Source organism: Protopterus annectens, chromosome 16.part0 (genome assembly GCF_019279795.1).
Source record: "Protopterus annectens isolate FY-2018-M chromosome 16.part0, PAN1.0, whole genome shotgun sequence".
In the NCBI taxonomy this organism is placed as follows: Eukaryota; Metazoa; Chordata; order Ceratodontiformes; family Protopteridae; genus Protopterus; species Protopterus annectens.
The window spans coordinates 49,354,640-49,426,728 of record NC_056750.1 but is presented as its reverse complement, the minus strand read 5'-3'; positions in this window follow the sequence as shown (position 1 = coordinate 49,426,728).

Here is a 72,089-nt window from a genome sequence, read left to right as displayed (position 1 = left end):
TTATACTTCAAAATGAATAAAGATTCCTTAAAAAGTAATTTATTCTTTAACATTTCATCATCTCCTAATTTAACAAAAACGTCTAAAATAGTAGCTTGTAGCAACTTATAATCACTTTAATGATACTGCATAAAATGCACTGCAATGGAACTTTCCACTTTACATTTCTTTATGTCTCTGACATGTTCCTGTAATCGAGGTTTAAACATTCTTTTAGTCTCCCCAATGTATATTAGATTACATGGACAACGTAAAGCAAAGATAATACCTGTGGTAGTACATGAACAATTTCCTAACACTGTAAAATTCTTGTTACCCAATTTATAAAATGTTTGTACAAGCAAATCACAAATGTTACATTTCCCACAAGGAAAAGTACCCTTAGGTAACGGGTTATTTACTAAACCTTCTATAGGGACAATAAAATAAAATTTGATGAGTTTATCCGCTATACTAACACCTATCTTATAAGAGAAAACAGGACATCCATTCAATAACTTATTTAGCTTCCCATCCCTTAATAAAAATTTCCAATAATATCTAATTTGTTCTTGCATCTGTTCACTCAAAATGTTGTATAGCATAACTATATAAAACTTATTTCGTGACTGAATATTCTTTTGATAATGCATACATCTTTTAACTTTACATTTCTCAGCATTAGATGCATAGTTTTCACTGATTTTATCTAAAGCATCCAAAATAGTAAATAATGGATATCCCCTATTCAAAAACATCTGTGAGGTAGAAGTAATAGCTTTTAATAAATCAGCTGTATTATTACAAATTCTGCATAAATGTAATAATTCCCCGTATGGTAGGGAATTAATTAAATAACTGGGATGAAAACTAGAACCATGTAGAAATTGCCCCCCATCATGAAATTTCTTAAACACTGAAGTAAGAATTTGACCAGTGTTGGTACCTACCAAATGTACATCTAAAAAATCAACTGTCTGTCCAAATTGTAAGCCATGAAAAGACAAATTAAATTCATTACACTGTAGATTATTAATAAAGCTCTCAACCTTTTCAATGCCATCTTGGCATAAGAAAATGAGATTGACTATGTATCTATAATATTTTATAACATACTTCTTATAGAATACATGTTGATAAATATACCTCTTTTCAAAAAAGGCCATAAATATATTAGCATAAGTAGGGGCAAAAGGTGCCCCCATAGCTGTGCCCTGTAGTTGATGGAAAATCTGATTATTGAAAGAGAAGTAGTTATTATTCAAAATGAATTCTATCCATTCAATAATATAATTTGATAGTGGACATTCTTCTAACATAGATTGTAAAGCAGTAATGCCATCCCTATGTTTAATATTTGTGTATAGGCTTCTAACATCAAGGGTCACCCAATACATACTAGAATTCCAGTTAACTGAAGAAATTTTATTAAGAAAATCAAAAGTGTCCTTGATGTAAGAATCCAACTGCTGAACATACGGCAAAAGAAAATCATGTATAACAATGTCAATATTATGTAGAAAATAGTTTGTAGCAGCAATTATGGGCCTGCCTGGTGCGATAACCCCACTTTTGTGTAACTCCAGCAGGCAGTAAAAAGTTGCCATAGTACATTTATCTATGTTTAACTTTTTATTCATATCTTCCTTAGTCAAATATCCTAAACGCTGGCCTTTACCTATCAGTACTAAATATTCCTGAAGTGCCCCATAATAAGTTTGAATATCAACAACTTTATAAGCATCCATGTCATGTAAATGTGTGTAACACATTTCAAGATATTTCCTATAGTGTAAAATCACAATTTTATTACCTTTATCTGATGGCTTCATAATCAGATGTTTACTTTGAGCCAATTCTTTTAATGCTAACCATTCACATTTGGTTAAATTGTAACATACCCGATACTTATACTGACTAAAATCACAGTAGATTTGTTCTAGTGCAAAACGTACCATGGCCATAAAGTTTTTAACACTTTTATTACTAAAAGCTGGTATAAAATCACTCCTGTATTTAATACTAGATGTACTAAGTACACAGTATGCATTAAAAACAGCATCACTCCCAGTTTCACTAAAAGACAAACTATCAGAATTACAAGAAAAATATTCATCATCAGACAAACTGTCATTAATATAATTCACATTCTGGTTAAAATGGCATTTAATTGCAATTTGCATGATAGTCTGAAAAGTTCTTGTTCTATAACATGCCAAGATAGTAGAACAGTGGGGACAAATTTTAAACCCAAATTTAATACCCCTACCTGTTCATTAGTCAGGCAATGATGGTTCAGGTACAACAGCAGCATTACTGCCATTTACTAAGTTTATAGGTCTGCTTAAATTGTCCTTCACCTGCCGGCAAAGCCGCAGCATATCCTCTTTTTCGATTAAAATTCCTTTCTTCTTCTCCCTGTTATTGTCGAAAACGTTGCTGAAATGCCTCCGGCTGTTGAACTGCTGGTAAAGACAGAAAAGATCTAGACTCATTCTCCGAGTCCATAGTAAATGATGAACCTTCAGAAGAGGCAAATGATACTGTAGCATTCTTTTTAAAGCCTACCTTCTGACATGTGAAGGATCCCGTCTTTAGCGCTTTGTGATTGGTGTTCCAAAGAACGGCCCGCCCGCCATTATAATCACGGACATCTCTGTTGATTTTATTAGTTTTTTGTTCAACAATATCTGATTCTTGTTTGTTTGTGTCTTTCAGCTTTTCCCGGTTAAGAGGTCGTCACAGCGGAACTCCAGTCCGCTAATGATTGGTAGTGGATTTTTATGTACCGGGTTACCAGCCCTGGCACACAACCTTCAACGAAGGCATGCACCATTCACATATGCCTCCACACAGAAGAAGCTCTAGCTGAGAATCGAATGGGACAACATATTGCTATGAGGCGACAACGCTACCGCAGCACCACCACCGCAGTCAACAATATCTGATTCTAACTTCTTTATCATTTATAGTCACCAACAAATTATCTGTTTGCACAGCCTCCACCTTTTGAGTATGCCCTAAGTGAGCCTGTTTGATTTGTTCTTTAAGTTTCTTCTGTTTAATACAATCTCGTTCAATCAAAATCATCACCCACTCCATCACACATTTATGCGCAGCACTAAGCCAATGATCTCTGAACACCTTCTCTGTGCTGTCACTAACATCAAATGGTATAGAGGGTGATTTGAAAGCGCAAAGTCCTCTGGGGGAGATATCCAAGTCTATGTAATGTTGTAGACCCAGGATATTGAAATAACATTTAGTCTCTTTGTTCAATAAATGCTCAAGTTTGTCTAATATAGTTTGTGCATCGACAGGAAGAAAACCAGCCTTAGTTCCGCCCACAGATGAAAATGGATTATTCATTCTATACACTCTATCTTGAATTAAACGATTCATAAAGCCCGGCATACTATCTCCCCCAAAACCAGAGTTAGAAGCATTATTACACGAAGTACTACATCACTTTCTTTCCTGCTAACTGCAGACCTCCCAAGTACTATCATCTATTCCTAGAGACTTTCCTGCATATCAATTATATGTCACCATTTTTATCTCATCTCCTCCCATCCCAACTGTCAGTTGCTGAGCCTCATCCACCACCAACCCTGGCATACCCAAGTCCTCCACAAATATTTCCACTTGTGCTCGTTCTTGACTTGCATATCTCTCCACCTTATACAAACCCTTAAAAAACATCCAAAAGATCTCCAGCACCTCCACAGGTTCTGCACTCATCCTTCTTGCCAAAGGCTCCCCAAGTCTGGCAACACTCCTTCCACCATCTGCTTCCCAATTTGCCATGCCAAAAGCTTCCTTGCCCTGGAGTTTTTTTATTAAAAACAGTTGCTCAACATAAATCCCCCCAAATGTATGCATATCATTCAGACACACCCCCACTTTCTCTTCTGCACTGGGCAACCTTGCCTTCTCTTGCTTTGAGAGACTACCCCCAATTCTGCAACACCTCAAACTCTGCAAGCTCCTTCAAATAATTCTTGCTACTTCTTAACCATATCTCTTTTTTTCCACCTCCATCCTATTTCTAAACTCCATCCCCACTCCATCCCATCCCATAGCCACAACCCCTGGAAAAGCCTCTATCTTCCCTCAACAACTCTCAAACAATTTCCACTAACAAGTCCTTAAATTCATCTCATTGGGTCAGGTGGATAGGGAAGTGCCAGTGTGTCATTTCTACCTCATTACCCTGTATTTTTATCTTAGTTGTTATTGGTGCATGATCCGAAATACTCATTGGATGTATGTCAAAGCTTACAATCAAATGTACATGTTCCTGTGAAATATAATTTCTGCCTAGTCTAGCCCAGCCACTGTACCATGGGGAATAATATGTAAATTCAATTCAAGTCCTTGCTATTGAATTCATGCTCTCCATAACAACTATTTTCTTAAAGTTCTTCAGACATCTACCCCCTGTGTTAGATTTTCCCTTCTAGGTACCTGAGATACATCCCCAATGTTGCAAATTAAGTTCCAGTCTGTCCCTAAAAGTAATTTTCCCTGCTGAAAGCTGATTATATCTCTCAAAATTTTCTTAAGCTCTATAAAAGGAGTTTTAGGTGGAATATAAATACATGCCTGCACAATCCTCCTCCCTTGCCAGTACCCCCTCACTACCACAAATCTACCATTATTATCTTTTTCTCTCCTATCACTATTGGAGCTCCTCTAGCAATTAGTGTAAGTACTCCCCTTTTCCTTTGTCCCTGATAGTCTGCTGAATCTTATCAAATTCACATGCCCACTTCTTTCCAAATGTGTCTCCTGTAACAATGTTATTTGTACTCAGCATTTCTTAATATAATTCAGTACTCTTACCTTTTTGTCTATACTTCTGAGGTCATTCACATTCCAAAATAATATAGATAGTATAGTCATTATGAGAAGAAGCTATTATTCCTACCTATTAAATATGAAATCTTTTTTAAAATGTCTATTTATAGTTTTTTGTTAAATGCTCTCACCCGTGTTTATCAGGTTGATTCTTTATACAGTTGTTTCTTGTCATCTCCATTTGAACCTATGTCACATTTGAAAATACTTTTTGTTTTAATGAAAACCTTCAAAAACACAAATAAAGCTATGTATATCTTTAAATAATGAAGTTTAATGCGCCTAATAGGAACAATTGTCCCAAACTGACAGCTGCACCAACAGACAATACCTAACCTAAAATTAAGATTATCCATGCTAAGGTGCATGCTACAGTTATAGTCTTAGAGTAATTGCTGTCTGTTCTTGTCTTATCTTTACTCCCCTTTCAGATATAAAAAAACAGCTTGTATGCTTTCAGAAAACATTAAATGTTAAGTTGTCAATCTCGCCTTCATTCTTGCTGGATGGGTTCGGAGCCGATCCTCGGCTCCAACTCGGCCTATACTAAAGCTCGAGAGCTAATTTTACCGGCTTGAGGCAACCCTATATCCCATGATGCTAGGCGCTAACTACCCAGATCTCGTTTGCTGCTTTCGGTAGCGAGGTGCTTTTTTTACCGGCTCCACAGGTCAGTGAAAAATTTCAAAATTTTCGACTCTTTTCTTAGGATTTTTCCTCTTTATTTTAAAAATAGACTAGTATCTTAACCTCCTTAGTATACCACTTCCGTTGGGTTCCCATTTTGTTAATCCCTAATCCCAAAAGTTATATCCCTCCCCTGTTAAGGTTAGGCCTTAGGCCCTTTCCGTTTTTTTCCCGTTCCCTTTTTTTGGGACAGTTAAGTGTGTGTCTGGTTTTGTTAACTTTAATTTTGTTCGTGTGCTACTGTGTGTGTGTGTTTTAACTTTCCAAGGAAGATTTTTCTTCCCTTGACAGCTTAATGTCTAAAGACATTAAAGTCTCAGGCTTCAAGAAGTGTGACTCGTGCTGTCAGAAAATGTCACTGACAGACGGTCACACTTCTGGCATGTATTGCCTGGGACCCCTGCACCTGCAGGACTCTTGTTCTGTTTGTCATGCGTTCAGTCCAAGAGTCCTGCAGGAGCACAGGAATAAGTTCATTTTGAGGGGCTTATTAAAGCCCGAAGGTTCCACGGCTAAGTCCTTGCTGGGGAAACCTTCGAAGCCATCCAAACCGTCAGCTCCATGCTCCAAGCCTTCGGCTGGTGGCTCACCTACTGCATCACGATCGGCTCCGGCTGGAGCTGATACGTCTATGTCGCAGTCTTCGGAGCCGATGCCTCCAAGACTCTGTCTTCAAAGTCGGCTCCGGCTGGAGCTGACTTGTCCTTGGTTCCATCGGCACCACTAGTCTCGGTGCCATCTTCCACTCGCAAGAGATCTAGGTCTCCGTCCCTGGAGTCCATTCACTCGTCTCCGAGATCGCCTTTGCTCTCGGAGCGGAGCCATCGGAGCCATTCCTCTCGGTCTTCCAGGCTTTTGGACCATGACCTCGAGAGGGTGGTTAGCAGACTCCTAAAGTCTCAGGCACTGGCCCAAATGCTTCATAGCCCATCTCAACAGACAGTGGCTATACCCATACCATCTACAATTCCTCCTCCGACTCTGCCCCTGAGTTTGGAGCCGGAGCTCTTCGGAGCCGCGACCGTCGAGACGTCGGAGCCGATACCTCCCCCTTCAGCTCCGTCGTCTGCTCCGATCTCTTCCATGGTCCCATCCTTGGAGGGATCCGGGCGCTTGGACTTCCTCGTCGGCTCCGAGGGGGCGAGTGGCATCGGACCCTTGTCCGACCCCGTTCTCCCTCTCGGAGCATCGGCGCTGGTGAGTTCGGCCCCGACATCGGCTTCGGAGCCGTCCCTCTCAGTGCCGGCTGGAGTTCCTATTTCTCCGGTGCGGGAGCCCTCCGTCCTGCCTGATAGGGGCGCCTTCGATGTCATGAGGAGTGTACTGGCCCCAGTGCCTGCTCCACGGTCAGCTCCATCAGCTCCTCCCACTGTAGTGCCTGCTGCGGTCTCTACCCACTCTCTCATTCCCGATCGTAGAGATCCAACGCCTCAGGTTTCCCCATTGGGAATATCCTCCTCTTCCGAGGTTTCCCCTGATCCGTCAGGTGAACCCCCTCGAAAGAGGACATGTAAGAGGAAGCATGTGGACTCCCCTGAGTCCATCACATCTGATACCGACTTGGATGAGTTGGAAGGGTCCCCACGGTCCCCCTCTGAGGATGTCTCCTTTTCTGACATCCTTGAAATCCTCAAGCAGAGGGGGAACTGGTCTACCCTCAATCCTTCCGAGGATGAGTCGGTTTACCTGGAGGCATTTGGTTCTCGCCCTTCCACCTCCTGGGTGTCTCCGCCTTTTGACCCCCTCATGGAAGTGATGGCACGGAAGGCGTGGACGGCCCCTGATACGATGGAACACACCCCATGGAGACCTTCCAAATTTATCACAGCCCTGCCAGATAAACCATTTTTAACTAAGGGTGTCCCAGTTGATGCCATGGTGGTGGCTGCAGCCACTAAGAAGGAACTGGCCGATCCTTCAGTGCCTATCCATCCTCCTAATAAGGAATCTAGGACTATGGATAGGTACGGCAAGCGGATGTTCTCTTCAGCAACCTTCGCCATGCGGTCGCTGAATTACTTGTGCCATTTCACCCGCCTTCAAAGAAACATTCTCAAAGAAATGGGTGATACCCTACAGGATCCAACAGCTGCGGGGTCTCAGGACAAAATCAACTCCCAGCTAGGAACCCTAAATTCCATTGTCAACTCCTCTATGTGGCTTATTTCCTATGCAGCCAATGGAGCGAGTAGAGACACAGGCACAGGTGTGGCTTTAAGGCGTCATGCCTGGATGCGGCTTTGCAACTTCACAGACCCCTTCAAGGCATCCTTCACTAACTCCCCCTTTGATGGTTTGGCGTTGTTTGGACCTCAAGTGAAGGATACTTTGACCATATGCGAACAAGATGGCAAGACTCTCTCTGCCGTGGGAGTCCGTTTTTCAACCCCATCTAGACCATATCCTAAGGGTCAAAAGGGTGGAAAAATGTGGTTCCGCAAATCACAGGGAGTCACGCCTAACGCAAGAGGTCAGTTCCCCCCGAGAGGCGGGGGGGGGACAACAACAGACGCCACCCTAAAGGCAGAGGAGGTCCGCAGAATCAGGGTAACAGAGAGTCTCTCTCTGACAAACCCTTCCAGCATCCCTGAGAAGCTGCCCGACTGTCCACCTTCGGAGGCAGTTGGGGGAAGGTTATCGCTGTACCCAGAAGCCTGGCTTTCTTTCACACAAGACAAATGGGTACAGTCGATTATATCCGAGGGTTACAAAATTCCCTTTATCCACACCTCAACTCAGCCAAAAGGGCCTCTCCCAGACGTTCCACCCAGTCTAAGGGAACAAGCAGTACTAGAAATATCAAAACTGCTAACAAAAAGAGCCACCCAGCCAGTCCCAGCAGACCAACTAGGATCCAGAATCTACTCCAAGTTCTTTTTGGTACCAAAAAAGACAGGGGACTGGAGGCCAATATTGGATCTCAGCAGACTAAACAAGTCTGTAAAAAGAACGAAGTTCCGGATGGTCACGCTACAGTCCATTCTACCCTTTCTGGGTCAGGACAATTGGATGTGCTCAGTGGACCTTCAGGATGCGTACTATCACATCAAGATGCACAGGCGCTCCAGGAGGTTTCTCCGCTTCTGGCTGGTGGCCAGTCACTACCAGTTCAGGGCCCTGCCCTTTGGTCTCACTACAGCCCCCCGAGTGTTCACCAAATGCATGTCAGTGGTTACAGCTCACCTGAGACGTCAAGGATTCCAGGTGTTTCCGTATCTAGACGACTGGCTCCTTAATGCCACCACCAGGCATCAGCTTCTTCTTGCCAGAGATTACACCATTCAAACTTGCAAAGGGCTAGGTATCTCCATAAATTTCGAAAAGTCTGCCTTGTCACCTTGTCAGTCTATTACCTTCATAGGCACCACCTTGGACACCGTACAGCTCTCAGCAAAATTAACCGAGCAAAGAGTTTTAGATATTCAAAATCACGTTCATATCCTCCTTCAGAGCAAAAGAATCCAGGCCAGGTTTGTTCTAAAAGTATTAGGACTCATGGCGGCAGCCATCACGCTACTTCCCCTTGCTCGCTTTCACATGCGGCTCCTTCAGTGGATGCTCTTCTCCCAGTGGTCCTTCCAACAGCTTCCTTTGACACACAACATCTTAATAACTCTATCTTGCAAGAAACATCTGTCTTGGTGGATGGTCTCCCCTCAAGTCCTTCAGGGCAGACCATTCATTCCTTCCCCTCCGGTCGCCACGGTCACATCAGACGCCTCCCTGATCGGGTGGGGGGGGCATTTTCAGGGCAGGACAGTCCAGGGCACATGGCAACCTTTCGAATGCCACCTGCACATAAATGTCCTGGAGATGAGAGCAGTGCTTTTGGCGTTGCAAGCCCTCCAAGACTCTCTTCCCTTAGGGACTATTGCAATTCAAACGGACAATATGTCCGTAGTGTGGTATATCAACAAGCAGGGCGGAACTAAGTCCTATCCCCTGTGTCGAGAGGCACTCAGACTTTGGCAATGGGCGATCTCTTCTCAGCGGTTTCTGATAGCAACGCATATCCCCGGGAAGTCCAACATCATAGCGGACAGGTTGAGCAGAGCTATTCTCATGCCACACAAGTGGTCCCTCAAGCAATTAGTAACAGAGGAGATTTTTCAGAAGTGGGGTCTTCCTTGCTGCGATCTTTTTGCAACACCACAGAACAGCAAGTGCCTCTACTTTTTCTTTCTTTTTCCTCTTAAAGGCCATCCCCCCAGAGACGCTCTAGTCCACGATTGGCCTCGGGGACTTCTATATGCTTTTCCCCCCTTTCCATTAATCACTCAGTTGATTCAGAAAGCTACCGCCTTGAGAGCCAGGATGATCCTCATTGCCCCTTATTGGCCTCGACAGATATGGTTCCCGTTCCTGCATCGTTACCTTTTGGAACAGCCTTGGCATCTGGACCCAGTGCCAGATCTTTTGGCCCACCAGTCAGGGCAGCTGCACCAATCCCTCCAATCTCTCAACCTCACAGCTTGGTTACTCCACTTCCATCCATAGCCAGGCTTCCCCTGATTTCCAATTCTGTCTGTGATATTATTGTAGTTTCCCTTAAGTCCTCTACCAGAAGGATTTATACTAGTAAATGGAAGCGTTTTTCCTTCTGGGCAAGGGCTAGGAATATAGATCCCTTCACTGCTCCTATACAATCAGTTCTAGATTTCCTAGCTGAAATTTTTCATTCAGGCTCTTCATCCTCCACAGTAAAGGTTCAGTTAGCGGCCATTTCAAATTTTCACATAGGCCTATCGGACTCCAGCATCATGTCCCACAAGCTTTGTAAAGCCTTCCTTAAGGGTATCTTTTTACTCAAGCCCCCAATCAAAGACGCCCACCACAGTGGGATTTAAATTTGATTTTAACATCCTTGATTCTTCCTCCCTTTGAACCTGCGGCTTCCTGTTCTTTAAAGTTGCTCTCTTGGAAAACTCTCTTCCTAGTTGCCATAACTTCTGCTAGGAGAGTATCAGAACTCCATGCCCTTTGCATTCATCCTCCTTATCTAGTTTTCCACAAAGACAGAGTTTCTCTCAGAACTAACCCGTCTTTTTTGCCCAAGGTGGCTTCTCAGGCAAATTTAAATCAATCTATCGATCTTCCAGTTTTCTTCCCTAATTATTCTAACAGGGCGGAGCAAAAATTGCATTATCTGGATGTTCATCGTCAGCTCCATTACTATCTGGACAGAACTAAACAAACTAGGAAATCTGATCAGCTTTTTCTGTCCTATGCGGAAGGTAAAAAGGGCCTTCCGGTATCCAAAGTAACCTTGTCTAGATGGCTGTCCTCTGTGATTACCTGTATCTATCAACTCAGAGGTAAAGAATTACCTTTGAAGCCAAGAGCCCATTCAACCAGAGCTTTAGCTACATCAACAGCCTTTCAAGCTAGATTGCCAATAGATACTATTTGTGCAGCAGCCACATGGGCCTCTCCTCATACCTTTATTGCACACTAGAAATTAGACAGGGCCTCCAGAAATAGGGCAAATTTTGGTTCCACCGTTCTCAAGAGCCTGTTCCGATGAGCCACCCGGGATGAAGGTGCTAGGGACGTGGTCCCATCCAGCAAGAATGAAGGCGAGATTGACAACTTAACATTGAGAAGTTATGTACCTACCATAACGTTCCATGTTAGTTGTCTTCTTCTCGCCTTTTTTCTTGCGTCCCACCCACCATCCCCCTAGCCTGGATAGACCGAAAGGATTCCCCTTTTCTTATCGGGGTCTTCACCTTACACAATTTGAAGCCTAAACTGGTTATGCTTGGGTAGCTATAGCTTTAGGTAGTGACACATGGGGAATTTTTCCCCTTCTCCTTCTCTCCCTTGGGTTGTTCTCAGCTACCAAACGAGATCTGGGAAGTTAGCGCCTAGTATCATGGGATATAGGGTTGCCTTGAGCCGGTAAAATTAGCTCTCGAGCTTTAGTATAGGCTGAGTCGGAGCCGAGGATCGGCTCCGAACCCATCCAGCAAGAAAGAAGGCGAGAAGAAGACAACTAACATGGAATGTTATGGTAGGTACATAACTTCTCATTTTTAGACTTAAGGAAAAAGTGGACTATCTTTAAATAAAACTAAATTGTATACTGTTCTAGTAAATACATTGCTGTATTTAGGTACTAGAAAAGATGCTATTTCTTATTCACTTTCAATCATTTCAAATGTTATATTTCATTAAGCTCCTTGCCCTTGTGCATTTTAATTTTTACATTTCTCTAAGCAAACAATGTCTAGAATTATTGAGATTTATTGCCTGACAGCTTGTCTCTATGGAAATATAAGAACAGAATGTACAGCTGCCCTAAGCTGCAGACTTCTCAACTCACACTGAACAATTATTTGCTAAAAGAAAACTTTTCATTACATTCATGGTGTTCTCTTATCTTTAAAATCCTAATGCTCACACAAGAAACTTCTGTAAACTTGCATTAATTCAGACATTCACCTATACATAAGAAAGAAAAAATATCTCAACTCTCCATATATAATTTCAACTCTCTATATATTATAAGTACTCTTTTAACCCCAATCTCCACCCCAACAAGATTACTGCATATTAGCATAAACATGCTTTTGATGATCATTTCTTCTCTTTTTACATTGTAATGTCTATATTTCTTAGAACTAAAAAAGAAGAAGAGTACTTGTTTACTTTAGTATCTTTATCGCATACAACAATCACTGAAAATGCTTTACTATATAACATGCAATTTACATCATGAGTTGTAAGCAACTATCATTAAGAGCAAAAATAGTTTTACTTACAGTTACTTTCTTTTTTTCCCTTTTAGTGTCTTTCCAAACATTAATGACATGAAGTGGGGTATATGCTTTTCAGACCTAGGCAAGTTTAACAAAATCAACAAAAGTAAATCTTTCTCTATCACTTTTCTTGTAAAGCCGTAATTCACAAATGTGATTGATGCTTTGTAATCTCACATGTATTCACTAATTTCAGTGTTGCTTATCTTCTTCTTGTTCATCTCCATCTCCCAACCACAAGACTCCTGTTTAAGTCCAAGGTGCTTCCAGTGCTTCTATACAACTACTGGCTTTGTGTCTTTTAAGCATTTTCCTTTGGAACACTGGAAAAGGTTTCACTGGCAAAGTCTCCCTATGAGCTTTATGATCAATAGATTGAGAAGCATAGTCCCCTTCTGTTAGAGGTCTCACTTTTTGTTGGGCAAACTTTTGCATTTCCTCCTTAGCCATGTTTTGTACTAAAACTTGGGCTTGAACTGCTTTTTGCTGAACAGCTGCAGGATTCTTCCCAGTCAGTGCATTCACTTTACCTTTTCCAGGACAAACCAAGAGCGAACCTGCATTCACTAAATCAACTGTTATTTATTTGAAGTGCTTTTCGTGCACTCGATGAGTACACTTCATCAGAAAAACTAAACACATATACAAGTCAGGTTTATATAGACCAAACAATCAAGTTTTCAATTAAACTTTCAAATAACCCGCCTTTCTTTTTCTTAAAGCTACAGTTATATAAGTAGCTCAAATTGACATATAATGAACTCTTTACTCTAAAAAAAAAAAATATATATATATATAAGCTACCACTTAATAGTAACTAACTTAAAAGTAAAATATTGTAGTTACATATGTATGCATATAATATCAAATTATACACTTTATGTATATTAAAAATAATATAACGTACGTTATGTAAATAAACTAACACTGCACAATGGTACTTAATGCAAACATATGTATCTGTATGACCTATGGCTCCATAAAGTCAACAGTTGGTAGAACCCTTTAAAACCATGCACATGAAAAAATAATAATAATAATAATAATAATAAATAAAAAAATGAGAAAATTTATATAATAACAACAAGGTTATAAAACAAATTTGTAAACATAAGGGCATCATCAGCGTTTCAAGCTCTTGAGTTTTAATACACTAGCAATTGAACAGGATTCATTTAGACCAGGGAAATTATAAGCATTATAAGCATTAAGCCTTATTTGCCATTCTAATTCCAATTCTTCCAACTGCAAACAAGCTGGACCCCCTCTTTTAGTTTGGTTAACCTGGTCAATGACTGCAAATTTAAAGCTATGATTACTACACTTTAGAATATGTTTGGCAAATGGCTGGCTGAGGACTTTTCGTTTTCTGGCATTCCATCTGCTAATATTGGTGACCAGCAACGTGAAAAAGGTAACGATAGTATTAAGAATGACATTGTCTTTAAGCTTAAAACATTGGATGGTTATTTAATTAAAGTTAAAAAATTACAACTTGAAATATCATATTTTCGAGAATGTTTGAAGCAGAAAATCGTCCCTAAAGGACTAAGACATTACCAGTATCCAACTCCAACAGATAGTGCCAAAGTGAAACTCAACCAAAATCCAAAGAACACACCACGTAGCCAATATCCTCCAACCTCAAACCACACTTTATTATGTACAACAACGTAAATAGTTAAGCGCTTTCGTCAGTTGACTTCATCAGAACAATAGTAAAAGGCAAACCAACTCTTATATATAGCAAAAATCCTCATTAGTCCTAAAATACCATCAATTAAACAATTAATTCTTAAAAGGGAAATTTATACAAAAAAATATATATTTTTTAAAAAATACTTATATATGTTATATGTATAATGAATTTAAACATCATAAATAAAAACTAAAAAAATATATATATATATATGTACATTGAGCATGTTAATTGTAAAAAGAAAAAATAAAAATAATAAAAAATAGAGAATAAACCTCTAAAACATGATGTTAATCATAATTTGTAAGCTCTATACTTGAGCTCAGGTTTGATACTGGTATGATCGTTTAATCCAGGGTAAACTGTGGCATTCAGTTCTAATTGCCACTTTACCTCTGCCCTTAGAAGTTTATTAGTCCAATCCCCACCTCTAACGTCCTTACCTACCACTTCCAAAATACCAAACTGGAATTTGTGCTCAGGAAATGTTTGAATATGTTTAAACAGTGCATTTTTATCATCCTTCTTGGAAATACTGTATAAATGTTCATATATCCTCCTGCGTAACTTTCTTTCTGTTTTTCCTACATAATAATTCTTGCACAGTTGGCACAAAGCTAAGTAAACAACTCCTGAAGTGTTACAAGTCCCTGCTCTGAGCTTCACCTCCATATTATAGGGTCCTAGCTCTAATGTAGGGGTTTTTAATATATATTTGCAATAATCACAGTTACCACATGTTGTAGTCCCTCTATTATTATCTTTCACAACTTTAAAGCTATGATTACTACACTTTAGAATATGTTTGGCAAATGGCTGGCTGAGGACTTTTCGATGTCCTTCAAGGATGCATCTGCAGTCATAACATATGGGTTGTCCTGCCTCAGCCCTTCGGTCGGCCAGATTCCAAAGTCTGGGTCTGGCCTCGGCTGATGTCGCACTTTCCCCGACGTCAGAGCTTCTGGGGTATAAAGGCACCAGCCGACGCCTTTCTCCTCAGTCTTTCTTGCCGGCGGTGCCCGAAGCAGAAGCTGTTCGCAAGTGCCGGTCGGTCAGATCCAGAGATTTCAGCTACGAAGACTTCTAAAAACTCTTTTCTTGCCTCAGCCGATGTCAGACAAAGTAAATAATTGTTTAACTTGTGGGAAACAAATACCCATAAGGATTTCCATTCTTACTGCCTTCCTTGCTTAGGCCCAGACCACAACGTATCAGCTTGTTTAGCCTGTGCGACTCTTAGACGTCGGTCGGAGTTTGCAGAAGAGTTTTTTGGATCTGCTTTTGCATATAAAATGTCGTCGGAGACTCCAACTACACATTTAGCCAAAAAGGAAAGGACCGAGCTGCCCGTGGTTTCGGCTGAAACCACTGTCCGTTTCGCTGAAACCGAGTCCCAGTTCTTACTTCTGCGAAATCATACCTCCGAAGAGGCCCTGGAAATCCCTACGAAGAAGCAAGCACACAAGAATTGTCCAACACCATTCCATTGGACATTTCTACTCCTGCACGCTAGGCCCCCTGCTTCTATGTCTATTAAGGCCTTCTCCAGAGCTAAAGAAGCTAAAATTTCAAAAGCCTTACCTGCAAAGGGTCTCACAGAAACGGATAACTGGTGCCAGAGCCATGGCCTAAAGTTAAATGCCAAAAAATGCATAGTCATACCCTTCGGGAAAAACAAGGTTACCCCTAGCTACCAAATAGGTGGCAATCCACTGAGTACAGAAGAAGTTATCAGGGACCTGGGGACCCAGGTTGATAGTAGTCTGTCATTCGACACCCATGTAGCTAAAGTAGTTAGGAAGACCTTCTACATTGCCCACCTTATCATGAAGGGATTCTCATCTAGATCAAGGGAAGTCATAGTCTGCCTATACTCATCACTCATCAGACCAATGATTGAGTACAATGCCCCATTCGAATGTATCTGACCCGACACTTGCAGCAGCTGGAGAGGCCACAAAAGTTCCTCACCAAAAGGATAAAGGGTCTCAAACATCTGTCCTATGCTGCCCGACTGAAAGAACTCCAGCTCTATTCAGTCGCTTGCTCAGAGGTGACCTTTGCCTAACATACAAGGCCATGTCAAACCCAGATTTGATGAATATGCTTCACCTCAAAAATCTAGATCCAGCCACAAGAGGCGGAGACTTAAACCTCGACACGGCTATTAATAGGACGTGCTGGAGGGATAGATTCATCACCCAAAGACTCCCTATGCTGTGGAATAAAATCCCGGTATATGTGAGGCAGAGCACCTCGCTGGCCTTGTTCAAGAGAAATCTTGACCAATGGATGGGAGATCGCAGATATACCCCAGGGATTACCTCAGTGTCACTGCTCAACAGAGGCACAGCAAAATAATGGGTATAGTTCCCCATACTAAAGGGGTGGCGTAAGCCACAAAACTATGGGCTAGGCTTGTAAATGCCCTCGGGCAGATAGCCTAGTATGAACCTATGAACCTATGAACCTATGAAAGGCTACTTCTCAGACACCTCCCTCAAGTTCTCAGATTCTCAGCCTTGCTGAGGACCTTATATCCATGATTAGGGGTTCCCAACCTCACCCAGTCAGGGCCTCCCACCCTCCTCCTGACAAAAGGCCTAGGACTGAACCCCCTGAACCTCTCTCCTCAGACTACTCCTCGGATGGATCTGATTTATCAGACCATCAGGAAGGGCTATATTCTCCTTATGAGGATTCAGATGCAGAAGACTCTATTTCTTCTGCCTCCCCTCCTGAAGAATTTTCTTTTGGGGAAACTTTGCATTCAATGAGGGAACACTTTCAGTGGCAGGGTCAGGATTTCTCTGACTCTAGAAAAAGATTAAGAACCTTTTTACACTTACCACAGCATAGGCCTCTAGCCATACCACCTGTGCTAACTGTAGTTGATGATGCATATAATGATGTCAGTTCTGCCCCTGACTCTCTTCCCCCAGCCCCTGCAAAACCTGACAGATATTACAGGGGCCCGGATTCTCACTTCCATTTGTATAAAGCCCATGCTGCAGACCCAGAAACTATATCTCAGGGCCCAAAGGTGCAGCTGCCACTGCCAAAAACCCCCTACCCTCTGAAAGAGAGTCAAGAGCATTAGAGAGATGGGGAAAAAAGGTTTATACATCTGCTACTCTTTCTGCCAGGGCATTAAACTGTCAATTCCACATGATACAGTACCAGGAATATTTGTTAGATCAGCTGTATAAAAAGCTTTCTTCTACTGAACCTTTAGACCGAAAGTCCCTTCAGGATTTGGTACACAACTCTCAGCAGGTCAGTAATCATTTCTTAAAATGTGGCTATGATGCACTGGAGGCTTCATTTAGATCAGCTATAACTGGGGTAGTAATTCGAAGACATGCCTGGCTAAAAGAGCAACCCTTGCCAGACCATGTCAAGGCTAAACTCCTAGATGCTCCAATGGAGAAACAAAGTTTATTTGGCTCCCCTGCACAGGAGATTCTAAAGAAAGTGGAAGAAAAAGCAAAATCTGTGCAAACAGTAAAGGATTTTCTGCAGGTTCAACCTCCGAGGTTCAGCAGAAACTGGCCTTCAAAGAATTGGTCCTTTCCAGACACCTCCAGAGTACAGAGGGGCAGGAATAGACGCCCAAGAGGCAGAGGTCAATCAAGGTGCCTACAGGGTCGTCAGTGGCAGCCTGCCAACCAGAGAAGTAGTGCCACAGCTACTACAACCACTTCCACAGGACAGACACAATGACTTGACTCTGATTCCACCTACCAGGGAACAACTGGAAGCACCCTTGGGCGGAAAGCTGTCTTTATTCTCGAAAAACTGGTATTGCATTACAAAAGACAAATGGACATTGCAAACCATAGACAAAGGATACAGGTTTCACTTCCACACTTTTCCAAGAAGGAGCGGAATGCCAAACCTTCCACCAAACCAGAAGCCAGAGGCTTTAAGACAAATCCACAATTTACTTCAGATGAAAACTATAGAAAGAGTACCATCTATGGAACAAGGCCAAGGATTTTATTCCAGACTATTCCTTGTACCAAGAAAAGAAAACCAATGGAGGCCTATTCTCGACTTGTCCGCACTAAACACATATCTCATTGTGCCAAAATTCAAGATGCTGACCCTACAGCAACTTCTTCCCATGTTGGGCAAGGAGTCTTGGCTGGTGACTCTAGATCTCAAGGAGGCATACCTGCACGTCCCTATATGACCAGATTGCAGAAGACACCTCAGATTTCTTGCAGGATCAGAGCATTATCAATTCTCAGCATTGCCCTTTGGCTTATCTACTGCGCCCAGAGTATTCACGAAATGCCTGGCATCAGTAATTGCACATTGCAGGCTTCAGGGAATTCAAATCTATCCATACCTGGATGACTGCCTAATACAAGCGGACAACAAGACAAAACTAATAAAGGATTTGGCCTATGTCATGCACCTGTTACAGGCCTTGGGATACACAGTCAACATCCAGAAGTCAAGACTAGTGCCATCCCAAAGGATAACATTTTTGGGTGCGGATCTGGACACCATGACTCAGATGGCTTTTCTCACAGAAGAAAAACAAAAGCAACTACCAGTCTACTTCATGGCTTTGACAAGACAAACTCAGCTCACTGCAAGGAAAGTCCTGCAGGCCCTGGGTTACATGGCATCCTGCATAATCTTGATCCCGCATGCCTGGCTACATATGAGAAAATTACAATGGTACCTAAGGAATGTATGGTCTCAACACAGGCACAGTCTAGAAACCATGATACCAATCATTCCATGCCTGAAAAAGGAATTCCTGTGGTGGGCTCAGGCCTGCCAGTCCAACAGAGGGTTGCCTTTCAACAAACCACAACCAAGGCAGACCATCACCACGGATGCCTCAGACCTAGGATGGGGAGCACACATGGAGGACAAGTGTATCCAAGGCCTATGGTCTCAGGACCAGCTGAACTTGCACATAAACCTAAAGGAGATGCTGGCAGTGAAACATGCAATCGAGACATTCAAATCATTCCTCCAGCAAGGACATCTGCTGATAAGGACAGACAACACCACAGTCATGTGGTACATAAACAAACAGGGAGGCACGCATTCCTACCCTCTATGCCAGATGGCAATGGATCTGTGGAACCTAGGCCTGAATCTCAACATCCAGCTGCAGGCCAAATTGAAAAGAGAATTCACTAGCAGACAGCCTAAGCAGAACTACCACGGATGCTCACAAATGGATGCTGCATCCAGACATCTTCAAAATCATAACAAGCAAATGGGGAATGCCAGAGATAGACCTGTTCGCCTCCCCACTCAACCACCAACTGAAGAAATTCTGCTCAAGAGTATACCACCCACAAGCCTGGAAGGTGGACTCTCTCTCTTTCAGCTGGAATGCCCTAACAGTGTATGCTTTTCCACCTCTCCCATTGATGTACAAAGTTCTACTGAAGATCAGGGAGGAACAGCCAAAGGTGATACTAATAGCTCCAGACTGGCCAAGGCAGCACTGGTACCCGCTACTGAGAAGCATGTCTCGGCGAACTCATGGCCTCTACCCCATGGCCTCTTCTTCTAACGCAGAACAACTTCAAGACCCTGCATCCAAACTTGAAAACACTGCAGCTAACTGCCTGGAAAATTGCTTAAAACAAAACAAAACTGTTTTATCTCAGAGGGTCAAGGACATTATCCTGGAGGCTCGCAGACCCTCCACAAGGAAGACATACTCAGCTAAATGGAAGAGATTCCTCATTTGGAGCGCATCAAAGGGTACAAATACCACACTGGCAAACCTAGCACACATCCTAGAATATTTAGCAGAACTGTTCCACAATGGCCTGTCCTATTCCTCCATTAAGATTCATGCTTCAGCAATTTCAGCAGAGTACAACATGGATCCACCTATCTTCCCTCACCCTCTCCTCAGACAATTTTTAAGAGGGATCAAAATGTAAAACCTCCAAGGAGACCCCTCTGCCTACATGGGATCTCAATTTTGTGCTGGAAAAACTAACACTTCCCCCTTTTGAACCAGCAGCATCAGCAGACTTACAGTTCTTATCTTGGAAAACTGCTTTCCTTCTGGCAATCACTTCAGCAAGAAGAGTATCTGAGTTACAGGCATTAATGGCAGTGCAGCCTTTCCTTATTTTTCACCAGGATAGAGTGTCTCTGAGAACCAATCCTGCTTTCATGCCAAAGGTGGTATCCAGGGTATCCTTGAACCAAGCTATCCATTTGCCTACGTTCTTCCCTAACCCACAGAACAGGGGGGAAAAACTTTTGCACACCTTGGATGTACACAGACAACTATGCTACTATCTGGACAGAACTAAAACCAGCAGAAAAACTGACCAACTTTTTGTAGCATATGCAACTGGAGTGCAAGGAAAAGCAATTTCCAAACAGACAATTTCAAAATGGATAGGAAATTGCATTCGTTTTTGCTACTCTTTTCATGGAAAGACTGCTCCTGAAAATATCAGGCCTCACTCCACAAGAGCCACAGCCACCACTACAGCTTTCCTACGAGGGGTGGCTACCAAGGACATTCTAGAAGCTGCTACTTGGAGCTCCGTGCATACATTTGCCAAGCATTACAATCTACCTTTATACTCCAGATCCCGAGCAGGTTTTGCAACTGCAGTTTTACAGGGGATCTTAACTACACCATCCTTATCTTAGTACCTCCTCCCCCAGTTTGGCTATGGTATTCTACCCATATGTTATGACTGCAGATGCATCCGTGAAGGACATAGTACAGTTTTGTACCTACCATAAATGTAGATGTCCGATAGGTATGCATCTGCAGTCAGGATTACCCACCCTCCTTCCCTCTGTGGTACTCCTAGGGTGCTTACCCCTTCTTCAGCTAGCTGGGGGAATCTATTATGGTGTATTTGTTTGTATGTATATATGTATATATATATATATATATATATATATATATATATATATATATATTGTTTGCTACTGTTTGGAATTTTCAACATTTATCCAAATTTAGCCTTCCTAGAGGGCACCTGGCATCTGGGGCAAGAAATACTGAGGAAAATGGCATCGGCTGATGCCTTTATACCCCAGAAGCTCTGACGTCGGGGAAAGTGCGACATCAGCCGAGGCCAGACCCAGACTTTGGAATCCGGCCGACCGAAGGGCTGCCTGAGGCAGGGCAACCCATATGTTATGACTGCAGATGCATACCTATCGGACATCTACATTTATGGTAGGTACAAAACTGTACTATTTCTGGCATTCCATCTGCTAATATTGGTGACCAGCAACGTGAAAAAGGTAACGATAGTATTAAGAATGACATTGTCTTTAAGCTTAAAACATTGGATGGATATTTAATTAAAGTTAAAAAATTACAACTTGAAATATCATATTTTCGAGAATGTTTGAAGCAGAAAATCATCCCTAAAGGACTAAGACATTACCAGTATCCAACTGGGCTTGTTGCAAATTCTGATTTTCATAGGGACTTATTAGTTTTATTTGACCGTCAGGGTCTTGAGTTATTGAACCTGATGGTTAAGCATTATAACATTTGGGTGGATGAATTATCTACTAAAGTGACCGAACTTGATAATATTATTAAACTCGACGAACAATTCCTTAAGTATAAATATGAGTACGCACGTATTTTTTCTAGCATTGACCAGTATTTGGCCAAACTGAAAAATAATAAAGTGAAAAAACTTGATCGTGACATTAAAGCTTACTCTGAAGGGATTGCTTATCCTTTTCCATCGGTGGCTCAAGTTTGGCGTGATCCTTTAGTAGGTGATGTTTCAGTAACCGGGAATAATGTTGTTCTTGGTAACCAACGACAATGTGGGGACTTTTGGGGTCAAGCTAATGAAACAAATTGTCAACAATTACCTCAACGGACGAATACCAACTATGATAATCAACCTGAGTTAAGGAGAAGTGAGAGATTACAGCATCTTCATGCAAATAATAACAACACCAGTATGAGTAATAAGCATAATGAAAATTTTCAATCCGCCAATTATATGGGTGCGAAACCAAAACAACGGAAGAATTACCAACAGAAAACTTTCCAGTGGAGGCTGAACAACCACAGAACTTGAACATGAATAATTTGTGTTTACCAGTTGATAATCATTTACCTGACATTTCTTTGCCCTGCTCTAGGACTGATGACATTATTATGTGTCTATCTGATGAGGGGGGAACAGACAAACAACCTACAATTATTACTAATGGTACAGGTGATTTTAAGGTTTACAACTTTTCGTCTGCCTGTATACCATTAGATATTGTGAATTTTCTGTCTAAAGGTTACACTTATGTGCCAGCTCAAAAGTTTGACTTAGTTAAGACTGTAATAGACCTTAAGGTGTTTACTAGGAAGTTAAATCTTTTATTAATAATGGGTGCAAGTACCAATGTCTCTGATGGCGACCAGTTCTATATTTCTAGCACTTTTAATCCTCCCTTACACCCACTATTGCAAACTTTCGAGCAGCTTTGTGAATTGGACTTTAGACAGATATTAAAAAATAGGAAGTCTACCAGAAATACTGATACTACCGTATTTGAAATCCAGTGTTTGGATTATATAAAATCTCAGAACATATGTATCTGCAAACCTGACAAAGGTGGAGGGCTTGTAGTGTTTGATAACATTGACTATGAAGAGAGGATGTATTCGCTACTGGACAATCCAGCCTATGCTATAAGCTCTAGATCTGAAGTTAATGGAGCATACAATAAGATTAAGAGTTACATAGAGGATATGTTCATTGAAGGTAGAATAGAACAAAATATCTATAATTATTTATATACATCTTATCCTAGATATCCTTGTATCTCTGGTATTCCCAAGATACATAAAAGCGAGGTCAACCCTCCTTTGAGACCTTTAGTTGATGGGAGGGGTTCACCCACCTATGTTTGTGCAAAAGTTGTCGATTCAATTTTGCAATAATATGTAACCAAACAAAGTTAGATATGTTAAGATTCGTGGTCATTTCTTCAAAATCTAAATGACTTGGAGTTTAGGATGGACTACAACGTTTTTACGGTCGATGTTAAAGACCTATATACCTGTATTCCTCAAGAGCTAGGTTTAGAATGGGTTAGTCTCCTTTTGCAGAGGGAAGGGGCTCCACCTGGGGAGATATCATTAGTTACCAACCTAATGGAAATTGTTCTAAACAACAATTTTTTCATGTTCGGTGATAATTTTTATTTACAAAAAGTCGGAGTAGCTATGGGTTCCCCGTGTGGGGCTAGTATAGCCAATCTTGCTATGGCATATTGGGAGACTGAATATGTCTTTAACAATTCTGGGCTTAAGGAGAAAATAGTATATTATACTCATTTTTGGATGATATCTTCATTCTCCTTAAAGGTGATGTAGTCAACATTAATTCTATATTACAAACATTTAATGAATCCACGCAATTTTTGCAATTTACAGCTTCTTTTAATACAGAATCTATAGCATTTTTGGATGTATGGCTTACAAAGAATAGGGAATTAGGTATTATTACAGCTACTATTTATAGGAAAAGAACTTATTCCAATTCCTTTTTGCACTTTACAAGCTGCCATCCATACCATCAAAAACATTCTGTTATTAAAGGACAACTTGTGCGAGCAGCACGAATTGTGAGTGAGGATAGTGACTTTGTGCATGAATGTCAAGTTCTAAATCAATGTTTTTGCACAGAGGTTATCTGGTTACCTTATTAGACGATTTAATAAATGAGGTTCAGTTTAAAAGATCAAATGGTATATATCAACCTTTGTTGAGTATTAAGCAAACACCCATTGTTGAAAATAGGGTTGAAAGTATGGATAATTTTCCAATAGTTGGGCAGGAAATTGAGACACAGAAGGTCCCCAGCTTGATAACTACATACAACATACATAGTCGGTCGTGTTTTGAGGTAATCAAGAAGAATTGGGAATTATTTGGTATTAATCACACTATCTGTGTCAAATTGGGGGGTGGCCCAAGTGTTACATATAAGAGAGGTTACAATCTTAAAAACTTACTTGAACGTCAACAAAGGGTACCTCCTAAAATTACTGGCATGTTTAAATGCCAAGACTGTAATTATTTTAAATTTGTGGACAATCTATATTCATTGATGGTTAATGGCCAGCATATTAAATTTAAAGCTAGATTTAACTGCAATACTAGAATGGTTGTTTATGTGGCTAAATGCCAAAGGTGCCCCGCATTTTATGTGGGCAAAACGGAGTGTAAACTCCTTGAAAGGCTGTATGAACATCAATACGCTATTAGTAGAATGAAATTAGACAATGCATTTGCCAAACATATTCTAAAGTGTAGTAATCATAGCTTTAAATTTGCAGTCATTGACCAGGTTAACCAAACTAAAAGAGGGGGTCCAGCTTGTTTGCAGTTGGAAGAATTGGAATTAGAATGGCAAATAAGGCTTAATGCTTATAATTTCCCTGGTCTAAATGAATCCTGTTCAATTGCTAGTGTATTAAAACTCAAGAGCTTGAAACGCTGATGATGCCCTTATGTTTACAAATTTGTTTTATAACCTTGTTGTTATTATATACATTTTCTCATTTTTTTATTTATTATTATTATTATTATTATTCTTTTTTCATGTGCATGGTTTTAAAGGATTCTACCAACTGTTGACTTTATGGAGCCATAGGTCATACAGATACATATGTTTGCATTAAGTACCATTGTGCATTGTTAGTTTATTTACATAACGTACTTTATATTATTTTTAATATACATAAAGTGTATAATTTGATATTATATGCATACATATGTAACTACAATATTTTAGTTTTAAGTTAGTTACTATTAAGTGGTAGCTTATATATATATATATATATATATATATATATATATATATATATATATATATATATATATGTTTAGAGTAAAGAGTTCATTATATGTCAATTTGAGCTACTTATATAACTGTAGCTTTAAGAAAAAGAAAGGCGGGTTATTTGAAAGTTTAATTGAAAACTTGATTGTTTGGTCTATATAAACCTGACTTGTATATGTGTTTAGTTTTTCTGATGAAGCGTACTCATCGAGTGCATGAAAAGCGCTTCAAATAAATAACAGTTGATTTAGTGAATGCAGGTTTGCTCTAGGTTTGTCCTGTGACCGTTTTACAGTTTCTCAGTTTGATTTTTTATTTTGTTTACATACTTTACCTTTTCCAGTTGATTTTTCTCTCAGGCTCTATAAGTTTCCTCTTTGCTGGCATTCAGACAGTGTACTTACTAGCCAGTAAGTTATTTTTACTAAAACTGGCAGAATTACTAGTCCTTATCTATCAGTTTCTTTTATTATACTGGTAGAGCTAACATTAAGCTTTTGGTCAGTATGCAGCCATGTTTAAAGATCCAGAAGGACATATATTATGGTAACAAAAGAAATGGTTAAATCATAATAAAATGACACCATCATTAAAATTGTGGAATGATAGTGTAGAGGAATTTAAACATTAATCAGCATGCAAAGTCAGAAAAGTATATTCTGTAGCTCATCTAATTCTAAAAGGTATGTCTAGTCCCTCCAAGGAGATAACCTTAAGACTTTATATCTCACTGATCTGACCCATTATTGAATACAGTGCTGAGCTTTGTAGTCCTCAGATAAGCCATGTGAAATAAATTGAAAAATGTAGACTTTTTCCTTACTACAAAATCATATGGTTTAAAAAATATATTGCATAGAAAGGCTTCAAGACATATAATTATATTCTGCTTCTTGTATGTTACCCAGAGGTGACCACTACCTGGTCAGTAAGGTAAAGACTGATCTTGTTTGTCAGATCTGCAGTGGAAAAATTGTGTTACTTAGCAGTTCAGAATAATACATGAAGGCATGAAATACATGAGCTCATACACAGTGATGATTCCTCCAGACACCTTTATTGCAGAATATCTGAAGATCCAGTCCTGTCAAATGACTGACACCTCAGACTACTTGTATAAATTTAAAGCTACATCACATGACATATCTACTATGCGTGTATCTTTAACTTAAAGAAGAAATGCCCAATAATAAATATCTCTCTCTCTCTCTATATATATATATATATATATATATATATATATATATATATATATATATATATATATATATATATAGATATATAGAGAGAGAGAGAAAGAGAGAGAGACACACACACATACACACACACACACACACACACACACACACACACACACACACACACACACACACACACACACACACACAGACACACACAGGTTCCATACAATCCTCTACTGCTGATGTACTTTCAACAAATATTCCTGAGAATATTCAGTCCCTACATCCAAAAACGAAATAAGATAGAAAACTCACTTTATTTTTAACCAAAAAACAAAGATTTCGGGAATATCCCATCCTCAGTGTTGATTAATACATTTCTTATTAAAAATGAACACATTATATAACAAACGGACAAATACCACATGACACAGCCAACCTATAAAAAACAATACATAAAAAGTCCAATCATAGTATTAAAGCTGTACGACTCTATTTTAAAACTCTTATTAAAAATATATATTTTCAAAAAGACCTATAAAATATGTTTATACTACATATAAAACAATTGAAGACTAATTTATTACTAAAACTTTATGTATAGAACAGTGTAAATAAATGAAATATGCTTAATGATACTGTTTTTGCTTAAATTCCAGCATTGGCTTAATAGTGACCATATTATTCAGCCCAGGTTTTTTGTCTGCATTTAGCCTGACTATCCATTTATATTCAGCGATATCTAATTTATTAATTATATCGCCTAATCTTAGACTTCTCTCTATTATCTGTAGAACTTTAAATTTAAAAGTATGTTTCTCATTCCCATCACTCCTATGTAAAACTAAAGCATTCGTGAGAACATGTCTTCTCATTTCTGATTTATGTTCTATGATCCTATCTTTTAAGGATCGTGAGCATTTGCCAACGTAAAACCCTGGGCATTGTGTGCACGTAGCTAAATATACAACAAAGGCAGTTTTACATGTTTCTTGGCATCGTATATCAAATTTAATTTTACTTTGTGGGTGTATAAACATTTTCTCACTACAAATGTCATTACAACAGCTGCATGAAAAACAAGGAATTGTACCCATTTTAGTTGCTATAGCTGATGGTACTAGATTCATTGCAAAATCCTTATAGCATAACCTTCTCTTTAAATTCAGCATATTCCTATGTAAAAACCTTGGGGTAGTTCCCAAAAGTTTATTTAATTCAGGTTGAGCCATAAGTATAAGCCAATTTTTTCCAATTATCTGTTTAACGTACCTTGTTATGTTATTGTATGTCAAAACATAGCTTACAACATTATGCGCCATATCATGTTGATTTTCTTGATAAGCCTCATCACTGAAAATGGCCTCGCATAATCACCCCTTTTATTTAATATATCTTCCTTTATTTCTTCAACCTGTATTTTCCTATAACCTCTATTGTAAAAATCATTGCAAGCAAGTTCCATCTGCTGTTTACACTTATTGAAATCAGTGTTAAGCCTGCTGATACGTAGCAGTTGGCTCTTCACTATCCCATGAAACACGTGGCTTGCATGCATACTATTAGCATGTGTATATCTGTTGACCTGTATTTTCTTTTGAAACACCAATGTTTCTAGTGTATTATCATCATTTTATGTATTATCACATCCAAAAATGTCATTTCAACATTAGATGAACACATAGTGAACTTTAAGAAGTCAGTTGTATTATTTAAATAGGTAATGAAATCCATTAACTGATCGTGTGTTCCTTTCCATAGGAGAAAACAATCATCTACAAAACGATGATAATAAAACATTATTTCTATACAAGTTTTTATCACCATATACATACGTTTTCTCCCATTGACTTAATACTATATTAGCATATGTATTAGCCATGGGAGTACCCATGGCTACGCCAGAGGTTTGTAAATAGTATTGTTTGTTGAATATGAAAATATTCTTTTCCAAAATTACTTCTAATATGCTACATAGTATTTCAATTTCCCTGCCTTTATTACCAGTATTTTCGCATAAAAAACTGTGTACAGCATCAATTCCATAATTATTAGGTATGACCGTGAATAAGGATGATATATCCTTGGTCATCATTAAATATTCAGACTCGTTATTATTAATGTTCCACTGATATAATTTTATCAAAAAGTCACCGGTATCCTTTATATAACTAGGGCAAGTAAACAAATATTTGCTAAGTTTTTCTTGAATATAAATGGGCAAGGGTTTTGTTACCCAGCTTCGTCCTGATACAATGGGTCTCATTGGTGGTGATGTAAGTGACTTATGTAATTTAAGGATACCATAAAGGACTGGAATAACTGGTGTTGAAACTGTAAAATAATTAAATGTATCTAAATCAATATCACCTTATACTTGTAAATCATATATGAACATATTCACATCACTAATAGTTTTTTTTAACATCAACCATAGTTATTTCCTTAAATGTTTGTTCATCATCTAAAAAAATTATACATAGATTCCAAATATTTCATTCTATCAAAGATTACAGTGGCACCACCCTAATATTCAGTCCCTCACTGTCCTCCTAAATCTCATAAGTGACCACAACTCAGTCTATTCTTATTGATCAATAAAGCCAGATTCCTTAACATTAGCTTTTATATCATTTAGAAATAAATATAATTAACTTTGTGAAAGTAAAATTAAGTAACAGGACTGGTATTCCACATTAGGATTTGTTAATTAAAAGGGCACATTTTGTATATGCATATGGGCAGTCTATCAAAGCTCAGAGCACATACCACTGCCTGTCTGTGTATGTGCTGGACCAATAATCTAGTAGTTTAGGGACTGCCTTTTGGACTTGCAGGCAGGATCCTTTCAGTTTTCTGGGACTGCAGGAAGAGAAGATAAAAAAGCAAGTATTGCAAACACCTATTGTTAAAAAAACAAAAATAGCACACACACACACACACACACACACACACACACACACACACACACACACACACACACACACACACACACACACACACACACACACACACACACACACACACACACACACACACACACACACACACACACACACACACACACACACACACACACACACACACACACACACACACACACACACACACACACACACACACACACACACACACACACACACACACACACACACACACACACACACACACACACACACACACACACACACACACACACACACACACACACCTCAGTAAATGCTGCTGAACATAACTCAGTGGCATCTGCAACACCAAACAATATCCATCCAAAAAGGGGTATGGTGGGAGGGTACTGTCAGTAAGGCAGTGTGTTCTACAAACATGTACTTTTACAGGTAAGTAGGACTTAAGCAACTGTATGATGTTCAACAAACACACAGCCTTTCTAGAGTGTGGGTAGATTCCCAAAGCTTACCAAACCTGGGAAGAGGAAGGATATGGGTTCAGCAACCCCTGGATAATGGTCTAGTGAAGCCTGGTCTGGAATTTGAAAAAGTATACAAGTTGTAGTGCTTTGTAAAGGTATGGGCAGAGGACCAAATTGCTGCTTCTAGAATACTTGGAGTCCACTCTTTTCTAATACATCACTGAAGAGGTAAAGGCCCTGTTGGAATGTTCTTTTACCCTCCCATGGTGAATATAACAAAAAAATACCAGAGGTCAACCAAAATACAATGGTTTGCTTAGAGACAGGTTGATCCTTCTTTGCTGCTTTGTAGGAAATAAAAAGTCTTTTGACCTTTCTAAATATTTTGCCTATTATGACAGCCTGTAGCTCATAAACTCACCTTGCAGATGTCAGTGCAACAAGCAAACAGTTTTCCATGTTAAGAACTTTAGCTCAGCTTGAACTGCTGGTTCAAAATGTGGTAAGGTCAATTTTTCCAGAACATAGCTGAAATTCCATGAATGAGTAATTTGCTTGCAGGGGGGGGGGTCTCATATGCAATACTTCTTTCATGAAATGTTTTACCAGAAGAGAAGAAGAAAGAGGGGGAACCATTGGCAGACAAGCAGAAATGGCCACTAAATGTATGTTAATGGAGCCATGTCATAAGCCATCCTGAATTAGCTCACACAAATATTTCAAGACCAGATGGATATAAACCTCAACAGACCCCCAGCTCCCATTTAGGCAACACTTAGAAAACTTTATCCATTTGTAAACAATGAATCACCCATGCTGTCAGTTGTAGTTGCTCCAAAATGGGGTGCACCAGTCACTCATGAGACTGTGTAAACAAATTCAGAGTGTGCAGAAGTCTGTGACTAATACCATTAGAAGGGAGATCAAAGATTGTCTGGACCAATAGGGGGTCACCAAAATGCACTTTGGCATTGCCTTCTCAACCTTCAGGATTACCTGGGTCAATAAGGGGTCACCACAATAGGCTTTTGCATTTTTTCCAAATCTTCAGAAGTACATTATGAATGAGTAGAAAGGGTAGAAATGCATACAGGAACATTCCAGTCCAAGGAAATGATAATGCATCTCTCCCCCAAGCATGGCTGCAAGGATGTCTGGAAAATAATTTCTCCAGCTGTCTGTTTTGAAAGTTTAACAAATTTATTTGAGGCATTCCCCAAATCTGGACTAGATCCTGAAACACTTTTCCTTGAGCTTCCACTCATGTGGATCTTCTCAGGATCTACTTAGTTTGCCTATCACAATGTTTTGCTCTGACGAGATGTATGATGGTTGAAGAATAAGAGAATGCTATAACACCAGCTCCCAGACTATCATTACCAACCAGCAAGGAGGGTAAGACCTTGTACCCCCTTGTTTGTTGAGGTATTGGCTGTAACTAAAAGAAGAGGACCTGGAGTCCACAAGTGGTGTAGGCCTTTCAGGTTATGGATAGTCACCTATGGTCAGGAAAGATTGCACCAGCACAGGTGGGACGAAGGGAAGTCCTGGATTCATACTCAGCTGAGCTCTCCACCACTGCAACTTTCATTTGATGAAGGGAAGCACTGAAAACTGGAATTCCAGGGAATGTAGGTGGTGGGTCCAGCACTTTCAGACACACCATTGAATTTTCCTCATGTGGGGATGGGTCAGTAGTATCATGAGAGTCCTGCATGCCATCAGTCCTAGAATTTTTAGGAATTCTTTTGCCAAGACAATGTTTTTCTTGAAGAATTCTTTAAACATTGTCTGGTAGGACAGTATCTTGTTTTTGGAAAGAAAAAAACAGTCTTTTGTTGGAGTCAGTTAAGCACCCTCGGAAGGCAAGTCTTTGTGACAGTGTCAGATATAACTTCTGAAGGTTCAACTTGAACCCTAGCTGGCAGAGTAACATCAAGACTTCTTTCATGATTTCAGCCACTCAGAAGCAGACTCTGCACTGATCATCAAGTCATCCAAGTAAGGAAAGATGTGAATTCCAAAAGTCCTACAGTGGGCCACTACTGGGAGAAGGCATTTGGTAAACACTTGAAGTGCAGTGGATACCCCAAAGCACAATGCAGAGAACTGTTAGTGGGATCCAGACACAACAAATCTCAGATATCTCCTGAAGTGATCAGCAATGGGGATATAATGATACTAATCCTTTAGGTCCAGCTCACCATGAATCAGGCAAAAGAGGAAGCACTGTCTTTAGGATGGACATCTTGAACTTGGGGACCTTGACAAAAGTATTCAGAAAGTATGCGTCCAACACCAGCCTTTATGAAAGCTCTTTCTTGGGAACTATGAAAATTGTGGAACAGAAACCATTCATTCTTTCTGAAGGAGTGACAGGGTCTATGACACCAGAGTCCAGCATTTGTCAGAGTATACAAGGGAATAACAAAGCCCTGTATGGCAAAATATGGGGAACCCCATAAAATAGAGGCAGATGTTTTTTACACTGTCACCTGTAACATCTGTCAATGATGTTGAGCACCTATTTGTTGGGAGCCACTAATGGCCAGGCTGCCTTGCTGAGTGCTAACTATCAAGATGTAGCACCCAGAGGGAGACTTGAGAAAGACAGGTGCTGCACATCGGCATAGTCATAGGTTGGAAGGGGGATTATCCTTTTTGGGAAAGGAACACCTCTTATTAGGTTTGGCAGAGTCTTCCTTCCTTTCTTAGTGCCTTGTTTTTTGTTCGTCTGTTTGTTGGGCCACTGAAAATTATCCTGCTTATCAGTAAAAAAATTGGGAATATGGACCCCTTGCATCTGTTTACCTCTGTCATCGCAGTGTTTAAGGATTTGATTATCTGCTGTACCAAACACTGGATCAAAATTAGGTGAAGCATTCATAATCTCACTTTTTAATTTATTAGAAAAGCTCTGGCTGTGCAACCAAGCATAACTCCTTATCACCACAGATATTGCTACATTTCTAGTATTAGTCCCCTCCAAGGCACTCTTTAAAGCATGTTTTGACACTTGAGAAATATTGGATAAAGCATTTTTGATATAGACTAATTTCTCAGTGGGTAACAATGCAATGAAGTTGTCTAAACTATACATATACCTCAACACAACTTCCACATAAAACACTTGTAGTTAAACACTTCAAAAGCTACAATGTTGGAATGCACCAGCTTCTTTCTGTGAGATTTTAGCCATTTGCCTAGTTTATCTGAAGGGAATAGATTTGATGAAGACAAAGTCTTTTTATTGGATTATGTCACTGGGACACAGAAGTAGGATCTGCAGACAAAGGGGGTAGAGGCCAGGCATTGTCAAACACACCCTGAATTCTTTAAACACTTTTTTAGACAGACACTCATTTAGCAGAAGAAAATTGCAAGCTTTCTTAAAAAACATTCTCCAATGCTGGAATCAATGGAGGAAAGGTCTCTAGAGCCAGGGCCTCATCCTCCAAAAGATTTTAAATGCTACTGATATCAGGGGCAGACAAGGATTGTTCCCAATTAAATACATCCCTAAATCTAGCCAGCATTTGGGAAAAAGAAAATATCTGATTAGGTTTCCGAATCTGTTTGTCCTTAGAGGAAACTGACAGATCAGACTCTTGACACTTCTGAAATCTTAGACGCTGGATCTCTTACAAAATCAGGATCTTTGAATAGCTGAATGATGGTAGGAGTGCCAGAATTACTCAGAACTCAGGTTTGCACCTTGTAATCAACTACATGAACAATGGATCTAGCCATAGCTACCAGCTGAGGTGAAAACACAGTCAGAGACTTCTGCCCCACAACATGGTGGGTCTTCTGTCTCTGTTTTGCATGCACTACACCAGTGTAAGAATCCTGAGGAGAGAGGTATCAACACTGACAACAGATTATGCACCCCTGACTTCCCCCGCACCTAAATAAATTGGTTCTCTCGTACTTAACCAGGCAGTGGTACAGCCCAGGAGGACATGTCTTACCCTTGTGTCATGCACAGTTATGGTACTAATACCACACCAGGGAACCTGGAGGTAAAAAAAGAGTAGTAGTCCACAAGACTGAGTCACAAGCCATAGGCTGAGGCATATATCTGAGTTATTTCTATGTTTTTTAGGTGCACAAAGGGGAGATGCTGATGGTGGTGGTGGTGAGAGCCCCACATCTGAGTCCATCAAGTCAGGAGACAAAAAACTAGCCAGATCAATATCAATTACTGGCTGCACAGCCAGCCCATTAAAAATGAACAAAATCATGTATTTTCCTTCAAAATAGCAATCTGAAGTACAATTCTGTAATGATGCTATTCTGAATGCTTCACTGAGTAAAATGACAGTAGTTTTTTCAACATAACTCAAAGCACAAAATATGTGTCACAAAATAATCTAAATAATTAATAAAAAAGGCTGGTTATAGCCCCAAATGAATAGAAATACCATAAAACAGCCTTAGATAAGAAATTAAGTAGACATGCATGAAAACTTCCTGTCTGAAATGTTTAACATACAAAATGGCACCAAAATCGCAATTTAAATGAAAAAAAGTTAAAATGCTGTAAACTCAACTAAATCACCTCAAATAATCATAGCCCCAAAGAACAAAACTACAAAAAACACCAAGTTTCCATCTCAAAACTTTTAAATGAAGCTTTTAATCAATGGAAATAGCATATTTGATTAACTCATGGCTCTAGAAGCTTGATGCAATGACAGGAAATGCTCTAAAATGCCCATAGTTAAACATTCACCGAAGGCCATAAAACATGTTATAATGGTTAAAAACACAGAAACTGCGATTTTGCTTATAGTAAACAGTATAAATCTTATATTGCAGGTAAAATTCCAAGTACATACAATTTTTCAGTAAGAAAAAAAAAGCAAATTAGCAAAATACACAATTCGATCAAAGGTAGAAAAAGGTTAAGGGAAGAAATAAACCCCAAAGGGTTTCTTCTCTGAGCTCAGTAGCTGAAGAGATCCAGACTAAGGAGCAATCTTCTAAGAGATCCTTCTTTTACTATGGTGTTAGAAAAATGAAATGGTCCTCTCTGTGGGTCTGAAAGGTTTTCCCTGTACTGCCAGGTGATTGGTCCATCATACCCACAGAAAGGTAGTAGGAGGAGTTATGAACTTGGATAGACTGCTAGAGGGTTGGTAGCAGGGCAGTACTAGACATATGCCAGTAAGGCAGTGTGGTTTTTAAACAACAACTAAAACTGTTTGGGCCATCTAAAACTATTCTGGAATGCCACCAAAACATGTTGTTATTTAAAATATTTGCAAAGATTGATAATAATATTACTCTACAAATGTAATGGTTAACTTTGCTAACCCCCTTCCTCAACATACAGCTGCTTCACAACTGCCCCACAACCAGTGTCAGATATCCCATTGCACCAATTACTCACTCTGCATCCATTTACATTAAGGCTATTACTAAAAATGAGGTAAATCTTTCATTTCAAGTCTGCAAACATACTTTACCCCTAACTTACATACTATTCTCCCATAAAATTAAGGATCAAACTCCTGTGAAAGCCACTGATTTATGTTGTCAAAATATCACTCATTACATAAAGCATACTATGATGCTTTAAGCATCCTACAATTTATCCACTGCCTAAGGAACCTTTACCTAAGACACTTAGTATCACCCTCTAGATAAGATTGACTCTGTAGTAAAAATGCTGGAAAAACTAGTCTACAAACAAATATTTGACAACATTTAAAATATGACATTCTCTCAGATAGACTGTATGGATTTAGACTCAAATACAACACATTAACAGATATCTATTTAACAAATAAAATATTTACAAACATTGAAAAAGCCATTGAACTGATGCTAGTTTGAAACCATCAATTGGAAAATATTTCTGCAGAAACTCCAGCACTGTGGCTTTGCTATAGAAGTTTGTAACTAGTGTGTTAATTGCCTTGCTAGTAGAACCTTTACTGTATTTTCTAATAACTTGCAAACTGCTGCTGTAAAGACTGGAGTCCCTAAAAGCTATGTTCTACACCCACTGTTTTTTTTTTCTTTGTTCCCTCACTATTTCATAATTAGCTTGAGTGGAATTTCATACCTCCTGACACCTGAAGTCTCCCTGTCTTGACAACCTTTGCCTAGGCTAAAAACAAATGTATGTATCCCAAAAGTGATAAAAGTTATAAAAAAAAAAGTAATATTGAAGTTATTCAGCACACATTCCTTTTTACTATGTTGAAATTAATGTGCCAGACAGACATAATTTTATACTGAACAAGGAATTAGATAATATTTACATTTGCTTATAATTTCAAACAAGTATTAAATCTCTAACCATAGTCAGACCTCAACTCTCAGTGTGACTTTTGCTCAGACAGATGTGATCTTTATTTGGCTGCAAACTAGATTTGTACATGTCATTCCAGTTTTGAGATATTTGTATAATTACAATTATACCATGACCCCCCCCCCTCCATTAATATTCCAAAACGTGCACGCTGATTGGTCAGCGTGCACGTTGTAAATCGACTTATACTAATGGAAAGAGGTCCGGTCGCCCGGACCTTTTCCATTAGTATAAGTCTTTTTTAAAACACTGTCTCGCAATGTTAAAGGAGTTTAACATAGCGAGACAGGTTTAAAAAAAGCAACGGAGATCTCCATTGCTTTTTTTAAAGCTGTCTCACTATGTTAAACTCCTTTAACATAGCGAGATAGTGTGTAAAAAGCAATGGAGATCTTGCTTTCTCCGTTGCTTTTTTTTTTAAACCTGTCTCGCTATGTTAAATCGGTTTAACATAGCGAGACAGCCTTAAAATAAGCAACGGAGATCTCCGTTGCTTATTTTAAAGCTGTGTCGCTATGTTAAACCCATTTAACATAGCGAAACAGTTTGTAAAAAGCAACAGAGATCTTGCTTTCTCCGTTGCTTTTTTCAAAACTGTCTTGCTATGTTAAATGGGTTTAACATAGCGAGACAGCTTTAAAATAAGCAACGGAGGTTCTCCGTTGCTTTTTTTAAAGTTGTCTCGCTGTGTTAAACCCATTTAACATAGCGAAACAGTAAAAAGCAACGGAGATTTTGCTTTCTCCGTTGCTTTTGCCCACAGCTCTGATGTACTGCTTAGGCATACGCATGCGCAGTACATCAGAACTGCCGCAGAATACCAGACAGCTGCGGAAGAGCAGCAAGGATGCATTATACAATGCCATTATTTAAGAAAAGTAATTATTTTTTTCTTAAATAATGTCATTGTATAATAGCAATAACCCACACCTGGGTGTGGGTAATGCTGGATTTACCCACGGTTGGCTTTGTTTGGCCACTCGAGCTTCACCTTCGTGACCAAACCACGCCAACCGTGGGTAAATCCAGCATTACCCACACCCAGGTGTGGGTTATTGCTATAATAGTATGTATGTTTGCATATTTAATGGGCAAATAAAAGTAAATATCTGTCATACAGTGCTGGTTAGACAACAACTATCAGTGCAAAGTTTTTCAGCATTGTGTATACTTTAATTTGATACCATGGAATACCATGTAAACACCCTCCAGTTCAAGTTATTAATACAGTTCTGAGCTTATGGCATACATGCATAATATATTCTGGAAAAAAATAATTTTTGTGGTATCAAGTACTCCATTGGTGTAAGTATCCATTCATGACCTCTCTGGTCACTTGGCATGTGAAATACTGAATCACAATCCTTCCAAGTGTACAATGTCAGAGATATGTACAGATGGGTCTACATCAGTAGACTGAAATTTCACTTAAATCGAAATATATATAACATCACCTAAACTGAAGCATCACATTAGCACATTATTTACAGGGAATGGAGGCACTTGGTCAACATTCAGTGTAAAAACACAAAGCAGTATGTCAAATTCACCTAGGTGGGGAGCTGCAGCCCCCAATGTGGGAAGCTGTAAACCCCATAGTCCACCTAGCTAAATATACTAACTCTGGGATTGCATGACAGTAGGGAAAAGGGCAGATTTCCCCATGTTGGCCAAGTGCCTCAATTCCCCTGTAGAAAAATGCAGTAATGCAAAGCTTTGGTTTATTCAAACTTCAGTGATGTTGTCTTGGTAAAGTAAGATTCAGTTAAGTGGAATTTTGGTCTACTGAAGTATAGCTTTATAGACATATGATAATTATGCTAATATACATAATTTATTACTACAAATGATGTCTGTCAACTGGTATTGTGCAGGCCACTGGCATCAGCGAAAATTTTTGCAGCACTATGTAAGCTTTCATTTATCATGAAGTATCATATAATCATGTTATGGTTAGAGTTATTAATATATTTATGAACATATGCCATACATTCATAATATTTCCAGGGAAAATCATAACTTTTATAGTACCATGTACCCTATTGGTGTCCTGTCTGGTGACTTGGCATGTAAAATACTGAATCACAACCTGCCCAAGTGCATGATGTCAGAGATTTGTACTGAAATATATGATATTATGCATATTTTAAACTGAAAAAGTATAAATAGCTACTGAATGATGGGATGCAGACAGCTGGTATCTATGACAACTTTTGCAGCATTATGTAAGCTTTCATTTGGTACCACAAAGTACCATGTAATCAGCTTAAAGTTCGAGTTACTACTATAATTATTAACATATGCCATATAGTAAAAACATTTCCAACCAGATTTGTGGTACTAACAACCTCATTCATCTCAGGAGCCATTCATGACCTCTCTGGTGACTGGGTATATGAAATGCTGAATCACAATTCATCCAAGTGCACAATGCCAGAGATGCACAGAAACATGATAACTGTGCAAATATGCATATTTTAGTACTGAGCAAGTTGGAATATCTGCCGAATGGTAGTACATGAACAGTTGGTATCAGTGACAAATTTTCCAGCATAATGTAGGCTTTCATTTTATGCCATGAAGTACCATGCAATAACCTTCTTGTTCAAGCTATTAATGTAATTATTGATATATGCTGTATATTGATAATATTTTTAACCCAAAAAAACATTTTTGTGTTATCAAATACTCCATTTATCTGAGAAGTCAGGACACAGACACCTACTCCCAGACAGCATGAACTATGCCAGGACACAGATACCTCCCCTTAGACAGCAGGAGTTTAGCCTGGACACAGACACCTCCCCCCAAACAGCAGGACCTGCGCATGGACATAAATTTTCTCCCTAGTCATCAATACTAAGTCCAGCAGTCCTTTCGCAAACTTTGACATGCAGCAAGTGTAGGCTGGAAGCATTGCTAAAAGGCCTGTGGCCAATACATCTAGACAAACCAACCAGACAATTGGTGAGTGTGATGGTCACAATATATGGACATTTGTGTCAACAGTACTCAAGGTAACATAAAAGTGGATTGGAACAACACATTCAGCATAACTGTACATTCTGGTAACAGTACAGATACAGTACCTAGCTGTAAATTGCAAAACCATAGTCTGCAAGCCTAATGTAGTGACCCGTACATTCTTTGTGCAAACTCTAACATGCAGCAAATGTATGTTGGAAACATAGCTAAAAGGTCTGTGTTCAAAATGTCTGCAAACACATACACACACACACACACACACACACACACACACACACACACACAGACACACACACACACACACACACACACACACACACACACACACACACACACACACACACACACACACACACATACATTATTTATATATATATATATATATATATATATATATATTTATATATATGGGTCTACTTCATATGTCTGACCTTTCAGAATGTTGAAAACCATATGGCTGAGACCATATGATCGACACACAAAATGTCAAACCATACAAAAAAAAAAAAAAACAACAAAACCTTACCTTCACGCTGCAAGCAGGGGGGCTATGTCCCCCTGCACCCTCCGGAACTTAAATATGCCAACTCCGAGATCGCACTACAGTGCAGAAGATGGAAATCTTTCCATTCCGCATTGTTTGAAGATGCCAGTTCCACATAGTCGACATTTCGAATGTTGATCATATGGTCTCGGCCATATGGTCTTCAACATTCTGAAATATCAACCATGTGAAGGGGACCCATATATATATATGTATGTTTATATATATATGTGTGTTTGAGGGAAGCCTTCTAGCTTTTTTATTTTTCTTATAACTAGCCAGTTTTCTAGTTTCAGCACTCAAATCTGTTTCTTTGATCTCAGCACTTGTTCAGAAAAAAAAAAAAAAAAAAAATTCCATCTGCTTTTACTGTACTTGTGTTTTTACCTACTTCTTTTTACTTTTGCATCATCTTAAAATACTCAATTGTATTTATTACTGCTTGGTGTAACTCATTCTAAGCCTTTTGGTTTAAACACTTGGGCTTCGGACCAGTTAGTTGTTTTGCACTGAGAGGGTTTGTGGTCTGCACTGTTGTGGCAGAACAGGTAGCTTACATCCTTCTAGGTTGAGAACTGCTGATTGAGGGCTCAGTGTCTGTTATTCTAAAAGTGTATTAATTCTGGTTTAAGCACTTGGGCTTTCAAGCCAGTTATTTTACATTAAGAGGGTTCGTGGTCTGCACTCTTGTGGGAGGAGAGGCTGGACTCTGCCCTTCTGAGCTGGGAATTTCTGGTTAAAGACTTATAGTGCATGCATATCTGAACTGTTTCTTACTGAAGTTGGTGCGCCTTGTTTGCTGTGGCATAGACTGGATTCGGGCCTGCTGGATCTAGCTTTGTTTGTGTAACTTGAGCACTAATCCAGACATTCTCTAAAGTATTCAATGGTATTTATTACTGCTTGGTTGTAACTTGATTAAAGTGTAGCTATCATTCAAGTCTTTTGGATTAAGCACTTGGGCTTCAGACCAGTTGTTTTACATTAGGAAGGTTTGTGGCAAGCACTGTGGTGGCAGGACAGGTAGCTTTCATCCTTCTAAGTTGGGAACTGCTGATTGAGAGCCCAGTGTCCAAGTGTATTAGTTCTGGTTTAGGCACTTGGGCTTCAGGACAGTTATTTTACATTAAGAAGGTTCGTGGTCTGCACTCTTGTGGGAGAAGAGGCTGGACTCTGCCCTTCTGAGCTGGGAATTTCTGGTTAGAGGTTTATAGTGCCTGAATATTTGAACTGTATCTTACTGAAATTGGTTCACCTTGTTTGCTCTAGCATAGACTAGATCCAGGCCTGCTGAATCTAGCTTTGTTTATATACTTGTTGTTTGTTTGCTTGTTATTTCGCTGGAAGCTAATTCCACCTAATACGCAACTTCTCAGCGCTTCTGTGGATCACTAGTGATATCTGCATTGCTTACTGTACTTATTTCCTTGTTTCACTTGAAAGAAAGTTACTGTTTGTCGTTTTTGCATTTAGTTACTTGTAACACATTGCACTCAAGTTACCTGGCACTTGCTCACTAAAGCAATTATATAAGTCAGCACTAAAAATTAAAAGCACTACACCCTCACTCCCCACTGGCCCTTGTTTTCAATTAAGGAATTCCCAATATTATTCTAGCATGTCCAAAGGTCAGTTGTCAATCTCCTCTCCGGTCCAGCTGGTGAATCTGGGAATCTTGAGGCAATGTTATAACTGCCTCATGTACACAGACAACCCTCTCCTCCTTCCACATAACACAAATACTTGTGAGAGATGCAGCTATTTAGCCAAACTGGAGGCTGAGCTCTCTCAGCTCAGGACTGGCAAGACCAGACAGGAGGAGAAGGCAACTACACACACCACAAAACCAGCCTCACATAATGCTACCACTCCACTGAATCAAACACATAAACACACAAAGACATACTCGGAGGCTCTGAGTAAAAATTTACCTAAACAGCAGAGGCCTCCAAAGCAGACACCCAAACAACTGCTACCTCAAGACACCCCACAAGCAACACATAAACCACAAAAGCAGTGTGCAAAGCAGTCACAGCCCTTAAGGCCAAATACAACACCAAACATACTTGTCATAGGTGACTCCATAGTCAGACACACTGACGTCCCACTCACCAGGCTGAACAAGGAGAGGGTCACAGTAAGCTGCCTATCGGGCGCTAGAATCCGCCACACAACACAAGCACTGGGTCACTCCACGGCAAGTACAAATATGACACAGTCATTGTCCATGCTGGTGTGAACGACCTGAGACGTACCTCCCTGGACTACATGAAAAGAGACATAGAGGAGCTCTCTGATTATGTAGCCCAGGCAGGTATGACCCTAACCCTGAGCAGTATCCTTCCTTCACCAAGAATGATGCCACAATATAGAGACAAGATGATCAGCTTTAACAATTGGCTTAATGTCTGGTGTCATTCAAAGGGGATCCAGTGTCTGTCTGCCTGGGATGACATGCTTGACAAGCCACGCTGCTTCACAAGGGACGGCTTGCACCTGTCACCCTGGGATTCCGGATATTGGCTAAGGCTCTTGCCACCCCATAGTGCCTTTTTTAGGCAAGGCTCAAATTCTAAACCTACCACCCTAGAAAACAAAAATGGGAAGAAACGGAGGGTAATGCTGCTCAATGCCAGAAGTCTAAATCTCAAAATGCACGCACTCGAGGCCCTTCTCAGTATGGAGAACATCGATGTCTGTGCTGTAACTGAAACCTGGTTCAAGGCTCCTGAGAGCACCCGGCACTATTAGGTTTTACCTTATATCATGCGTTCCACCCCAAAACCCGGACCACACCACAAAAGGAGGGGGTGTATCCATATTCATAAAGGATACCCACACCTCCAGGTTGGTGGCAATGCACGAAGCTTCGAAAACCATCCAGGTGCAACTAACCATAGGCAAAACTGCTCTACAAATTGTAGCATGCTACAGGCCACCCTCTCAAACTCAGGAACCCCACACAGCCTTCCTGAAGACACTGGAGGGTATAAATGTATCTCCAAACACCATCATATTGGGTGACTTCAACTACCAAATATAGACTGGGAACATTACTCAAGCCCTAACTTTCTAGCCCAACGGTTCCTGGAATTCATAAATTCAAATGCCATGGAACAGATAGTCACTGTTCCCACGAGAGGAGAAAATATACTAGATCTCATTGTCACAAACATGGGGACAAAATGCTCCACACCGGAAGTATATCCCTCATTGGTGAGATCTGATCATAAACTAATCTCACTGGAAATCCACATCCCGCCCCCACCCCAAACAAAAAAGACCATAGTGAAGAACTTCTCTAAAGCAAACTTCACACTACTCAAGACTGGTGTGGTATCCTTCAAGGCCCCTGAGCCACAGGAAACCACAACCCAAGATGCGGAAGCCCTTACAAATGCCTTCTATGAACACCTCCAGGACTGCATGGATCAGGCAATCCCAAATAAAACCAAGACTCTTTCCACAAAGGGCAAACATCCAGTCTGGTGGACCCCAGCCATTAACAAACTTTACAATAAGAGGAGAAAGCTATTACATGATAGAACAAAATCCATAAAAGGGAAGTCACCCCTGATCATTATTAGTAAAAAATACGAGCACTCATAAAATCAACTAAGGCCAATTTTGAGAGAAAAATTGCCATGGATTCAAAGGACAATCATAAGGCCTTTTTCAGCTATGTTAGGAACCTGGGTGGAAACTCCCAGATATGCTCAGAATTAGTCCAAAATGATACAAAAATCACTGAACCCACAGACATTGTCAACATACTGGCAGACAGGTTCAGTGCAAACTTCACCCCCCTCTCCCCCCTAAAGGAGAGATAACTATCCCAGCCGAGTGTAGCCTCCAGGACATCTCAAATGCGCAGGTGAAAGCTGCTCTCTCTAAAGCTAAAAACACAGCATCAATGGGACCGGATGGTGTCCCCAGCTGTGTGCTACACGAGCTAAATGAGGAATTAAACCCGCACATAAGGCAGCTGTTTAATCTCAGCCTTGCCACAGGATACGTGCCCAAGGAGTGGCGTACGGCAACTGTGGTCCCACTCCACAAAGGCGGCGCCTCTACGGACCCTGGTAATTACCCCATAAGCTTAACAAGTCTAGTCTGCAAAGCTATGGAGAGGATCATAATGGAGCTCATAAACAAAGATATAGGGGACTTGCAGACATTGGACCCGACCCAGTTTGGCTTTGTCAAGGGAAGATCATGCCTTTTGAACTTGGTCGACTTCTTGAAACAGTCACCAAGGCCATTGATGAGGGAAAGGCAGTCCATACAGCCTACCTTGACCTTGCAAAGGCTTTTGACACAATACCCCACTCGGGTATTGTAGAAAACTTACCAGCTTAAATGTAAACCCATATGTCACAAGATGGGTTGCAAACTGGCTTAAGGACAGAACCCACAGGGTTAGAGTTGCTGGCGCTGTGTCAGACTCCAAGCCGGTCACAAGTGGTGTCCCACAGGGCTCGGTCCTTGGCCCCCTATTGTTTGGCATCTACTTATCAGAAGTACAGGCCAACATGGGAGGACTTTGGCTGACAAAGTTTGCAGACGACTGCAAACTGGGCGCCATAGTGGAAAGTGCATCGGACACGGATATCCTTCAGAAGGGACTCACGGAAACAGATAGCTGGTGCCAGAGCCATGGCCTGAAGTTAAACGCCAAAAATGTATAGTCATACCCTTCGGGAAAAACAAGGTAACCCCAAGCTATCATATAGGTGGCAATCCACTAAGCACAGAAGAGGTTATCAGGGACCTGGGGACCCAGGTTGACAGTGGCCTTTCTTTTGACACTCACATTGCTAAAGTGGTTAGAAAGACCTTCTACATTGCCCACCTGATCATGAAGGAATTCACATCCAGATCTAGTGAGGTCATTGTTCCCTGTACTCTTCACTTATCAGACCAATGATCGAGTACAATGCCCCATTCGGGATGTATCTCACCCGACATCTGCAGCAATTGGAGAGACCCCAAAAGTTCCTCACCAAAAGGATAAAGGGACTCCAAAATCTGTCATATGCTGCCAGATTGAAGAAACTCCAGCTCTATTCAGTCGCATACCGTCTGCTCAGAGGTGACATGTGCCTGACATACAAGGCCATGTCCAACCCGAATTAATGGACATGCTCCACCTCAAAAATCCAAATCCACCAAAACCACTAGAGCAAGCGACTTAAACCTTAGCACGGATATAAATAGGACATGCTGGAGGGATAGATTTATCACTCAGAGACTCCCTATGCTGTGGAATAAAATCCCGGTCCATGTGAGGTAGAGCACCTCGCTGACTCTGTTCAAGAGAAATCTAGACCTGTGGATGGGAGATCGTAGGTTTACCCCGGGAATCATCTCTGTGTCACTGCTGGACAGAGGCACAACAAACTAATGGGCACAGTATTTTTTCATATAAGGGGTGGCGTAAGCCACAAAAATTTGGGCTAGACTTATAAATGCCTTAGGGCAGAAAGCCTAGTATAAACCTATGAACCTATGAACCTATGAACCTATATATATATATATATATATATATATATATATATATATATATATATATACTGCTCTGCTCAACAAACCACCTGTAACCACAAGCCAGTAGAAACAAAACAAAATATAATTGGGGGATAAAGACCCAAAAGCAGGAATAGATATTGCTCTTAGAAACTTAGAAAGGTACTGGAATAACAAGTGTTGCATTAGCATGCATTTTTAGATAGATATGAAATTGAAAACTTAAATATTTATTTATTTGTTTATTTCAGTTTGATGACTCGGGGGGTGTCATCTGGGCTCGGGAGCCCATTTTCAGTGGAGGCCCGGGGAGAAAAGCTCCACATTACATAGTAAACATTAAATTTTACAGATTAAAGTTACAATTCTAGATACAGATACATTAAGATAAACAAAATAAAGTTAACATTAAGGATGCAGGTACATTATAAATCAGAGTCATGAAGTGGTACATTGGTTAATTAGCATATGAGTCATATGTTGACATGAATTGTTCAATGGTGACAGAATATGAGTCTTGTTATGGCAGTTTTGGCAGAACAAGTACAAATGATAGGGAGGAGAGAAAGGGAGAGTAAACTATTTACAATATATACATAATGTACACGAGATAACACTGAAGAATGAGTCATTTCCAGGGGAGGTAAGTAGTAAAGAAAGGAGAAGTAAGTAAAATACAATTTAGAGTGGAGGGAGAAGTAGGCTAGGTGGGGAAAGTGGAATTGCACTTCCAGTTAGAGAAAAAGTAGGAATGGAGTTGGGTTTTGAAGTTATTAAAGTTTTCTATAATTCATAGAGAAGGAGGGAGACATTTCCCTTTTTTGGCTAAGGAGAAGGACAGGAGGTGCCGTCCAGCAGGGTGGTTTGGTTTGTAGACAGTGATAAGGTTTACGTGAGCAGATCTAAGTGGCCTGTTAGGGGTGTATGGTTGTAGGATGTTGGAAAGTGTAGGGCATATAGTAGGGTAGTAAGTTGGAGGTAGTCGAGATGGTTGGGAAGTTCTAGCCAGTTAAGTAGGTGGAGGGCAGAGCAATGGTGGGAGGAGTATTTGGCTTTTATGGCAAATTTAGAGATTTTATTGTAACAACTTTCCATTTTGGAAGAGATAGTTAGGAGAGGGGCACCATACAATAGAGAGGGGAGCAGGCAGGTAGTGGTGAGGGTTTGTCTAGTAGAAGGAGAGAGGTAGTGGATGTTTCTGTATAGCAGGCCAAGTTTTTGATGTGTTTCCTTGATGTTTAGTTAAATATGGGTGTCAAATTTTAGGTGTTCATCTATGGTAACCCCAAGTTGTTTGGCATAGGGAACGATTTCTATAGTAGAATTGTTGTGGCTTCTAATTTGGAAAGAATTTTTATCAAGAGGGGAGGATTGTGAGGGTGAGAAGCAGGGGTGGCTCGTGGCATCGGACTGCCGGACTGCAGCCCCCTCAGCTAAATAGCAGTAATTGTTACAGTTTAATAATAATGTAAAACAAAAAAAATATATCTTTTTTTGCACTTTAATTCGAGTCCGCGACTCGGAAGTACGCGCATGCGCATTGCGCACTGTAACCGCGGTTTTAAACAGCCTTTTTTTTTTTTTCATTGCAGCCCGGAGGAGCAATGAAGGCATCATTGTGATGCCCAGAAGTCTATGCGGTTCCAAACCGCATAGAATTGGAAGAGGCTCGGACTGCGACGTCAGCAGGCACGTCATGACGTGCTTGCTGGGCTAAGCCTAAATGCTGCTGATTGGTTGTCGCTCTCTTCCCGGGCTTTATGTGCTGGGAAAAGAGCGAGAATCAGTCAGTCAGTTGTCGGCTAGTTTAGGGATTGATTTCATTGACCTTTTTTTGGCTTGTGTGACAGACAGTCGTGTAGAATAATTAAACTTACACAGAGCGAGGCATCCGGATCCGAGGCAAGTTAGGCGTTCTGTGAAAATCATCTACCAACTGCAGAGAGGCAAAGGATTAATTTTTTTCAAGTAAAAGTAAGTAAAGAAAAACTGGAAATAAATGTTACATGTATGATCCGATTAGATTACGTAGAGTTTTTTTTATTATTTGATATTTCATATGTTTCAGCTTACTTGCATAAAATATACAGAAGAGAAGAGTATTCGACAAACATACTGTTGGAGAAAGTGGTCCCAATTCTTTCTTGCTGTGTATACCGTCGTATATTTTAATAAGACTCTGGGTCTGGGGGTACTTCCTTTTTTGTAATATGCCCGTAAATGCATATATGATGCAGACTTAAAATATCCTGCATTTCCTTTGTGCCAGTTCTGTTTGTTTTTATAGATCTTATTACGTAATACCATCTCATGAAATAACAGTATCCACTACGTTGATCTTGTCTTTGTCTTTCAGTTTGCATTAGTATTAGGTTATTTATTTATAATGGGCGAAGTCAAACTGAACTGTAATATTGTATAAATAGAATAGGTCACATTTCCATGGGCAGTGTCAGATTAATTATTTTATAAACTAAAACCCTAGTTTTTCTTATACATTATTAAAGTAGTATTGTATATTTCATACTGGGTACATCTCTAAAGAGCTACAGGAGCCACGATAGGTGGTAATATGAAGCACATGCTTTAGAAACGTATATTTATTGAAATATAAGTGTAAGTGTTTACCATGTACATCAATCAGATGTGTCGTGGAACTACTGTTTTTCTCTCGATCTTTCTTTTTTGTAGTTTAATCAGTCAGATTTATTTTTAATATAAAGATTTTACCTGCTGGCACTTTGATTACATGTTTTCACCATAGAAACATAATTAATGTTACTTACTTTGAAAGTTTGAGTGAAAGGCAAGACTGGCAATTAACAGCCTAGTCTGTCAAATGCCAGGAGTTGGGCCCAAACTCTCAACTGTACAGATTTTCTCATAATGTCCAGATTTTGTGCCTCATATTTTTGGTCTATTTTTCATAAAATTGTGGCTTTCTCTCATATAATAGCTATGCTAATCATTAATGATTAAAGTTGGAAAATAATGACAGACATTTGAGTTTCAGACTTCATACTCTTAATGCCAAACTTAAAAATTGTACCTATTTTAGGGCCTTTGTACCACTTTTATGTATGGCTTTGTACATATTTCTTGCTCCAAGAGGTTGAGAGGTGTGCCAAGACCTACTGATAAAAATCTTAAAAATAAATGTGTGGAAGAGGGGAGTGGGTCTTATTCACAGGAACATCAGAGAAAGATGAAAAACCTATACTGTAACCATTGCAGGTTTTCCAGCTTTCCTGCCAGAAATGAGCACTACTGTTTCACAGCATGGAGACAAAAGCTGTTTTTGTTAGGAAAACCTAGAAAGATTTCCTGTATGATTTTGATGTCTTACACTGGCACTCTGTTTTCAGGTAATGGTCTGATATGGCATATGGGTTAGTAATTTGAGTTTGGGATGCTGATGCTGATAGTTTCCATTAATAAAAGTGTTAGTGGCTATGTTTCCTTTTGTTCTTCCTTCATTATAATGGATGGAACACATAAAATTACAGTTCTTGTTGGCTTTCAATGTTTATTTTTATATTTTACACATGTACTATTCTTAGAACTGTAAGCAGTAATCCAGATGTGGGCTTTTCGTATAACCTGATGGGAAAGAATGGATTCTATTCTCCTGCTGAATATACATACTTATTTTATAGTGGGCAACTGGGGTGATGGATTTAAATGGTCACTGAGTAATGTGGTTCCTAATTGAGACACTGTGTTGGGATAGTTGTTGTTGTCCATACGTGATGTAAACGCTGGCAATAGGTATTACAAATTTCCTCATTTTTTTAGTCTCCTCAGTAATGGTCAATGCTCGCTTAGCTTTAGAGGAGGTATTGCATAATGTTGATGTAGTCAGTAAGTAGTGACAGATGTCCGAAGACTCCAGTCTGATTGAGAATTTGCAGGCTGTTTTATTGTAACCAAATTAGAAGGGGGATTATAGCTACTGTTTTAGTGTCTGTTAGTATATGCACAGGTTGGTTTCTATACATTCTATTAACAAGTCATATTTTAATGGAAACATGTATGGACACAAGCTTTTTTATTGATGCATGAGGCTAAGCTCATCAAATCTTTATATATATATATATATATATATATATATATATATATATATATATATATATATATATATATATACATACTGTATACACATCCCTTTTTATTTGAATATAAGGTCACTTCATAAATAGACGAGAAATAAAGGGTTGATAATTGGAGGTCATACTCAATTGCTTGTATTTCATCCCTCAATTTCGTGAATCTTATTTACAACACATAATTTGGAAGTCACATAAATATACCCCATTACCTCATTATTTATTTGGAAAATGGTCTGATGTTAACAAATAATGTTTAAGGGTTTAGGGTTATTAAATTATCTAGTTAGTGAGATGCTAAAGAAGACGAGAAATTAGTTTCTTTAATCCTTTCTTCAGCTACTTAACTAATGCTATGCAATGCATTTAGATATATTTCTGATATGATATTATTGTTATAAAATATGTAATGTAGTTGGGACTGTGCCTCATCATCTGCACCTACTATGTGTACTGTGATAACTTACTTCCTTAAGTGGGTTAATTGGTATACCTTATGAGCCTCTGAATTTTTTATATATGTTGATGTCAGATGGATAAATGTACAAGCTATTCCATTCATAAATATAAATTATTGTCTAGAGCCCTTGTTCCAGTCAGAGCAGCTGGCCTGATGTTTCATAGGAAAGCTGCTAAGTCAGGTTCTTCATGCATTTCCAGTCCTTTTGCTAACAGTGGTTATATGAGAGTGACCTAATTATCAATTCATTGCTGAAGTGTTAGAAAAGATGGGAATTATAAACTTCTTATATCTTAGAATAGTGAGTGAAGTCAGAGATACTATCAAGGGCTAGATATATAAAGGTTGTTTATCGAATAGTTTTATTAATGATTATATTTTAATTTATTATTTGATATTTAACTTTCCAATTCCTACTATTATTTTATATATGTGATAATATTATATATACATTATAATTTAATTCTTTCATCATCTAGTTATATAGTCTTAAACAATTAATATATTTTGTCATAATAAATAAGAAAAGAGATGAAATGGGAAAAGGAAAGGAGAAATTTTATTTGAAAAAATAAATGAGCTAGGATTTATAACTTATATAAATTTCATATTATAAATTTTAAATCAATCTATTAATTTACTTCCTTGTTAATGTAATAATTATTAGTATTAGAAGAATACCATGATGTTTTCATGTAGTACTACCGGAAAGTGTTCCTGAAGCATATATTTAAAGTGATATCACTTTAAAATATAATATTTTATTTAATTATAGTAATGTTAAGATATTTATGGTTTTAATTACTAAATTAATAATTATTTAATATCACTGATTCCTGATTTACACATTTCAAGATTTTACCTTGTTCACATTTTATTCTAACCTGCAACTAGTTTTCTTTTCTGTAAGTTCAGGTTTTCTTGGGATTTTTCATGGTCTCAACTTATGTTAATGTCCCAGTTTATTGGTATTCATTCATTTAATATGCTCTTGAAAATATATACTGTTAGTTTTTTATTCATTCTCATATTACTAGTTGATGGAGAAGAAGGTGCTATGACAGATGAGTGGATTAACACCTAAGTTTCCATTAACCTGTTACTTTTTAATAATCAAATACTTCCATGTTAACAGGTTTAACTATTAAGAATATGCAACCTGTATATATACATATTTTTACAAGTTTATTTATTCTTTTTTCCTTCAATTATATGTGTACATTAATACTGGACCTGCAAAAGCAATCTCTAAAGTTAATACTTATTATTAGTTTTACATAGTTATACTTTTATATTGTTTGTTCTTTCTACACTGAGTACTGTACATAATCATTACAGCAAAATTGCCTTCAGAATTTCTTTCATTTAGGTAACAGAATGAGGTTGAAGAGTTGTAACTTAAGGAAAAGTCATAGTATGAAGTATAACTATGTGACTGTCTGAGTGAGAACATGCATTCTATGCTCAGAAATGAAAGTATCATTTGTAGAAAATGCAGGAGAGTTGGATTCATTTTAATGACTTCTCTGCTGCTCTTTCTAGGTGCTTTTCATATCGGTATATAATATATATGGTGAGTTAATTAAGCCTGGCAGCCCTGCATAAAGACATGTAGTAGGATGTAACTTTCTACAGAGTTTTGTGAAGGCATACTAACTTATACCTTTGTAATAGAATTATATGTGCTACTTTGGCAACCTTTTTCATTTGATTCTGTGACTTTGCTGTCATCATTTTTGGCAGATTTAAATTACAAGAACGTACGGTGTGTTTGAGACTGGGATTTTTACTTCATATGTTTATGTTCAAGCAACAAAAGACGAAATATTACAAAGGATTTTGTATAAATGATTTCTTTAAGTCATACTGTGATGTGCATTGGAAGTTTTCTTACAATTTTTCTCCAACTTCACTCCTTGTGAGTTTGCAGTCTTGAAAGTCCTGTTACAAATTAATGCATTCCTTTGGGGGGAGACACTTTGTTGAAGTGTGGGAGGGGGGTTCTTGAATAATGAACTGATAGCACCCTGCTGACTTTATGAACACTGTGTTTAGGCATGAAGGTTAAACATTTATTTGGTGGACAGATTCTTCATGATTAATTACCTGCTGTTGGGGGGGGGGGCTGTGGGTCTGTTCTTTGGAATTTCCTTCACACACACACACACACACACACACACACACACACACACACACACACACACACACACACACACACACACACACATTCTCGGGACTACTTTTGTGTTGTGCTGTGCCATATTGCCTGCTGTTTTACTAGTTTTGTGCTGTTGACACAGCAGTCTTTGATATTTTCCAATCATTTATTCCTGTAGGAATAGAAATTTCTTGTATCAGAAGGTTGAGTACATTTTGAAATGTTGTTTAAATTACACCTGCAAAAAGCAATGTGTGCAAGATACAGGTCTGGAAAACGGGCGAGATCTGATATTACAGTGGTGAAGAATGGTAGGTCTTAGACCAGTGCATGGGTGCATTTCTGTACATTAAGTGGACACAACCTGTCATTTAGAAGAAAAGTCTTGGGGTTGGGAACCGAAAGAAATTGTATAGCAGTGTTATGTAAGCTACATTTTGTTTCCTAGCTTTTTCACCACTCCTAGACACATGCAGTCTGCATTGTATGATCTAAAGATCTTGTGCAGTATGTTCTGATGGATTATAGATGTGAGAAATTGGCCACTGATTAGGTTTCTTTAATTGCTGGGTACCTCCTGCCTTACATTTGGCTGTCCCAAGCCTAGTGCACCAATGCACCTTAACTCAGGTGAAGCAGATCTTATGAAAACAACCTTTGTCTCATTGCTATTTATTCTAAAGGGTCGGTTGCTGACTGACAGGGAGCATGGCATGATGCACAAGCTGTAGTTTGCATATTAACATTGTAACTAACATCGAAAAAAACAACTGACCAAAAGGGTCAGAAAAGTAAAATACTTTTCTGTGTCTCTGCTTGATTCCTTGTACTTTTAAACTCCTCACATACAGACTACTTTGCAGTGACTGTTCCCCCAGAAAACAAAGTTGTTGCAAATTTCCACCTTATATACCCATTGCACAACACTACTGACAATCACTGACACAAAGATCTTTAACTCTTGAAATTTGAAATTCCAAAGCATGATCTGCATAAAACGAATGTCCACCTAAAATAGAAATGCAAATGTGCATCGTATTCACCTAGGATAGACATAGATACAGTCACTTCTAAAATTATTTATGAAACAGCAGCCTTTTCTAGAAATGTCTGTCTACCTATACCTATCTACTCCCCTCACTAATGTGTGGCGCTCCTCTATTAACTAACTTGTCACTCACTTCAAAATTGGAAGTCTGTTATAATAAGATTTCTAAATTTGTCACCAAAGCCAAATACTCCTCCCATCACTGTATTGCCCTTAATTTGTTACACAGGCTTGAACTCTCCAACCATCTAGACTATCTTCAGATTACCACAGCCCACATACTAATCTTTCAGCCCTCTAAGTGCCCTGCTCTATGCAACATCCTTCTCCCTTGCACCCCTCAGAGAACTCTCAGATCTACTCAGCAAAACCTAATCTGTGTCCGAAAACCCAGTCACCCTGCTGGTCAACTCCTGCTATCCTTTTCCTCAGCAAAAAAATTTAATTTTCTTCCTTCCTCTCTAAGCACCTGTGCAAACTTCGAAAACTTTAAATCTTCGTTACATTCCTACATTTACTGTAACAGGAAATGCAACTGCATTCTCCCCACCTAGTCCTATAAGTTTCTCTCCACCTCTAAACCCCTCTCCAGCTATGATTACTAGCCTCTCTAGCTATGATCTGTAGGCTACCACAAATATGTACATATTGTAAATATGACATTTGTACCATGTACCTAAGAATCTACATCTGCTCTCTAACATGAAATGTAACTGTAAATTGTTCATTAATAGTATTGTGTCTGTATCTAAAGGTAACATGTACCTAAGAAATTACATCTGCTCTCTAGCATGAAACATAATTGTAAATTGTTCTTCTTTTCTATATTGTATCTCTATCTAAACTTTGTAACATGGAGCTTTTCTCCCTGGGCCTCCCTGAGCCCAGTGGACATCCCCGGTCATCAAACTGGAAATGAATGAATAAATATATAGCTCATCAGGCCATTTTCTACCATGTAATGCTCCCTTGCCTGTTAATGTAAAACATCACTACGTTGTAAAACTTTGCTAGTAATGTAGTATATATTAACACAGGTAAATTACCATATTTGTCTTAACTTGTATAATTGCCTATGGCTCTGGATGTGGCTGAAATGGGTCCAAGTACAAAGCTCATAGAGCCAGTTAACAAATATGGAGTAAGTAATCGCATTTGTTTCTCAACACTGAACCCCTCCCTCCAGCCTGTACAAGGCCATTGTATATTGTTTTGGTGCAACACCATCTCATCTCACATTATTAGTATATGCAGGCAATGAATGCTAAACAGTGGCTTTTGCCAGTTGTGGGCAAACTGTCTGGTGGGCATCAGCTGATGGAATTAGAAAAAAATGTCTTTGGGTTCAAACCAAATGTTTTGATTGCTGTTTATTGTACTCTCTAGGCCAAAGGTGCGAAAGGATCAGAATAGATGCTGGTGAATAACTGTTTAAAGACGTACATTTTCTGATGGTGTTAATGCATCTTGATTCATATGTCTTACTTGACAACCTCCTCAGCATTGTGTGTGTCTTTTGAGTTGAACAGTGGAGCACCATCATTTTAGACTGGTGTGGGAGTAGGATTTACAGAAGGCGTTGCAGTGTTTTTGAAAAGAGGGTGAGAATTTGTATGTATGGAATGATACACACATCTGTAGAGATTTAAAGTAAAAACTGATAAACTGCATGCAGACTGAATTATGTGAGACAAGGCTTCATGTATACATTCACAGGAGGTGCTGGGATTGGAAGTCTTCTTTTAAAACAACAAATGTATACTATGACTGCTTATAAATGAGCAGCTGAGAAAGCCCTTGTGCTAGAATTCCTATAGCAGTTTTACACCCATACTGTTCATTTCAACTCTGCTGTGTATAAAAGAAATTATTTTTTTCTGGACCAGCTGGGGTATATATATGGTGGAAATAAAGGACCTATCAGAACAGGCAGTTTGATGTTCAGCATGCCACAAGTTAATTTTAACAAGCTGATGTGTGAACAAAATGGAGAGGGAATGATAGCTATGTTGCATTAAAGTACCAGTTTTTGTGGTTTTGAGCATAGTGAAAGAATGCTAGCAAATGTACTTTTTCCTGTAAGAATAAATGTTTACACACTTCGCAGTTGGTTTCTGCACCTAAAGTAGCAAAATGCAAGGTAACTTGAGGGGTGTGTATGTGTGTGTATGTATATAAATATATAAATATATGTGTGTATATATATATATATATATATATATATATATATAAGTATTTTAAGCTAATGTCTTGGAGATGAACAAATTTAATGATTGACTAATGCAATGGATTAATACACTCCAGTGAATCATGCTGGCTTCAGGCTACACCTGGCAAAACAATACTGTCTGAGGTAGTTAAACATTCATTTGGCCCTCCCTCTCTTTCAGACAAGACCCACTTCAGATTGCACCAACTTTACAGAAAGGATGCAGATTAATTATACACAAGAAATAAGAAATTATACAGTGTTAAGAATAACACTTATTAGATTCTGGAAGATCAGAAGGCTGTGGATTCTATTCCCTCCCCAAAAATAGCAGCACAAAGTAAATGGCTTTAAGTTATAAAATTATTTCACACTCTTAAATGAAGTTGGAGACCGAGTGTCTACAGGCTAAATAGCTTGGTAGTTACAGCACAAAGTAAATGGCTTTAAGTTATAAAATTATTTCACACTCTTAAATGAAGTTGGAGACTGTGTGTCTACAGGCTAAATAGCTTGGTAGTTACAGCACAAAGTAAATGGCTTTAAGTTATAAAATTATTTCACACTCTTAAATGAAGTTGGAGACTGTGTGTCTACAGGCTAAATAGCTTGGTAGTTACAGCAGAAAGTAAATGGCTTGTTATAAAATTATTTCACACTCTTAAATGAAGTTGGAGACCAAGTGTCTACAGGCTAAATAGCTTGGTAGTCACAGCATGCAGAAAATGCTGACTTTTATGGGTTTATGGCAGTCCAGGTGTGTACCCTGCCCTGAGGATTAATGTTTCATGTGTTTGTTTTAGTGTACTTGTGATCATATTCAGTGGTTAACTTGGCAACAGCAAGCAGTCCAGTGACACATTTATCTAAGTTAGCTGATGTGCTTCCCTCTTAACAAACTTGCAGTGTCATATTTTACTTTGTTGTACTCTTAACATTTTCCCAGAACAAGACGTCTGAGTGTAATAATTAACTATTTTTTAGGGGGTGGGTCATTAGCACTACTACTGCACTTCTATATATTTTATTTATTTATATATATATTTTTGCCAGTATATTGTCTGAGAGTAGCTATAATTATAAGAAAATGAAAAACATAACATTAACATTTTCAATTAGGGTAGAATGCTTGCATTAGAATCTAAAAATAAGCAGGCAGTGTACTACACATGCCTTGTGTTTTAAATCAGTATCTGTGGTACTTGAATACTTCAGAATCAGTACATGTGAAATGGAATGCCTGGAATATCATTTCTGTTATATGTGTATTGGTCTGGGACTGGTACTCTGTAGTCTGTATGCATCCTCCTTTTCTGGAAAATAAAATTAAAAGATATTGTGCATACAAATAAGGAAATGACTGCATGTGAAAATGCTTGTACATGACTATGGTGGTTAAATACAGTATGATATTTTTGGCCATTTTTAGGAGTCTTTCTTTCTGGAGGTTAGGACATCTGTTGGGGCATTTTAGATCATTTTGTCAGAAATAGCCTAGGGGTCTCTGAAATGAAATATCCTGTAGTTTACAGACACACCACCAAATAAAGTAAGATTATGTGCAAGTTCTTGGCTATTGTGATGTGAAAGAAATGCAACCATGGAGATTTATTTCACTTAAACATTGTAGGCTGAAAGCAGTTTCTCTGGGTAGGGAGTTGGGCTGGGGGCAATGCTTGTGTAAATAGCTGCAGTTCTGTCTACATTTGCAACAGTAATGTACATTTCACTGAAGTAAGATCGATCAGAAGCTGAAGCTATGAAATCTGAGTGTGGTTTGTATGTGTGTGGTGGGGGGGGGGGGTCAAGGAATTTTTGTTAAACCATGTTTTATTGTAGAAAGTCTGGTAAGTAAAATTAATTTTAAAATTAAATGTGTACTTGGCTGATGCACACAAGCTGTGATAGTGAGTCTGTCAGCAAAATGAAAGTATGCAATGCAGATGTTAGTATTTGTACTTTAATCCTGACCAGTAAAAAGCAGCTACTTCATTAGGTAATGGGGGGGGGGGTTGTGAATTCATTGAGGTGACTGCCCTTGTTTACTGTCAGTTATGGCTTTGCAAGATGACTGTTTGGGTAAAGTCTGCTGTTGGGCAAGCCTGTAACTACCATTTCTGTGCAATGGACTAAATTAATGCAGCCATTTGCAGTTCATTACAGTTTTGCTTTCTGATTTCAGAGGTTTTTGAGCCAGGTACTTTTGGTAGGCTGCTGGGATGGGGGGGACTTTCATGTCGCCAGTGTTGGAATGAAATAACCATTTAGTGTTGTAATTCTGGCTTTGCAAAACTCTGTCTGAGGGAGTAAGCAATATGCATACAGGCTGTGACTACGGTCTCTGTGCAGCAGATATATTTTAATGCTGGAAGGATCAAAGCAGAAAGTATAGTGGGGGCAATGGAATGACTGCCCCTGTTAGTCCTGCAAAGACAATGTAAGCAGTGTGTGCATCACAAATGCATTAATAGTCTTTAATCCTGGCAAGGCCAAGCCAGATAGTTGGTAGGTCATGGCTGTGGCAGACTGTCAATGAAATGAGTGCTGTTTCTGAAGCTGTAAATCATTACATGTATACAACAGTGGCACTTAAATCATTTCTGCAATATCTTCATTTCAGAGTTGCAACAACTACAATAACCAGAATGAGTGAACAGAGTGAGCAGAGTGTTACAGTGGCCTATCTGAAATCTATTAATTTTAAAGAGTTGACTCTTGATGAGAAGTTAAGAATCAAGAGGACTGGAAGACCCACACCTGATCTGAAGATAGAGTCTGCAGGTACAAGTAGGTCAAGAACATACACACACAGCTTCAACAGGTCAGTGTATGACAAACACACCTGGATCTGTGGTTGTGAGGAAACAAACAGCTTGTACTGCTTCCCATGTTTGTTGTTTGGTGGAGAGGAAGCCTGGACATCAAAGGGTATGGATGACCTGAAGAGACTGGAAGAAAAGTCCAGAAGGCATGAACAGTCTGCTAAACATTTTGACAACCAAATGAGTCTAGCAGTGTTGGGAACTGTGGATATCAGGTGTCAGTTAAGTAGTGGATACCAGTTATCAGTAGAAAGACACAACAAGAAAGTGGATGACAACCGTTATGTTCTGTCTATTTTAATAGAATGCATCAAGGTGTGTGGTGCACAAGAAGTAGCTTTAAGAGGCCATGATGAGTCTGAAGAGTCATGGAATCCAGGAATGTTCCGGGCACTGGTAGAATTAATCTGCCAGTTTGATAAGAAGTTGATTGACCACGTGACAAATTCAACTGTTTTCAAAGGAACATCAAAAACTATTCAAAATGAACTCCTGGACTGCATGCTAACAGTATGCAGAGGAGAAATAAAAAAGGAGATTCGTACTGCAAAATTTATAGCAGTAATTGCAGATGAAACCACTGATTTTGTTGGGATATGGCAAATGGCTATTGTGTTCCATTACGTTGTCAATGGACAGGTGGTGGAACGTTTTTGGGGATACTTTACACCACTTGGACAGACAGCACAACATATTGCTGTTGTGATAAAACAACAGTTGAAGGAAGTAGTGGGAGACCAGCATGAAAAAGTGATTGCTCAGAGTTATGATGGTGCATCTGTTATGAGTGGTGTTCAGCATGGGGTCCAGGCCATCGTAAGACAAGAGTTTAAATATGCCTACTATGTACACTGCACCAACTTAATCTGGTAATGCAAAGAGCCACACAACAGAATACTGAAGCAAGGACATTTTTTGTAACACTTGGTGGAATTCCAGCCTTTTTCAGTCATTCAGTTCAAAGACAAGCTGCTCTGGATAGTATAGTATCACGACGCATGCCAAGAGTGTCAGGAACACGGTGGAATTTTAACATCCGTACTGTAAATGCAGTGTACAAGAACTTGGAGTCACTGGCAGAGTGCTTTAATTATTTGTACAAGAATCCTACATCTGCTGCAGCAACTATACTGGAAGCAAATGGGCTACTGCGATCAGTTGAAGATGACGAATTTAAATTTTGGCTTACTGTTTTCCATCGTATAATGCCCCATGTTGACATTCTGTACAGGCAACTTCAGTGTCGTACCACAGATGCAACTGCTGTTGAAAAGGATGTTCAGACATTTTTGGATGCAATTGACAGTGTTAGATCGGGTATCGATGGTATTGCAGAGCAGTATCTACAGACGGAGAACATCCGGTCAAAACGTAGATGAGGGCCATCAGCTTCCCGACCACTGCATGAGACCTTGCCAGTTGCTGCAAAGGAAGTGTGTGATGTCGTAAAGTTCCAGGCATCATCACGATTTCAACAAACTGGCCATCTTCAAGCTTCTCAGTTACTTCTGCCTGGAAAGTTTTCAACATACATAAGAGAGTTTCCAGAAAATCTGTTCACAGGAACAATGGACAACTATCCATTCCTGTTGAGGGGACAACTTAGAACAGAACTTGGAGTGGTGTATCAACGTGAAGACTTTAAAGCAGCTGGCAGTGCAGTCAAGATGTTAAAATTCTTGTTGGACAACTCCTTAACCAGTGTGTTTTCACAGACTTACAAAGTGTTGTTAATTATAGCCACCTCACCAATGTCAACTGTTGAGGCAGAAAGGTGTTTCTCAACACTGAAAAGGATTAAAACTTTTCTTTGTTCTACAATGGGGCAAGACAGATTGAATGCTTTGGCTATGCTTTCCATAGGAAAGGAGTTAATGCGGAGTATAACTAACTTCGACCACAGAGTTATTGATTTGTTTGCCCAAAATAAAGAGAGACGAATGGACTTTATCTATAAGTAACGGAATACAATACACAGAAGAACACAAGAGGCACTTATCTGGTACTACTAGTACTACAAGCACTTATGTAACCCAGCCACTCGGGATGCACAAGCCAGTGCATTTCTTCGTGCTGGTCCCAAGCCCGGATAAATGGGGAGGGTTACATCAGGAAGGGAATCGCATATAACCTCCTGACAAAATTTTGTGGGACAACAATACAGATTTTGATACAGGATTGGTTGAGGCCCGGGTTAACAATGACAACCACCAGTACTGTGTTAACCAAAAGGGTGCTGGCAGAAATTGGGTGGAGGCTACTTTTGGCTCTAGAAGAGGGGGAAGGCATGTCCAAAGGTGAGATTGTGTTGATTTGGACATGTGCTGAGGAGGGATGCTGGGTATATTGGGAGAAGGATGCTGGGGTATATTGGGAGAAGGATGCTGGGGTATATTGGGAGAAGGATGCTGGGTATATTGGGAGAAAGATGCTGGGTATATTGGGAGAAGGATGCTAAGGATGGAGTTGCCAGGGAAGAAAAGAGGAAGGACTCGTAAGGATAGATTTATGGATGTGGTAGAGGAAGTGATGTGGTGACAGAGCAAGATGCAGAGGACAGGAACCAATGGAAACAGATCTGATGTGGCAAACCCCTAACAGGAACAACTGAAAGACTACAAGCACTTATTTGGAACCAGCTGGGGGTCACATGAATATTATTTGCTTGGGGAAACTTAAAACTGTCCCTTTTGAGCCTCCGTGAAAAAGGGGGTGGGAGAAATCCAGTATGACCTGATGTGTTCTAGACCACAGCTTCTCCTCAGGTGCAGAAACGGAGTATGAAGTACTGTTTGCAGTATACCGCAGAGGTAAGTGTTCAAACCAATGTGTGTATGTAACAATGTGTGCTGTGTAGAGTATTCAGCATGTGCCATACTGACTGAGCATTTATTTCATGTAAATAAGTATGTCAAGCATTGATCCCATTGCACCATAGCCCCACCCCTTCTTGTTGGCCACACCCCTTCTTATTGGCCACACCCATCCTGCAGCCCCCCTTTGATTTGAAGTCACCAGCCGCCACTGGTGAGAAGAGTAGTATTTTGGCTTTGTTAGCGTTTAGAGATAAGATGGTTTTGGAGCATCCAGTTCTCAGTGGTGGAGAAGGCAGTTTGAGTATATGATTGAAGTTCTGGGAGGTTGGTGGCACAGCAGATTAAAGTGGAGTCATCAGCATATTGGACTATTTTAGTATTTGGGATGGCAGATTAGAAATCATTGACAAAGATGGTAAACAGCATTGGGCCAAAAATGGATCCTTGGGGATCTCCAGTAGGAGTGGGAAGGAAGTTTGAGGTGCCTTTCCTCTGTTTTACAACTTGAGATCTGTCTGATAGGTAAAGTGAAAACCATGACAGGGTATTGAGAGAAAGGTTTAGATTAGCAAGGTGGCTGAGGAGATGGTATGGAAGATTGTATCGAAAGCCTTGGAGAGGTCTAATAGAACTGTAGAAACTATTTTTCCAGAGTCTCGGGTGTGGTTGACTATATCTAGGAATGAGAGAAGAGCAGTAATAGTGCTATGGCCAGGGTGGAAGCCATGTTGGGTTTGAGAGATAAGATGGTTATTGGTTAGGAAGGGCATTAGTTGGGTATGAATACATTTTTCCAATATTTTTGATATTGGGGAGAGGATGGCTATGGGGCGAAAGTTTGAGGTATTATTATTTTTACCACCTTTGTGGAGAGGATGTATAAAGGCAGCACACCAAAGCTTGGGGACATAAGATTCTTGTACAGATCTGTTGATTAGGATGCTAACGGGGAGGGTGATACCGTCTGCAGCAATTTTTAAGAAGTTAGAGGGAATGTTGTCTGGGGCATTGGAGCATGGTTTTAGCTTACTGAGGAGTTTTTTTATGTAGGAGGTAGAAACTGGTTTAAGTTCAAAGGTAGGGGGAGAGTTGGGTTTAGAGGCTGGGGTAGAGTGACTAACTTATGTGGAGGGGGTATTAGGGAAGGACTTAGTTAGTTCAGCTATAGAGTTAGTAAAGAAGGAGTTGAATGGATTGGCAATTTCTGGGTCAGTCTTAGTGGTGTCAGGGCAAGGGTTGTTTTTGGTACCTGGGTTAAGGAGTGAGTTGATGGAGTTCCAGAATTGTTTGGGGTTTTTGGAGTGGTTGGCTTGGAGTTTTATTTAGTGGGATTGTTTGTCTTTGATTATATGTCTTTTAGTGAGGTTGCGGAGTTGTTTATATTTAAGAAGGGTTTCAGGATGTTTATTTTCCTGAGAAAGTTTCCAGCATTTATCTCGTTGTTGCATAAGTGTTTTGATTTCCTTAGTTAGCCATGGCGTGGAGTTGGGTTTGACTCTTATAGTTCGTGGAGGGGCAAAGTAGAGTTGAAGTAATCGACTGTGTAATCTAGAGGAAGTGTTTTTAGAATATTCCAGTTAGTTTGTTTGAGGGTATTAGAGAAGGTTGTAGGGTTGAAGTTTTTAAGGTTATGAGTATGTATATATTGGTGCTGGTGAGGGGAGGAGTGGGTTGCTCGGTGGATGAAGGCAGGCAGGTGGTCGCTAATAGAGTCAGGAAGGATGCCTGAGTCTAAGATGTTGTTAGGGTGGGTAGCTAGGATCTAGTCCAGAGTGGATCCAGGAGGATTGATTTTATTGGGTCTGGTGACAGAGTTAGTAAATTGAGTAAAGTTGAAGAGATTGACAGATATGGCAGCATTCTGGTTGTTAATTTTGTTCCAGTCTATGTTAACATCTCCTAGTATGTAGGTCTCTAGGTTAATATTAGTTGAGGCCCATTGTAGGATTTCTTCTAAAGTAGTGGTGTTGTTACCTGGGGGAATATAGAGGGATATGATGCAGATACTTTTATGATTATTCATTTGTAGCACACCTATTACAAATTGTGCGCTATTAAACTGAGGAATGGGATTTGGGTATGGAATAATGGGGAGTGCATTACAGAATGTCAAGGCTGCCCCTCCACCTTTTCTATTCAAGCGGTCATATCTAAGGACTTGGAAACCAGGGGGTAGAATTTCTGAGTCAGAGATGTATGGTTTTAACCAAGTCTCAGAGACGGCTACAATGTCAGGTAGGTTCTGGTTAAGTCAAGCATGGAAGATTGTTGCTTTATTTCATAGACTCTGGGCATTGAGAGTAATTAATTTTAGGCTTTTGAGGCTGGTGGTTTTGGTTGTTTTTGGGGGATGGGGTTGTTAGTAGTACTAGGTCCGGGGTTAGGGTGTATTTCACCTGCTAGAAATAGGTGGATGAAGAAAGAAGGTAGTAGGTATTTTAGTTTTCCTTTTGAGCATTGGGGATAATATGACAGAGGTTCAGGGAAGTTGTATTTTTTTAAGGTGGGCAAGATCTTTGGTTTGAAGTAGTAGAGATGGTTGGGCTGTATTAATGAGGATGATATGGTATGGAAGTGAGGTATTGTAAGGGAGAGATAGGGGCTGGGAGAGGTGCAGTGGGACAGGAAAGAAGGGGGAAGAGGAGTGGAGAAATAGGATTTAGTATGGTATAGTAGAATTAGAATTAACAAGGTGATGGGGGGATATGAAGGGTTTGTAGTAGTGCAGAATGCATAATGAGATGGTATAAGTTTATAAGGGAGATATAATATAGGTGAGGTATAAGAGACAGAATGAAGAAGGGGTGTGTGGAGTGGAGTATAGTGTATAATATAAGGGGAGTGGCCCTAATTGCCATTATTTGTTGACTCTATCAACGATTTGCTAGGAAACCACAAATTTTAAGAGGAACAGACCAGAAGATATGAATGCTAGGAAAGCACAAAATTGCATGTACTGTTTCTTCTTATCTCTTGCTGCAAATACTTCTCACATGATGTCTGAAGTCCTCATTTGCTCCTACACCTCAATAGCTGGCCAAATTGAATATGAAAAAGGAAAAATGTGTAGAAGACAGACAAATTTATATTGTGATAAGTGTGGGAAAATGAAAAATAATAATCCAGGAAGTCATTCTCCTCACAGATGTCTTACAACCCATTTGGTTACTACGCCATGGTATATGATGTCATGGTGAAGCAACCAATTGGATTTTTAGCCATATACATGTAACCTACAGAAAACAGAACAAACTTGGGATACATGGAAAATTTCAGGGAAATAAAGGTAATTTTCTGAGTTTTGAACACAATGAAACTGCGCTGAGTTTAATTTAACATAATTTTATAAGCCTGTGCTCTGTTTAGAGGAGATTGATTACACAGTGCACCATAAAATGGCTGCACTGTACTGCAGAAGTGCATGCAGACAAAATGTTGTTCTTTTCTTTTTTTTTTAATATAAACATCTTTTTTTTTTACACATGCAAATATGTGTAATTCAGTGACTACATTGATGCATGTATATACCCCTTCCAGGCTTTGCACAGTGTGAGTGAAGTTAACAGTGTACTATGGAGCTTTTGGAGTGGACGCCAGATGCTGCTTCAGGCAATTGGTCTGATGGTGGCAGCCAAGGATTTACCCAAGTAACCTTATAGACAGAGCAACCTTCCTCCTAAACTCTCTCACCTTCAAATTATTACATCACAGATTGTGCCTCCCCTTAGGAATAAACTGAAAATGAGAGCCAGCTGTCATGATCTTATGCTCAGTGGTCTTCTTTACAAAGACCCTCATTTACCAAGACCACAGCTCAAAAAGCATTTTCTAAAACGGACTCTGCAACATCAAACAAGCTGCCAGGCAAAATCAGAGACAATACAGGTTTAATAATAAAATTGAAGAAAAAATTAAAAGAACATCTAATAAAAGCAAATAAATGTTGCTCTTTTAAAAACCTGGATAAGAATCAACTAAGCTGCTTTGAAATTTTCTAGCCTCTAACCTCTAAGTGAGAACTTACAGAACTTTGTAATTATGTATCTGTTTCTTGTTTTAGATGCACACTTATTCCCACAATTGAAGTGTTCTAAGTGCCATTGGCTCTTTACATGATTATCATTCAATATATGCAGCCATTGTTAGTAAGTATGCCTCTCTGTAAACAATGTAACCAGATATATCTCTGTTCTTATCTCTTTAGCTGTATGAGTGCAACTGTATAGGTTTCTATGTAGTTACTAGGCAAGTGATCCAGGAGATGACTGAGAATTCTAGCCCAATTTCTCAACAGCACTGTCTGATTATGTGACTTGGTCAAGGTCACACTGTAGGTAAATGGAGAAGGACGGAATCCAACTGGGGATCACAGGAAGCAGACCACATCCTAATTCTCTGCACTTATTGCCTGAATAATGGTTCCACTGGGATTAAAGAACCCAGGACTTTCTGAGAATAAGGAAGGTGTAATAACCAGCCCATCCTATAATCTGTACAAAATGAATATAAATGCCTGGTATTGCAGTAGAATAGAACCCCCAGTCTTCTGACCTGCTAGCACCAAGACCACGTACTACCTTTTGAGCCAAGTGTAACTCCTCCAACTTTCTTTGTGACTTCTCTCAGTTACATATATACCTTCTGCTTTATTTAATAAATATTGTAAAATCATTGTTTAACACTCATTTATGAACGTAATTCTTGTCATTTGTGTTACCTATACTTTATTGCTCAAGTCCCAGGTCATGCCAGAAAATTGTCCTTGGAACAGTGTACTTACCCAATTAACAAATGTAAGAGATGGTAACTCTGTTTATCTGTTTGTCTGTCTGTCTATCCATCTATCTATATGTAGTGGTTATCACACTTTACACACACACACACACACACACACACACACACACACACACACACACACACACACACACACACACACACACACACACACACACACACACTGACACACTCATATGCTTACAACTCAAAATATCTAAAACTTATTTGACTCAAATGCTGACATGGGTGTAAAAAGACTGAATGCACAAATGATTTAATTGCCAATTGACTGAAAGTACAAATGAGCAAATGCTCATATGTTCATCTTTATGGTCACTGCTGCAGTAGCCTAAGCGATATGGGTTATATATTGCATAAGATATAACAGCTGGTCAACTTTTGCAGCTTCAGGGTGCCTTCTATACACCTAAACTGCTAGTTATCAAGAGCTGTGCTGGCAAAAAGTCAAGTTTGGGTGCCAAGATCTTCTGAGATTTCCTATCATCAAGAAGACTGCTTCTAGGTATGGAAATAAGTATTGATTTGGTAATGCAATTTAATTTTAGATTAGATTAGATTTTACTTCTTTTTCAGAGTATAATCATCCTATCATGCACTACTTAAACATTCATAAAGTAAAATCTCATTTATAACACAATAAATGTTGCTTAACATTAGTTCTCTTTAGCCTGAGGGCATTTATTACACAGGGCATTTATTACACCTGATAAACTAGCCAGATTCATTTCACTTGATAAATCCATTTGTTGGAGATGTTCTTTAAACTGTAAAGCTGATTGGTCTCATATATTTTTTGATTGTATTAATATTTAAAAATTCTGGGAAGAAATTACTATTTTTCTACAAGCTATATTCACAGATACCTTTATTTTAACCAAATCTTTAGTCCTCTTAAATGTTAATGATACTATTGGAATGAATAAAAAAGATCTATACCTACTTTGGTCCATACTAGCTGAGGCAAGGAAATGTATAACTAGAAAGTGGAAGTCTTCACAAGAACCTACTCTGGAAGAATTCTTGAGCTTTATTTATTTGTTTATTTTATTTATTTCCAGTTTGATAATTGTATAATTTTCCTTGATGGAAGAAACAGCGACATTAGAAATCAAGGTGAAGGAATCGAGAATTTCACCTAAAACATGGACAAACAATCCTTGGGAAAAATGTTTAACTCTTATTGAGACATTAAAAATGAACCCAAAATAATTAATGTGTAACTTTATACTTTATTAATTGAATATTATACATTTTTGTTACTAATTTCATATATTTTATTAATTTTTTTCCTCCTGTGTTCAGGTCAGTTGTACATAGTGTATATAAAGGTTTATAATACTTGTTTATTGATGATTGTATTATTAAACATTATATTATTTGGAAAATAAAAAAATATTTGAAAAGAAGAAGACTGCTTCTGTGTGGACATTTGAGAATCGACTATCAAATAACGCAAGTACATTTTTGGGCAGAAGTTCCCCTTGGGAAAAAATCTTCCACTTTATTGTTTTTTTTCTCACAGAAAACTTCCTGAAAAAAAAGAAGTACATTTAAGCTAGGAAAAACTGACTTTATTGGCCATCTTGTGACTTTTATGTCCCTTTAAATGGGCATGTACTGTTTCACTTTTGTGGTAAAATGTTGTTTAAAGCTATTTAACACAACTTTCCTGTGAAAAAAACTTTTTCTATTTTACTTTTGGGGGCTGGAGAACGTGTTTAAAATACTTGTTACTGTTTTTTTCCTGGGAAAAAAGTTACTTTTTTGCTACTTTTCTGTTTTACTAACTATTCCTTCAAAGCTTCCTTGGGAATCAAGCACCATTTCTGCATTGACCATAGAACAATAAGCCAGTTCCTCAACTGGGCTTTCTTCCACTCCTCAACTAGGCTTTCTTCCAGCCAAAGAAAGAAGAAATATTATTAAGCAGCCTTTGCCACCACACCAGACAGGCATTTTGCCTTAGCTGTAGGTTGGTGACTCTGCTCTGGCCAAAGCTGGCTCATCAGACCATTTGACTTTTTTCTTGAATCCCTTTGGTGTTGTCCCTACAGTCAACATGTACCAGGACTTAGACATGTCCTCTACAGCAGTTGAGATCCCCTTAGTTGGCAAGGAAGAGCCACTCTTGTTTGTCTTGGGAGAAAGGGCACAGAAAGTGTCCCTGCTTAGCCAGAAGATTTTACCCACCTCAGGGGAAGTTGTTGCTGGCAATTCTGGGTCTGTTTCTTCTGAAATTCCTGTCAAGAATTGATAGTAAAACATTGTTTTCTCTTGTATCAGTTACTTGAGATAGGAGTCATTTATTAGGCTTGACTCAGGGTCCTGCAGGCTCTTGACCCCACTTATAAAGCTGTTTCTGGTAAAAGAAAAAAGAGATTCCTCTTTCCCTGAAGAGGTGTAAGAGATTGAATCTGCAGGGGATTATGAAGGGACAGATACTGTTTTTACCCCTTAGGTTTCTGATTCAGGTTCTGAGGAGAGTATGGTATCTGATTCACCCTGTCAAGGATACTCTTTATCTGAGACTATTTCTAGGATAAAACAATGTAGTCAGTGGGAAAATAATGAAGTTTCTCAGTCCCTCAGAATATATTATGATTTGTTACAAGTGGAATTTCCAGAACCTTCACTTATTTGTCCCATCTTGTCTGTTCTGGGGGATGCTTTTGTCAAACCTGCAGTTTCTATGACATTCAGCCTGCTTCCCCTAAACAAGCGATAAAAGTTCCTCAGTCTTTCTGGTTTGTATACACCAATCCCATTCCTGACCCAACAGGTATAGTGTCAGTGAATACAGACTTCAAATGAGAAAGATATAATGGTATCTGAAATCAATATGGTCCCAGAATCAACACCTTTTGACTTTTCAAATTCCAGTCTTGGGATGTGTAAAAAGGGAGATCATGTGGTAGAGACATCAAATTTCTCAGAATCCAGGTTTTCCATTCTTCTGTCATGCTCTAAAGCAGTCAGTCACAACAGGCACCTTCAAATTTGTTTGGGGAGTAGTGCCAATGGGTATAAAAGTGCAGGGTCTTTGGAACAAGACAGATGAAAACACTTAAACATAAAAGAGAGCTCATATAAATGCTATCAGCTCTCTGAATCATCTCTGGTCTCCAGGACCTCTACAGGTATTTAAAGACAACACCTCAGTGATGTAGTGCATAAACAAGCAGGGGGTACCATACCTTACCCACATTGCAGATTAGCCATTTTAGCATGGGATATAGCTTTCCAGGGCAAGCTCACTGTACAGGTATCTTGCATCCTTTAAGAGCAAAATGTTGTGAGAGGCAAGCTGAGCAGAACCAAGGCAGACCCTCACAAATGGAAACTGAAACATGAGGTTTTCCAAGATTTGATCCATCTGTAGGGAGCACCTAAAGCAAATTTTTCTGCCTCCTCTATAAACAGTCAACTAGAAAAATTATGTTTTAGAACATCTTGCAAGAATGCATAGAAAACAGACGCCTTTTCTTTTCCTTGGAGAGGAATATTTGTGAATATTTTTCCACCATTTCCACTGATTTCCATGGTACTTCTGCCAATTCAGAAGGATTCCCCAAGATCATTGTAGTGACTCCATTATGGCCCAGATAACAATGGTTCTGCCTTTTTTAGGATTTGGCCAGGGACAATTTCCACAAGGATCCTCACAGACTGGATCTACTCACATAAAATCAAGAGTGTTTGATACAACCTGACTCCACGCAACCGCAAATGCCAGCCTGGATGAAAGGGTTTTAATACCTTTTCGGTACATTTGTGTTGAGGACATGAAGCAGGTACTAATGGAGGTAAGAGCCTGCTTCTAGAAAATCATATTCTAGCAATTGGAAAAGGTTTTCTAGCTGGTGCCAACAAAAGAAGCAGTACTGATTCAGTGCTAATGTTCCTCTAGTTTTACACTTGTGTGAGTTAGTATCCTCTGGCCTGTCCTAATCCTCTGTCAAGGTTCATCTGTTGGCCATTTCAGCATGTTGATAGGTTCATAGGCTCATAGGTTTACACTAGGCTGATGACCACCAGGGTCTTTATAAGCCTGTCTGTACAAACAAACCTAATTTTGTCTGAGTACCTTTAACGCCTATATAGTGTGATTGTATAAATAAGGAAGTAGCTAATGGTTAAGGGGAGGTACGTTAGTTTCAGATTAATTTACTTACTGTCATCTTCTGTACAATGAGAGACATATTGGCCCAGATCAGCAGTGAATATGTGATTTCCCATCCACTGATCAAGGTTTTGTTTGAATTGGGTCAGGGATGAACTCTGCTTCTCGTGGATTGGGAGCTTATTCCATAGTGAGGGTATCCTTTGAGACAAAGATGAATCTCTCCAGTATGTTCTATTTATGTTGCAGGCAAAGTTCAGCTCCTTGTCTCTAGTGTTTCTGGTGCTGCTTTTTTATGCAGATGTGAAAGAGATTTGTCAGAGCTGGATATGAGGATTCCTTATAAGTCAGGCTTAGATACAGAGATAGGACTTTAGGGTGACCTGTGTAGAACAGGTTATTCATACCTTGGATTCTCCTGGTGAGAAACATTTGAGGGCATTCCATCTGTTGCAAGTGGATGGTCAGGTACATGCCAGATAATGGCCAAATAAAGTGGAACTATGACTTGGACCTGGATGCCCTGCTGTTACTTATAAGTTGGGAAATATAGAATGATTGTCTCCACATGTTGGTCAAAGATTACTATCTACATATGTGCCCAGATCCATGACCACTAATCAATGGATGGCATTGAGTTTTAGTCCATGAATTTGGCATCAGTCATTTGTCTGTGTTAGACCCTCTTGTAAAACCTGTCTCTTAGTATAGATGGTATCACCGATCCTGTCTTTTATGCCTAGTTCAGTGAGTTTGTCAACTATACAGGTCCATGTAGGTGGAATGCACCATTTGTCCACCATATTTAGTAGGCACAATGGCTCCAATGTCTGAAGGTTGCCTATTTCTTTGTTGATTATTTCCATGATAACTAATTCCATGGTTTTGCATATTAGACTAGTCAGAATCAGTTGATGGATAACCATTACAATCCTCCACTCTTATGGTACAATCTTGTTTTGAGGTTATAGTTTAAAAGTAACTCATGTGGTTCTGATAGCTCATATTTCTAGCTATTTAGGAAGCATTCTGGGATATTGTCCAGGCAACTTTGTGATCTAAATTCCAAATCCAGTATTTTACTTTGAAATTTCTCCTGTACTGTACTGAGAGTCTGGGTCTTCATTTATAATTCCTTTTGCTGATGTTGTCCATGTCCCAGTACTGAGTTCTGCTTATTCAGGCCTCTCTTTTGCTTTATTAATATTATTCACATTGACTGTTTTGAAATTTTTAGGGCTGTTATATCTGAAGAGTTCGAAATCTTCCACATAACTCTCAACCTCTTAGCACAAAAAATCTGGACAAAAAGAAATCTTGAACTTAAGATTTAATCATAATAAAACAAGTACATTATTAATAAAAAAATAAAATTTCATACAAAATATTCTAACTTCAATTGGAATAGCAATAAAATGAAATAACTTGGTATAACCAATATGTCTAATAGTAAAGAAATGATGCAAACAAACTTTCAGCAGTTTGTTGATAAAATTTTAAGTTTAGTCACAAATTAGAGCAAATTCTTCTTTACCATGGAAGAATGATTAACGCTTATTAAGATGGTAATTCTCCCTAAAATATTGTTTGTCTTACAATCTTTAGAATTATCTCCACCCCAAAAAAATTGATGAAGAAGATAAGTAATATTCTACTTCAATGTTTTCTGGCATACTAATATACCAAGACTTTCTTTTGAATGGCAGATAAAAGGTTGGGATAATGATGGAATAAGATTCCCTGATATTCATTTGTATGCTACTTCATAATTGTGAAAGTTATATCATTGTGGATAAATTCATCATATGATTCAAAATGGAAACAAATTCATTAAGAAATATTATTAGTAGATAATAAATATATCACAATCAGTCATAAACAAATAGTCGATAATGGTTTTATCTGGTTATTAAAATATTTTTGCATAATTGGAATTACACCTTCTTCTCAAATTCCCTATTTAAATAACATAATTTCCTCTTTCCAAAAGTTCACATATTGTAACCAGGGTCTATATTACGTACTCGAATGATTAGGTGATCGAACACCTAAATTGCTCACGCAATATCGAAAGCAAAAAACAACAAATGGCCAATTTAAAACAGGGAAAGATTTCCCTTGGCCATTCACTGGATTTTTGACATTTTCTCCACTGTTGAGTGATCTCAGAGTTGGTATATTTAGTTAGGGGGTGTGGGGGGCATAGGCCCCCACATCAGCGGGGTATGGTGGGGGCACAGTCCCCCAGTTAGTTTGGCTGTAAAGTTAATTTTTTTTTTGTGGGTGACGGTAACGTTTCGCGGCGGCATTCACTATTTTGCAGTTCGATATTATGTGGTCGATGTTTAGGTGTTCGATCACCTAATCATTCAATCATGTAATATAGACCCTTCTAACCATTATATTAAAGACTTAATATTTTCTGTGTTTCCAATTGCATATACAAATGACTGCTTAGAAACTCATAACTTCAACTAAATGCTAGTATTGAAATAACAAAAGTAACTTAATTTATTGGCATCAATTCTTAAATGGTACTGATATATGTGTGTGTGTGTATATATATATATATATATATATATATATATATATATATATATATATATATATATATATATATATATAGTTTTCATAAGACTGAAACTTCAAAAGCCTGAAATTCATAAATCTGAGACCAAAAGCCTGAAAATTCAAAAGCCTGGAAAATGAAAATAAACTTGAAACTCAAAAGCCTGAAAATACACAAATACATATACTGACTTTAAACAACATAAACCATATTACTTTTCACTAAGTATAAGATG